This window comes from Giraffa tippelskirchi, chromosome 7 (genome assembly GCF_054371585.1).
Source record: "Giraffa tippelskirchi isolate mGirTip1 chromosome 7, T2T-mGirTip1v1.2.pri, whole genome shotgun sequence".
NCBI classification, from domain to species: domain Eukaryota; kingdom Metazoa; phylum Chordata; class Mammalia; order Artiodactyla; family Giraffidae; genus Giraffa; species Giraffa tippelskirchi.
Window position 1 is genome coordinate 2848796 of NC_137281.1, and position 52506 is coordinate 2901301.

The window sequence follows — 52506 nt, forward strand, 5'->3', positions numbered from 1 at the left end:
TTCTATAACTTTAAACGAGTTCGTTTCTCTTGCTGAAGCTCAGCCTCCTCAAGTCACAGGAACATAATGTAAACTGGATTAACTTTCCATGCACCTCAGGAACACAGCAGCGGTGTCTGTTCTTGGCCCAAACCTTAAACCTAACCCTTTCCTTAGTGGGAAAGCAAATGGGAATTCCAAGCAGTTGGAGGTGGAAGGAACCCAGCTCAAATGAGGGCCTGTAACTTGGGTGTTTATGTTCTTGCAAATTCTTCTTTTCCCTCCTTCCATGTCCAGTCAAAAACTATTGATTTTTCTCAAAAGATATAACCTGAATTCAATTAGTTCCCTACAACTAGGGGTGAGTGCTAAGTCGATTCAGTCGTGTCTGACTCTTTGCGACCCTACGGACTGTAGCCAGGCTCCTCTGTCCAAGGATTCTCCAGGCAAGAATACTACAATGGGTTGCCATGTCCTCCTCCAGGGATCTTCCCAACCCAGGGATGGAACCCACGTCTCCTGCATTGGTAGGTGGGTTCTTTACCACTAGTGCCACCTGGGAAGCCCCCCTACAACTACATCTAAGAACAAAGAACCATCATGGCAGAGTAATTAACTAAAACATGGACCCTAGAGCTATTTGTTATACCTGGTTCAGAGCCCAGTTCTGACACTTTCTGACAATGTAAACGTGGATGATCTATCATCTCTGCTACCCCAGTATCAGTATCTGGAATAGGGAGGATATAGTGCTTGGGAATATCATAGGATTAACGAGCCAAGTCTACAGGCTGGTTGCAGTGCCTGATACTATCCAGGTGTTCCCTGACCGCACCCTCACCTGGATGAGTTCAGAATTCTCAGCAGGCAGCAACAAAGACTCTCCTTGACCCAACTCGAGTCAGGATTCTCTGAATCGCTTTTCACTAGACTTCATCCTTGGGCTCTCTCCCTGGCCCGTTTCAGTCTAGTCTGAGCAAGAGAGCCTGGCGGGCTACAGTCCATTGGGTCGCGAAGAGTCATACACGCCTGAGCGACTCAGCACAGCACAGCACTGCTCAGTCAGTGAGCAAAAATCCCCACCTTCAATATCTGATCAAATTCGTCACCCCTCAGAGTGACGTCTGATCATCCCGACCTGCCCTCAGCAAGAATACTCCTAGCCTTGATGTTTCCTCTCAGTAACTGGGCTCCCACAGAACCCCTCCCCACCCTGTAAATCCTGTTCCTTGCCTCTCAGTTCCCACTTGTCTTTATTGTAGTTGGAGTTAAGTTCTCTCTCTCTCCCCTACTTCAAAACCCCCGATTCAGTAACCTCTCTCAAAGTCTTCCTTACCAGCTTCAAGCATCATGAAAAATTTTTACCAGCTCCTTGGTGTGACTCCCCTCTCTCCCCAAGAAGCAAGAGAAAGCGCTCCTGAAAACACAGCAGTCTGTGAGGTCTCCCCACCGGAAATTCTGGAGCAGCTTGCTACTGCACTTGGAATCAAATTGTAAATCCTCATTAACCTGGAACCCCTTCATGACAGGATGTCTGATCCTAGGATAGGAGTCACGGTCTTTGTCTGTCTGCTCCAGCCAATACACACCTAAATTCTTTGCCTCAAACCCGCCGTATTCATTTCAGCCCTGAAATGATACTAGTTGTTCACACTGCTTAGAATTTCTAACCCCTACCAGTTTCTCTAACCGGCAGCTCCTACTCTCCAGGGCCTCAATTGAAATATTTCCTCTGAGAAAATTCCATGGTTACATGACCCTTATTCTGTTTCTCTGTGTCATCTTGTCTTCAAGTCTTGTCATTGTTTCTGTTTGAATTCATCTGTGAAATGTCTACTTCTCCCCGCTACACTCCATGTGCGTACTCAAATTGAGTATAAACCCCAAGAAGGCAGAGTTCTTACCCATCTTTACAGCTGTCACTTAAGTTCTAAAATTGTTCCTGGGGGAGGGGTCGGGGGAGAGATGTATTGGGAGTTTGGGATTAGCAGACTTAAGCTATTGTATACAGGATGGACAAACGATAAGGTCCTACTACATAGCACAGAGAACTATATTCAATATCCTATGACAAACTATGATGGAAATGAATATAAAAATGTATATATGTATAACTGTATCACTTTGCTGTACAGCAGAAATTAATACAACATAAATCAAGTATACCTCAATAAATTTTTTTATTTAAAATAAAATAATTCCTGGCATCCAAAGGAACCTTTTATTGGCACAGATGAATGCCCCTAGCCATTTAATAAGGTGGATGATGGTGTAGTTGATTGGCAATTAGAAATCTGGGCTCAGAACCCTTGGCTCAAGCTCTCAACTATTAAAAGGGTTTCAAATCCAGGTCTGTTGACTTCAGGAAGTGACTCTTTAAGAAGAGTAAATTTAAAAGGCATTCCACTCAACTGCAGAGTGAATACCTGTTAAGATAGTCTCAACTCAAGATCCTCATTTAGTAGTCAAGCTCCGTAAACATCCTAAGATAACTACACATCAAGTTGCTACTAAGAGCTAAAGTCAATAATTCTCATTAATTTATTTGTACCTCAATTTACTGAAAAATACCAGATGATCTGACCTGCTGCATACAGGAGATCCAGCAGTGTGGACGTCCTAACTACCTTAGCTACGTCCTGTTCTCAGAGGGGTCTTAAGCTCTAAAAAGCCAAGAAAGAGTTCTATGTGGGTTTTACCTCTACTGGGGAGTTTGTTCTTAACGCAGCAGGTTAGGCAGTGAGAATAAACAGCCTATTTCCTGACACAGAAGCAACCAGCCTTTGAGAGGGGAGTACCAACCCCCGTGTCTTTCCCTTCCTCCCCTTAAAACGTGGTTAACGCCAAAAGTTGACCTCTCATTTGTTGGTCAAGATGGCACCTTCTGCCGAGCTGGGTTTCCAGCTGCAGCCTCTGCTAGAGGAGCTCAGTCAGGATGAGTTGAGCAAATTCAAATCTCTTCTGAGGGACCATTCCCTGAAAGAGGAGTTACAGCACCTCCTGCAGACAGAGGTGGAGCAGGCCAGCAGGAAGCAGCTGGCCAACCTCCTCATTGCCCGCTGCCCTAGCTACTGGGTAGAGATGGTGACCATCCAGGTCTTTTTTAAAATTTATTTATTTTTAATTAGAGGATAATTACTTAACCTACTGTGATGGTTTCTGCCATACATCAGCATACATCAGCCATAGGTATACATATGTCCCCTTCCTCTTGAACCTCCCTCCCACCTCCCACTCCATCCCACCCCTCTAGGCCATCACAGAGCACCACGTTGAGCTCCCTGCATCACATAGCAAATTCCCACTGGCTGTCCATTTTACATATGTAGTAGTGTATATATTTCCACGCTACTGTCTCAGTTCATCCCACCCTCTCCTTCCTCCATTATGCATCCAGGTCTCTGATGAGATGAACCGAATGGATCTGTCTGAGAGAGCAAAGGATGAACTCCGGGGTAAGCAGAAATAAGCCCACACTGCATCGTAGGAGGGAGGAGTAATAATCTCCGTGGTTTTAGAAACACAGAAATAACATTGCTCCAGGGAGAGGCTAGCTGACCTGAACACAAGGGCTAGACCTTGGTCAAGTCTGGTGGTGTCTTCCAAGGTTCTTGTATTCTAGCTATTTTTACTCAAAGTATTGTATACCTACCGGGGCCACTTCACTATACAACTCTTCTCCTGTTCAAGTCTGTTTCTGGAATAGATTCATTTTTTCGCTCTTTCATATGTCTTCCAAGATCTTATCAACCCTGTTTAAAACATTCATAGTATTATGTATATTTAAAAATGCATACAGTATTATGTATATAAAAAAGTAAAATAAAATAAAAACATGAAGAGAAATGAAATTCAAAGAATTCAAAGAAAAAAGTAAAAATAGTATGTGCATGCAGGCTCAGTCTCTCAGTTGTGTCCAACTCTTTGTGACCCTATGGACTGTAGTCTACCAGGCTCCTCTGTCCATGGGATTTTCCATGGAGTGGGGTGCCATTTCCTACTCCAATTGCTCATAAAACAGTTGCCTCTGTGTAAAAAAATATAGGAGGAAATGTGAAGATTAGGGTTATAAACCCTCTATTTTGTCTTCAAGTCCCACTATGTTTCCCTCCCCCATATAATATGACTATAAACACGCTCTCTCTCTCCCCACCCTCAGCAAGAGCATGTAACATATCTCTTCTTCTTTTCCTATCACTTTTAATTAATTTGTTCATTTTAATTGGAGGCTAATTCCTTTACAATATTGGGGTGGTTTTTGTCATACATTGACATGAATCAGCCATGGGTGTACATGTGTCCCCCATCCTGAACCCCCCTCCCCTCAGGGCTGTCCCAGTGCACCGGCTTTGAGTGCCCTGTTTCATGCATCGAACTTGGACTGGTCATCTATTTCACATATGGTGATATATATGTCTCAATGCTATTCTCTCAAATCATCCCACCCTCGCCTTCTCCCACAGAGTCCAAAAGTCTGATCTTTATATCTGTGTCTCTTTTGCTGTCTCGCATATAGGGTCATCATTACCATCTTTCTAAATTCCATATATATGTATTAATATACTGTTTTGGTGCTTTTTTTCTGACTTACTTCACTCTGTATAATAGGCTCCAGTTTCATCCACCTCATTAGAACTGATTCACATGTGTTCTTTTTAATGGCTGAGTAATATTCCCTTGTGTATATGTACCTGCTGCAATGAACATTGGGGTACATGTGTCTCTTTCAATTCTGGTTTCCTTGGTGTGTATGCCCAGCAGTGGGATTGCTGGGTCGTATGGCAGTTCTAGTTGCAGTTTTGTAAGGAATCTCCACACTGTTCTCCATAGTAGCTGTACTAGTCTGCATTCCCACCAATGATGTAAGAGGGTTGGTTCCCTTTGTCTGCACCCTCTCCAGCATTTATTGCTTGTAGACTTTTTGATAGCAGCCTTTCTGACCAGCATGAGATGGCACCTCTCTGTGATTTTGATTTTGATTTCTCTGATAATGAATGATGTTTAGCATCTTTTCATGTGTTTGTTAGCCATCTGTATGTCTTCTTTGGAGAAATGTCTGTTTAGTTCTTTGGCCCATTTTTAGACTGGGTCGTTTATTTTTCTGGAATTGAGCTGCATGGGCTGCTTGTATATTTTTGAGATTAATTCTTTGTCAGTTGCTTCGTTTGCTGTTATTTTCTCCCATTCTGAAGGCTGTCCTTTCACCTTGCTTATAGTTTCCTCTGTTGTGTAAAAGCTTTTAAGTTTAATTAGGTCCCATTTGTTTATTTTTGCTTTTATTTCCATTACTCTGGGAAGTGGGTCATAGAGGATCCTGCTGTGATTTATGTCAGAGAGTGTTTTGCCTATGTTTTCCTCTAGGAGTTTTATAGTTTCTTGTCTTACATTTAGATCTTTAATCCATTTTGAGTTTATTTTTGTGTATGGTGTTAGAAAGTGTTCTAGTTTCATTCTTTTACAGGCAGTTGACCAGTTTCCCCAGCACCACTTGTTAAAGAGATTGTCTTTTCTCCATTGTATATTCTTGCCTCCTTTGTCAAAGATAAGGGGTCCATAGGTGCATGGATTTATCTCTGGACTTTCTATTTTGTTCCATTGATCTATATTTCTGTCTTTGTGCCAGGACCATACTATCTTGATGACTGTAGCTTTGTAGTAGAGCCTGAAGTCAGGCAGGTTGATTCCTCCAGTTCCATTCTTCTTTCTCAAGATTGCTTTGGCTATTCAAGGGTTTTTGTATTTCCATGCAAATTGTGAAATTATTTGTTCTAGTTCTCTGAAAAATACCATTGGTAGCTTGATAGGGATTGCATTGAATCTATAGATTGCTTTGGATAGTATACTCATTTTCACTATATTGATTCTTCTGATCCATGAACATGGTTTATTTCTCCATCTGTTTGAGTTATTGATTTCTTTCATCAATATTTTATAGTTTTCTATATATAAATCTTCTGTTTTTTAGGTAGGTTTATTCCTAAGTATTTTATTCTTTTCATCTCAAAGGTGAATGGAATTGTTTCCTTAATTTTTCTTTCTATTTTATCACTGTTAGTGTATAGGAATGCAAGGGATTTCTGTGTATTAATTTTATATCCTCCAACTTTACTATATTCATTGATTAGCCTAGTAATTTTCTGGTGGTGTCTTTCTATGTAGAGGATCATGTCATCTGCAAACAGTGAGAGTTTTACTTCTTCTTTTCCAATCTGGATTCCTCTTATTTCTTTTTCTTCTCTGATTGCTGTGGCTAAAACTTCCAAAACTATGTTGAATAGAGGTGGTGAGAGTGGGCACCCTCGTCTTGTTCCTGACTTTAGGGGAAATGCTTTCAATTTTCACCATTGAGGATAATGTTTGCTGTGGGTTTATCATATATGGCTTTTATTATGTTGAGGTATGTCCCTTCTATGCCTGCTTTCTGGAGGGTTTTTGTCATAAATGGATGTTGAATTTTGTCAAGGCTTTCTCTGCATCTATTGAGATAATCATATGGTTTTTATCTTTCAATTTGTTAATGTGGTGTATCATATTGATTGATTTGTGAATGTTGAAGAATCCTTGCATCCTTGGGATAAAGCCCACTTGGTCATGATGTACGATATTTTTAATATGTTGTTGGATTCTGTTTGCTAGGATTTTGTTGAGGATTTTTGCATCTATGTTCATCAGTGATATTGGCCTGTAGTTTTCCTTTTCGGTGACATCTTTGTCTAGTTTTGGTATTAGGGTGATGGTGGCCTCATAGAATGAGTTAGGCAGTTTACCTTCCTCTGAAATTTTCTGGAAGAGTTTGAGTAGGATAGGTGTTAGCTCTTCTCTAAATTTTTGGTGGAATTCAGCTGTGAAACCATCTGGTCCTGGGCTTTTGTTTGTTGGAAGATTTTTTATTACAGTTCCAATTTCCATGCTTGTGATGGGTCTGTTAAGATTTTCTGTTTCTTCCTGGTTCGGTTTTGGAAGGTTATACTTTTCTAAGAATTCGCCCGTTTCTTCCAAGTTGCCCATTTTATTGTCATATAGTTGTTGATAGTAGTCTCTTATGATCCTTTGTATTTCTGTGAGGTCTGTTGTGATTTCTCCATCTTCATTTCTAACTTTGTTGATTTGATTCTTCTCCCTTTTTTTCTTGATGAGTCTGGCTAATGGTTTGTCTATTTTATTTATTTATCTTTTCAAAGAACCAGCTTTTAGTTTTGTTGATTTTTTGCTATAGTCTCCTTTGTTTCTTTTTCATTTATTTCTGCTCTGATTTTTATGATTTCTTTCCTTCTACTAACCCTGGGGTTCTTCATTTCTTCTTTTTCTAGTTGCTTTGGGTGTAAAGTTAGGTTATTTATTTGATTTTTCTCTTGTTTCTTGAGGTAAGCTTGTATTGCTATGAACCTTCCCCTTAGCACTGAGTCCCATAGGTTTTGGGTTACTGTGTTTTCATTTTCATTTGTTTCTATGCATATTTTTATTTCTTTTTTGATTTCTCCTGTGATTTGTTGGTTATTCAGAAGTGTGTTGTTTAGCCTCCATATGTTTGTATTTTTAATAGTTTTTTTTCCTGTAGTTGACATCTATCTTACCGCATTGTGATCAGAAAAGATGCTTAGAATGATTCCAATATTTTTAAATTTACTGAGGCTAGATTTATGGCTCAGGATGTGATCTATCCTGGAGAAGGTTCCGTGTGCACTTGAGAAAAAGATGAAATTCATTGTTTTGGGGTGAAATGTCCTATAGATATCAATTAGGTTTAACTGATCCATTGTATCGTTTAAAGTTTGTGTTTCCTTGCTAATTTTCTGTTTGGTAAATCTATCCATAAGTGTGAGTGGGGTATTAAAGGCTCCCACTATTATTGTGTTACTTTTAATTTCCCCTTTCATACTTGCCAATATTTGCCTTACATATGGTGGTGCCTCTATGTTGGGTGCATATATATTTATAATTGTTACATCTTCTTGGATTGATCCTTTGATCATTATGTAGTGTCCTTCTTTGTCTCTTTTCAAGGCCTTTATTTCAAAGTCTATTTTATCTGATATGAGTATTGCTACTCCTGCTTTCTTTTGGTCTCCATTTGCATAAAATATCTTTTTCCAGCCTTTCACTTTCAGTCTTTATGTGTCCCTTGGTTTGAGCTGGGTCTCTTGTAGACAGCATATATAGGGGTCTTGTTTTTGTATCCATTTAGCCAGTCTTGTCTTTTGGTTGGGGAATTCAACCCCCATTTACATTTAAGGTAGTTATTGAGAAGTATGATCCCGTTGCCATTTACTTTGTTGTTTTGGGTTCTAGTTTATAAACCTTTTCTGTGTTTCCTGACTAGAGAAGATCCTTTAGCATTTGTTGAAGAGCTGGTTTGGTGGTGCTGAATTCTCTCAGCTTTTGCTTGTCTGTAAAGCTTTTGATTTCTCCTTCATATTTGAATGAGATCCTTGCTGGGTATAGTAATCTAGGTTGTAGGTTTTTCTCATTCATCACTTTAAGTATGTCCTGCCATTCCTTTCTGGCCTGAAGAGTTTCTATTGAAAGATCAGCTGTATCCTTATGGGAATCCCCTTGTGTGTTATTCTTTGCTTTTCCCTTGCTGCTTTTAATATTTGCTCTTAGTGTTTGATCTTTGTTAATTTGATTAATATGTGTCTTGTGGTGTTTCACCTTGGGTTTATCCTATTTAGGACTCTCTGGGTTTCTTGGACTTGGGTAGCTATTTCCTTCCCCATTTTAGGGACGTTTTCAACTATTATCTCCTCAAGTATTTTCTCATGCCCTTTCTTTTTGTCGTCTTCTTCTGAGACTCCTATGATTCAAATGTTGGGGCGTTTAACATTGTCCAGGAGGTCTCTGAGGTTGTTCTCATTTCTTTTAATTCTATTTTCTTTTTTCCTCTCTGCTTCACTTATTTCCAACATTCTATCTTCCACCTCACTTATCCTATCTTCTGCCTCAGTTATTCTACTGTTGGTTCCCTCCAGAGTGCTTTTGATATCAGTTCTTGTATTTATTCATTATTCATTATTGATTGACTCTTTATTTCTTCTAGGTCCTTGTTAAACATTTCTTGCATCTTCTCAATCCTTGTCTCTAGTCTATTTATCTGTAACTCCATTTTGTTTTCAAGATTTTGGATCATCTTTACTATCATTATTCCAAATTCTTTTTCAGATAGACTCCCTATCTCCTTCTCTTTTGTTTGGCTTGGTGGGCATTTATCATGTTCCTTTACCTGCTGAATATTACTCTGCCTTTTCATTTTGTTTAGATTGCTGTGTTTGGGCTGGCCTCTCTGTAGGCTGGAAGTTTGTGATTCTTCTTTATTGTGGAGCTTGCTCCCTGTCAGTGGGGTTGGACTAGGGGCTTGTCAAGGTTTCCTGGTTAGGGGAGCTTGCATCTGTGTTCTGGTGGTTGGAACTGGATGTCTTCTCTCTGGAGTGCAATGAAGTGTCCAGTAGTGAGTTTTGGGGTGCCTATGGGCTTGGCATGGCTTTGGGCAGCCTGCTGGTTCCTCTGCCTTTTCTAAATCCAGCTTGAACATCTGGAATTTCACGGCTCATGTACTGTTCACATACTGAAGCACTGTTCACATACTGAAGCCTAGCTTGGAGAATTTTGAGCATCACTTTACTAGTGGGTGAGATGAGTGCAATTGTGTGGTAGTTTGAGCATTCTTTGGCATTGCTTTTCTTTGGAATTAGAATGAAAACTGACCTTTTCAAGTCCTGTGGCTACTGCTGAGTTTTCCAAATTTGCTGGCATATTGAGGGCAGCACTTTCACAGCATCATCTTTTAGGATTTGAAATAGCTCAACTGGAATTCCATCACCTCCACTAGCTTTGTTCATAGTGATGCTTCCTAAGTAGAGGTTAGACTCTCAAAAATACAATATTAAAATACAAAACAAAATCAATCACAAAAATTATAAAAGATATATATATGAAATTTGTTTTAAACGTAGGGTCTTGTTTTTTCAAGGTAATAGTAGGTTATAAAAATGAAAATTAAAGGAGTAATAAAAATGAAGTCGCTCAGTCATGTCTGACTCTTTGCAACCCCATGGACTGTAGCCTACCAGGTTCCTCAGTCCATGGGATTTTCCAGGAAAGAATAGTGGAGTGTGTTGCCATTTCCTTCTCCAGGAGACCTTCCCAACCCAGGGATTGAACCCAGGTCTCCCACATTGTAGGCAGACACTTTACCATCTGAGCTACCAGGGAAGTCAGAGTAATAAAGAACTTAAAAATAAAAAAATTAAAAAGTGATAATAGTAAAAAATATATTTAGGAATTTCTCTGGAGCTGCTGTGGGCAGTGTGGGGTCAGTTCAGTTTCAAACAGTTCCTTGTTCCAGGTTGTGCTTCTTCTCAAGGTCTATAGGCCCCCTCCAGTGCTTAGTCAATGTTAACTACAGGGTTTTAATCTGTTGCACCTGTCACTTCCAGAGCAGTTCCCTCTCCTTTGTTTATTTTGGCTTCCTCTGTTTGCAAGTCTCTGCAGTGTCTAATTTCCGCCTTGACACAAGGGGGTGAAGGTGGTCACTTATTTAGGCTCACTAGTTCAGTTGTCTTGTGGGGAGGGAGGAGCACTGCAAACAAACATCACTGGTGTGTGTGGGGAGTGCTCGCAGTGTATGGACCCCACTGGGTTTCCCCCAGCTCATGGCAGCGTGTGCTTTTCAAGTCTACACTGCTCAGGCTCCAGGTTGCTCTGCAAGGGCACTATCCAAAGCGGACCCTGCATTTCGTGCACTTCCCAGGTTTAAGCTGCTCAGGTTCAGGTTCTCAGGTACTCCACCATGGCACAGATTTGGTTGGGCGTGCATTTTGTGCCCTTCCCAGGTCTGAGCAGCTCAGGCAACCAGGTGTTTGGCGAGTGTACTGTCCCAGGTGGGCCATGTGTCTCGTCTGGGGAGCTGATCTCAGGCTGTGACCCTCCTGGCAGATGTCAACCGTCCAGGATCCCAGGAAGATGTGAGAGCCTGCTCACAGTCTGGTGGAGGATGCCATCTCTGGGGCTGAGATTGCCTCTCACCTTCCAGCTCTGGCTGTCGCCCGCCTGCCTCTCTGCCTCTGGGCAGGGAGGGGCCAGTCGGCAGCCGGCTAGCTCTCCTTTGGTGTTCGCTCAATCCTTTGTTCTGTGAGCGGGCCAGGCTGCGCATTTGGCTAGAGCCTAGCTGTCCAAGGGACTCCCAAGAGTCTTCTCCAACACCACAGTTCAAAAGCATCAGCTCCCTCAGAGTGTCCTCAGGGCATTCAGGCCCGGTCCTTACCCTAAGAGTGCAGCCCACACCTCCCTGCCCAGCCCCCACTCGCTGGTGGTGGACAGGAGTGTCTGGGCTACTTCTCCACTGGGAGTTGCAGTTAGGCGCGCGGATTCTGTGGGGGTTTTTTTTCTCCCGGTTATGTTGCCCTCTGAGACTCCAAAATTCCCCACAGACCCGCTGATGAGAGGGTTTCCTGCTGTTTGGAAACTCCTCCTCCTTCATGACTCCCTCCCCAGGACGGGTCTCCATCCCTAACTCTTTTGTCTCTCTTTTTGTCTTTTCTATTTTGTCCTACTTCCTTTCAAAGAGTATGGGCTGCCTTTCTGGGTGCCTGGTGTCCTCCGCCAGCATTCAGAAGTTGTTTTGTGGAAGTTGCTCAGCATTCAAATGATCTTTTGATGAATTTGTGGGGGAGAAAGTGCATTTTCTTTAGTTGCCAATTTAAATTCAGTTTTTAGCTTTTTTAAAATTTTATTTTATCTTTATTTTTTGGCCACACCACATAGCACTTAGGATCTTAGTTCCCCCACCAGGAATCAAACCCTCACCCCCTGCATTAGAAACACGAACTCTTAACCACTGAACCACCAGGGAAGCCCCAGCTTCAGTTTTTAGCCTACTGTTACCTCTTCAATAGACAGGTGATGGTTTTAGCCCCTAAAACCATCTGGAGGGTGCAAGAAACTCAGATGAAACTCAACGGCTATACAACTACAAAGGTCTGGGCTCTGAAAAGTGCTAATTTCTTCCCTTTTTTTTTTTCAGAAACAGCTTTGGAGTCACTTCAGGAAAATAAGCCTCCATCGTTAGGTAAGTCACCTCATTCACAATCTCACTTTTTCTAAAAGTGAGATTTTAGAATTCAGGATTGTCGTAATTAGAAAATACATCATGCTGAGCAGTAGGAATGCAAAGAAATGGAAGACCTCACCTCTGCTGTCGTCCAGGTGGGCAACAGTGAGACATCGAAAGCTACAATGAGGCGGTGTTCATGCCAGAAATCAGTAAATACACACAAATGTGGGAGAGAGAGTGAGCTTCCTCTTGGAAACTGAATAGGCTGAATTTTAGATGGTCCTAGAGCCAGGGTTGGCAAACCATGGCTCCCAAAGCAAATCCAGCCCACCGTGTGCTTTTGTAGATCGACAAGCTAAGAATGGCATTTGCATTTTTAAGTGGCTGGGAAGATCAAAAGAATACTTTACAGGCACTTCCTTGATTGTCGAGTAGCTAAGATTCCATGCTCTCAATGCAGGGGGCTGGGGTTCAATCCCTGGGCTGGGAACTAGATCCCACATGTCACAACTAAGACCCAATTGAAAGTCACTCAGTCATTTCCAACTCTTTGCGACCCCATGGACTATACAGACCAGGAATTCTCCAGGCCAGAATACTGGAGTGGGTAGCCTTTCCCTTCTCCAGGGGATCTTCCCAACCCAGGCATCGAACCCAGGTCTTCTGAATTGCAGGTGGATTCTTTACCTGCTGAGCCACAAGGGAAGCCCAAGAATACTGGAGTGGGTAGCCTATCTCTTCTCCAGGGGATCTTTCTGACCCAGGAATCAAACTGGGGTCTCCTGCATTGCAGGTGGATTCTTTACCAACTGAGTTATCAGGGAAACCCCAAGATCCAATACAGCCGATAAATAATTTAAAAAAAAAAATATTTTACGGCCTATGAAAATCATGTGAAATTCAAATTTAACTACTTATTAATGTAAATAAACTTATTTATACACAGCATAGTCATTTGCTTATATATTATATTACCTGTGACTGCTTCTGTCCCACAAGGGCAGAGATGAATAATTGCAACAAACTACATTGCCCATAAAACAGAAAATCTTCACTATCTGCTCCTTTGCAGAGGGAATTAAGAAAAAAAAGTTTGCTAATCCTGGCCAAAAAGGATTTTTGAATTTGTGATTTTCAACATTATCTTCTCTTGATATCCCCAGTATCTTTAAAAATAACTTGGGTTCAAGGCAATTGTAGACTAGGGGCTGGTTTGAAAAGTGAAGACAGCCATTCATACATAATCCCCCTACCGAAAATCTAACTGCTTCTATTGATACACAAATATGTTAAATGTCCTATAGTTATGATCAAAATTCAAATGTAAGCTAATGATCTGTTAGAGGTGACATTTGGCAATGCTTTAAGGAACAGTACCAGCCTCAAAGTTGATATTTAATGTTCTAACTAAACTAGCATCAGAGAGTTCCTTGTCTAAAAATCTTTCTCTTGGGGATTTCCCTGATGGTTCAGTGGTTAAGACTTCACCTTAAGGCAGGAGATGCAGGTTCAATCCTCACATAACTTCATGGCCAAAAAACCAAAACATAACATAGAAGCAATATTGTAATAAATTTGTTAAAGACTTCGTAAAAGTGGTCCACATAAAAAAAAAATCCTTAAAAAAAAAAACTTAACTCTTGGCAACATGACATCACCTGTATACAACCATTTTTTCCCCAGAGCTCCTGCTCTCCTGTTTAATCTTCAAACTGAATGGTTGGTTGGCCATTTTTCACTCTGTATACTTATCCCGGAAGGCTCACTTGGAGTCTTACTGGCTATTTATACGCCAAGGACTCTCCAGGTGACATCTTCAGCATTTCCCTGAACTTCAGATACTCATATCCTGTTGCCTCCTGGATACCTCTTCAGAAGTTCCACACACTCACCTCTTCTTTTCTTTTGTCTTTGAGGTCCTAGCTTCCTGACCAGGGATTGAACTCAGGTCCTCAGCGCTAAAGCTCAGAATCCCAACCACTGGACCACCAGGGAACTTCCTCACCTCTTCATTATCCATGTTGCACTCGAAGTATTTCTTCTTCTGTATGACTTCTCCCTGTTCCTAGGTTGCATCCTTGGACTATGTAACTTTACATACCTTGTCAGAAACTAGGGAATTTGTCATGAAGGCTTTCAGATGCCCCTCAGAAAGAGCCATTTTCTGTATGCACCCATTTCTGAACTGCACAGGAATTCAATTGTCAGAAAAGGCACTGAGATCATTGCCTGACACTTAATCTCCAGAACCTCAATAACACCTTTTTCATGTAATCTGGGCTTAGACACTGAGACCCAATTGTTAAACTTGAGACTTCTTGAAATCCCACTCTCTTAGAAACAGAAGCTTCAATACTGGCATAGTGGCAAGACCATAACACCCTCCCTTTTCTTCAGGGATAACAAAATGTGAAAACCTAGAACAAACACAGCAGCATTTAGAAGAAGAGGAAGACGAGGAGCCAGGTTGATCTTAGGACACCCAATGTTGGAGTAAACTAAATGAAGCAGACCCTTCCTGGCTGTCCTCTCCCACTCTTCAGGGGAAACTCATCTCTCTCTCTTTATTTCACCACTATTCATAGTCCCCTAGACATATTCATAGTCAATCTAGACAGCATATTAAAAAGCAGAGACATTACTTTGCCAACAAAAGTCCATCTAGTCAAAGATATGGTTTTTCCAGTAGTCATGTATGGATGTGAGAGTTGGACTATAAAGAAAGCTGAGCACCAAAGAATGGATGCTTTTGAGCTGTGGTGTTGGAGAAGACTCTTGAGAGTCCCTTGGACTGTAAGGCGATCCAACCAGACCATCCTAAAGGAAATCAGTCCTGAATGTTCATTGGAAGGACTGATGATGAAGCTGAAGTTCCAACCCTTTGGCCACCTGATGCGAAGAACTGAGGCATTGGAAAAGACCCTGATGCTGGGAAAGATTGAAGGCAAGAGGAGAAGGGGACGACAGAGGATGAGATGGTTGGATGGCATCACCAACTTGATGGACATGAGTTTGAATAGGCTCTAGGAGTTGGTGATGGATAGGGAAGCCTGGCATGCTGCAGTCCATGGGGTCACAGAGTTGGACATGACTGAGCGACTGGACTGAACTAATTCATAGTCCCCAGTTGTCTCATGGAGAATGCCTTCCTCCCTGTCTTATCCCTATTATGTAAGAATAAACAGAGGAAATAAACATTTGGGAGAGCCAGAATTCAGTTCATGGAAAATCAGGAGTATGTCGTATAGAGTTTTCTTAGATTTTGCTACTTGTTCAGACAACTTTGATAGTATCAACTCACAGATTAGAAAATTGAGACCTATTGTAGGTAGGTGATTTGCCTCAACTGATGTGGAGGTCAGTTTAACATTAGTCTCACTTTCAAGTCTGCTTCAACAGCTCTGTTGAAGTATAATTTATGTATCATAAATTTCATTCATTTTAAGTGTACCTGTTAATAACTTTTAGTCAATTTACTGAGTTGTACAAGAATCACCACTATTCAATTTTACAATCTTTCCATCACCTCCAAAAAGATCCTTCTCGTCCATATGTAACTGTTCCCTGGTCTCTCTCCCCCAAGTCCAGGCAGCCATTAACTTTTTGTCTCTCTAGATTCTCCTTTTCTGAATACGTGTGGTGTTTTGTGTCTGTTTTCTTTTACTTACAATAACATTTTTGAGTTTTGGGGGGCTTCCCTGATAGCTCAGTTGGTAAAGAATCCACCTGCAATGCAGGAGACTCCGGTTCAATTCCTAGGTTGGAAAGATCTTCTGGAGAAGGGATAGGCTACCCACTCCAGTATTCTTGGGCTTCCCTTGTGGCTCACCTGGTAAAGAATCTGCCTTCAATGTGGGAGACCTGGGTTCAGTCCCTAGGTTGGGAAGATCTGCTAGACGAGGGCATGGCAAGCCACTCCAGTATTCTGGCCTGGAGGATTCCATGGACTGTATAGTCCATGGGGTCACAAAGAGTTGGACACAACTGAGCAACTTTCAAAAAAAATGCTTTTGAGGTTCATCCATGTTGTTACATGTGTCACTGATCCATTCCTTTTTGTTGCTGAGTAATATTCCATTGAGTGGATATATAACGTTTGGGTTGCTCATTCATCAGGGAAGTTTGAATCATATCTATTTTTTTACTGTCTTGAATAATGCTGCCATGAGCACTCTTTGTATAGAGGGTGCAAGTCTTTGTATAGACACATGTCCATTTATCTTGGGTGGATACTTAGGAGTTGCCTGTACTTTTAATACTTGAGCTCCTATAATGACTTGAGACTATTATGGGGACGATCCAGTACCTGTTTTCCAGGCACCTCTTCTAGTCCCCTGGAAAAGATAGACAAATAATTTCAATAAACCACATTGAGTTGTGATAGAGGCAGTATTTCTTGTTATGGTTCTGCAGAGTAGAGGCACGCAACTTGGTTTAGGGATTCACTTGTTATCTTCATCACTATAAACCCAACTTTACATATCCCAGCACACACTGTGGACAAGAAACTTAGAATCTGGACTCCTTGGAGTCTACTTTAACACCCTATTTCTGGTAAAAGAGAAGTACACCGGTTTTGTGTCAAGCTCACTTTAATTTGTATTTTGCAGAGCTGGCCCAAGTACAGGAAGATGTCACAAACTTAGGAAAAACAAAAGAAGATTTGGAAGGAGAAAAGCCAGGTCTGTCCTCTCTACCTGGAGTGAGTTTGGTGTCGGGTGGTTCTTTATAAACCTCATTTCTTCTTTTTCCCTTTCCTACTAAAACAAAGCATCATCTCCCTAATGACTAACCAACTATATTCTGTCTATTCCCTGCCTCTTATCACTGAAGGTAAACAAGATAAATACAGAAATATATTGAAGAAGAAGTTCTGTCAACACTGGAAGAACTTTTGGCCCAGACTCAATGAAGATGTTTGCATCGTCACCCAAAGATATGAGACCCTGATCCCATTCTGCAATCCTAAAATGCTGGCTGGGCCATTTCCACACACTGTGGTGCTGCACGGTCCTGCTGGCGTTGGGAAAACCACGCTGGCAAAGAAACTGATGCTGGACTGGACACAGGACAACCTGGCAGAGACCTTCAACTTCGCCTTCTACCTCAGCTGCAAGGAGCTCAACCACAGGGGCACGTGCACCTTTGCAGAGCTGATATCTGCCAACTGGCCACATGTGCAGGATGACATACCGGCGATCCTCACCCAGGCACAGAAAGTCCTGTTCATCCTCGACGGTTTTGACGAGCTGAAGGTCCCCTCGGGGGCGCTCATTCACGACATATGTGGCGACTGGAAGAAGCAGAAGCCGGTGGCCGTCCTCCTGGGGAGTTTACTGAAGAGAAAGATGCTACCCAAGGCCACCTTACTCATCACCACCCGACCGAGCGCCCTGCGGGAGCTGCGGCTCTTGACTGAACAGCCGCTCTTCCTAGAGATCGAGGGGTTCTTGGAGGAGGACCGGAAGGCCTATTTCTTGAAACACTTTGAAGAGGAGCGTCAGGCCCTGCGAGCTTTCGACCTGATGAAGAACAACGCAGCTCTGTTCCGGCTGGGCTCGGCGCCCTGCGTGTGCTGGCTGGTCTGCGCCTGTCTGAGACAGCAGATGGAGAGGGGGGAGGACCCCGCCGCCGCCTGCCAGACCACCACGGCCCTGTTCCTGCGCTTCCTCTGCGGCCGCTTCCCCCCGCCGCATGGCAGCGGCCCCAGGCGGGGCCTCCAGGCTCCGCTCAAGGCCCTGTGCCTCCTGGCTGCCGAGGGCGTGTGGACGCGGAGCTCTGTGTTCGATGGGGAAGACCTCAGGCGACTTGGGGTGGACCCGCCTGCCCTCTGTCCTTTCCTGGACAGGCATATTCTCCAGAAGAGCGAAGACGGCGAGGGCTGCTGCTCCTTCATCCATCTCAGCGTCCAGCAGTTCCTGGCTGCCGTGTTCTATGTCTTGGAGCCGGAAGAGCAGGAGGAGGAAGGGGCGGGCGGCCGCCGGTGGCACGTTGGGGATGTGCAGAAACTGCTGTCCAAGGAGGAGAGGCTGCAGAACCCCACCCTGACCCACGTCGGGTACTTCCTGTTTGGCCTCTGCAACGAAAGAAGGGCCATGGAGCTGGAGGCGACTTTCGGCTGTCTGGTATCAACGGAGATCAAGCGGGAGCTACTGAAATACACGTTGATGCCCCATGGGAAGAAATCCTTCTCGGTGGCGGACACAAAGGAGGTCCTGAGCTGTCTCTACGAGTCTCAGGAGGAGCAGCTGGTGAAAGATGCCATGGCCCACATCAAGGAGATGACCCTGCATTTGAAAAACAAAACGGATGTCGTGCACTCGTCATTTTGCCTCAAGCACTGTGGAAACTTGCAGAAACTTTCGCTGCAGGTAGAAGAGGGGATATTTCTGGATAATGATACCGCGCTGGAATCAGGCACTCAGGTTGAAAGGTGAGAACTCATTTTGCGGCCGGCTAGTTCTCCTGTCCTTTGCCTTATCCCATGGTTCATTAGTAAAAGGCCAGTGTGTCTTGTTGCCTCTTGCTCAAGGTCAGTAAGTGGCCTTTTGTGGCCTTGTGTCCTGCCCACCTAACATTCAAGGCAGGAGGTACGATGTCATTAGAAATGGGAGCTTTGGAACCAGACCTTCTTTGGAGACCCACCTCCATTTTCGTTTAGCCAAGCCATTTTTTGCAAATGTCTCCTCCTGTTTCAGTCTGCAGGTTGGCTGTGTAGGTTTGGGGAGACGGAAGACATGGTCATCCCATTTGGAGCATGACTTCAAGAAAAGCATTAAAGATGGAGTCAGGAGTTGAAGGTGCCAAGTTTCTGAACGCTACACCTCACCCATGATCATGGACAGTCCCAGGAACTTCACCTGACAGACTTAGATAATGAGATGGCCAGTTATGGATCTTTGTTATTTTCAATTTAAGCACAAATAACATCAACTGAGATCATGTGCAGTTTCCAAATACTTCTAATTTGGCACCTACTAGAAACAGGTCACCTTCCATGTTAAGATGAAGACACTGGCTTCAGAAAAGAGTGTTTAGCTAGGATTAGAGCTCAAGTCTATTGGCTTATGAAGTCCTATGGTCACCATCAAATCTCTACCTCACGGTGATGTGTAATATCTGTCAATATACTGATATTTATCTTATCAACTCACCTTCTCCTGCCTCCTAGGTTGTTATCTGAAATCTGTGTCTGAAATCTTCATGTATATTTGTTGAACTAGAATAAAATGCCCTCATTAGCCCCCTGGTGGAGGTGTCTGTTTTACATATTACATGTTCTCTCACATTCCTTCACCACTTGGTGAAGAGTCATAAGCTTGATTTACTTCCAGGAAGTGTTAGGACCATGATAACTTCTCATCAGCACTTCTCTACCTTATGGATCCATTTATATTCATATTCTAATTTTTCCCCCTTCTTTCACTCAAATGTTTTGACAGCCTTGCATACTAATTTATCTAAATCTTTGGTTAGTTGCTAAGTTGTGTCTGACTCTTTTGCGATCCCATGGACTATCGCCTGCCAGGCTCCTCTGTCCATGGGATTTCCCAGGCAAGAATACTGGAGTGGGTTGCCATTTCCTTCTCCAGGGGATCTTCCTGACCCAGGGATCGAACCCAGGTCTCCTATATGTTTCCTCTGCTAAAATCCTTCCACTCAAAAGCAATCACCAGAACAAAATAACCATTCTTTGAGAAATCTTTGTACATGAATATGCAACCACTTAAAGATTGTATTTTCTCAAAATTTTATGGACATCATCTTAGGTCAGCAAATATGCTTATAAATTAGCTTGAATATTATTTATATGGATTTACCATCAAATATTCAAATAACCTGTATTGATGTGTACACTACTCTTAAGTGTTCATCGATGATGTATATTGCTCTCAATCTTTGATCAATGATATGGTTAGAATTTTGACTTGTTTTAAGGCTGTGTTAGATTGACATGTGAGAAGTTCAAGTTCTTTCTCCAGTAATATGTCTTAAGTATTGGGTTGTCTGATACTTGTGCTAAATAATTAAATCACCCAACCTTTAGAGTTATAATTTCTCATTAGGGCCTCCCAGGTGCCAGTTCAGGACATGCAGGTTCGATCCCTGGGTCAGGAAGATCCCCTGGAGGAGGGGACGCCAACCCCCTCCAATATTCTTGCCTGGGAGATCCCATGGACAGAGGAGCCAGGCAGGCTACAGTCCAAAGGATCACAAAGAGTCGAAGACAGTTGAGCAACTAAACAGCAATAATGCACAGAGAAACCTGAAACACGTTCATGAAAATGAACAAATGTTACTTTTCTCTCCAGCAGTATTTGTTAAGTCCCCTCCTTCATCTTTTCCCATAGGTCCCAGAATGATCAACACGCGCTCCCTCTCTGGGTGGATCTTTGTTCTGTGTTTGACTCAAGCAGAAATCTGCTAATTCTGGACATCAGTCAGAGCTTCCTCAGCACCTCTTCAGTGAGAATTCTTTGCGAAAAAATAACCTCTGCTGCCTCTAGTCTCCAGAAAGTGGTGTAAGTAGCAGCTAGTCTCTGGATTAAAGCCTCCGGGGCATGTCCAAGCTTCTTACATTTTGTCCCCCTAAGACAGCATTTTAGTTAAGAGTTTTCCTGGACCTGAGGTTCGTTTGTGTAGCTAGTGTTCTGGGAAAACCCTGCAAGCTTCCGTTTGGGCAAGTGAGTCAGGAGGAAGGAGAGAGAAGGAGTAAACACGATTGAATCAGCTACGTTAGCTTTGATGTCAGTGAGACCCTCCCAAGCTGCTGGCATCCTGTTTTGGTATTTTTCTTTCTCAACGCAGAGAAATAAGAGCTCTTCCCACCTTGGGTTTTATTGGCTCTGCAGTCCTGATTCTAAGCCCAAGAGCATTCCCTGGAGTCAAAGCATTCAGCAGGCTGTTAACCAACATTTCAGAAATGGAGACTTGATTGAGATTAAAAGGTGCTGATTTGGGGTCGTTTAGGACCACACCCCAAGAGACACAGATTCAGGAAATGCTTGAACTGTGTTCCACCTGACTACAAAATTGAGGAAGTTTATAAAGCAGAAAATGCAGGATTACAGTCAGTTACCTGAGTTGTTTATCAAGAATTATAATTGGAGCTGGCAAGAAGTAAGAGTGCTCCTTGAGCAAGAATTGCTTGGGGTCTGAAATGGTTACGTAGTTACAAGGGGAGATTGGAGGGACCATAAGGGTGGGGCTGGAGGGTGGTGTCCTTGGGCTTTTTAAGAAAGTTCAAGTTCTCAATGATGCCAGAGAGGTGTCCGAGACCAGATTCTCAGTAGCCGCCTAACTCCAGTTTTGAACACCTGAACTGTGATTACTCCGTTATAATTTTGTCATCAAGGACATAGCATTGTTGAAATGCATCCATTGGTAACACTTCAAAGAAAAGAGATGCTGCCTTATCTTTCTCAAAAAGCCATGGGAGAACAGCTTTTGTCTAAAATGACTGCTTATGACTGGCTTCCCTTTGGCAAAAGTTTGAAACAACTAAAGAAACTGGAGCTTCTACTTTCATAAGATCTGCCTATCATCTATCTGTCTGTCTATCCATCTATCCATCTATGACATGACAGCTACTAACAGCTCAGATCTTTTTCTTCTATGAGAAGAATTGGATAATTAAAATTCTTTCCGGCTTTAAAAAAAAATGAAACTCGAGCTTCTAATTGTAATGAGCTGTTCATTAAACAGCACAAAGTTTCAGCTATGCAAGATGGTAAGTTCTGGTGACCTGATGGACAGCAATGTGATGACTGCTGACAGTGATAATCATACTGCTCTGGATGCTTGAAATTTGCTAAGAGAGTTCATCATAAGTGACCTTGCCACAGAAGAAAAGAAGGAAGGGGATCTGTGTGCAGTGGTGGCTTGATAGTAGGGGTGACTCCACAAGGTACTTGTATATCAAAACATGGAGTCATATGCTTTAAATACACACAATTTTATCTGTCAACAGTATGTCAATAAAGGTAAAAATATGAAAGAAATTACTTCTAACATTTAAGCACATGGCCGCTCTTTATTCTATGTGTGTGCTCTATAGGTATACAGACTCAAGCTAACACCTGTTTCTTTTCCATAGCCTCAAAAATATTTCCCCAGCTGACGCTTATCGGAACTTCTGCATGGCTTTTGGTGGTCACAAGACTTTAACACATCTGACCCTTCAAGGAAACGACCAGAATGACATGCTTCCCCCATTGTGTGAGGTCTTGAGGAACCCCAAATGTAATCTGCAGTATCTCAGGTATATCAGCCTCACCATCACTGAAAACCCTCAGCCTGTACATAGAGCTAGCCCAAACCTGCACGGCAACGCTGTGCAAATCGGAGCCGGGCGGGAACCCCTTATGCTGACTGGACAGAGTCGGAATGACTTAACGACTCAACAACCACCACCACCACTTAAGGCACATGCCCCAGGATAGAAAATGAGCTGGAGGGGACTCCCGGGGAGATCCAGTGGTTAAGACTCCACGCTCCCCTCGCAGGGGCTGTGGGTTCGATCCCTAGTCAGGGAACCAAGACCCCACATGCCAGGCAGCGTGGCCCTCCCCCCCAAAGAAGGAAAAACATGTTACCTGTATTCTACTCCTGGAAATGCATATTCTTTATCATGATACTATATATCATGTTCCAATAAAGTTTTATTTGCTCATGACAAAGAATGTGTACCTCCAGGAATAGAGTATGTATCTCCAGATAGAATATAGTTGCACAATGTGCTTGGTTGGCTGGATTTCTAAGTAAGTAGTTCTTGATGTGTCATCTCCAGACCACCAGCAGCAGTACCATCACCGGGGAGCTTGATAAAAAGATCCAAATTCTTGGGTCTCACCCAGATGTTCAGAATCAAATTCTGGGTATCTGGTCCAGGAATTTGTTAAAAGACATCTTCCAGGTGACTGCAGGATACCTTAAAACATAGATCACTGGCCTCTACATCTAGCGTCTCTAGACGATTTGCATTTCTACACAGTTACCAGATGGTGCTATGCAAGTGGTCCAGGAATCACACTTGGACAACCTCTGCTCCAGATAATTTAGTCCAGGGTTAACATAATGGCATGCCAAGTCACTTCAGCTGGGTCCAACTCTTTATGACCTCCTGGACCGTATCCCACCAGGCTCTTCCGTCCATGGGATTCTCCAGGTAAGAATAGTGGAGTGGGTTGCCACGCCCACCTCCAGGGGATTTTCCCAACCCAGGGATCGAACCCACGTCTCTTCGTCTCCTGCACTGGCAGGTGGGTTCTTTGCCACTAGAGCCACCTGGGAACCCTAACATAACAGAGTGAGAGACAAAGCTGTAGCCAGTTGTATATCCAGTGTTTGGGCCTCGCGAATGACGTGTTGCCGTTTCTCCTGAAGGTTAGTGTCTTGTTCTGCCACCACCCAGCAATGGGCTGACCTCTCCTGCTGCCTCAGAACCAATCAGTCCCTCACGTGCTTGAACCTCACAGCAAATGAGTTCCTGGATGAGGGAGCCAAGTTGCTATACGCGACTCTGAGATATCCGACGTGCTTCCTACAGAGGTTGTCGTAAGTCTCTCCTCTCTCTCCATCGAGCGTCTTTGTGGCAGATGTAGGGTCACACAGAGAAGAGCAGAGGTAACACCTGGAATTGCTGGGTGACCGGGATGGAACACCCCACTGATATAGATGCCTGGCTCCCAGTTTTGGCCCCAGACAAATGGCTCGTGTATCTCATCCTTCTCTCATTCCTGTCCCTTTATGACCACGATCACTAGCTCACCATTGAGAGAGGGCAGAGAATTAACAAAAAGGGGTGTGACTGAGGACTCCAGTCATTGAAGACAGCCAAGAAAGGTGGGTCCTAGGAATGTTTTCACCATCTTGCTACCTGCGTGGTGCTTTTGCAGGTTGGAAAACTGTCACCTTACAGAAGCCTATTGCAAAGATCTGTCTTCTGCTTTGATTGTCAACCAGAGGCTGACCCACCTGTGTTTGGCCAAGAATGCTCTTGGAGATCGTGGGGTGAAACTGCTGTGTGAGGGCCTGACTTACCCTGAATGTCAACTGCAAACCCTGGTGTAAGTCTGTGCTGGCTGTGTGTGTGTGTGTGTGTATGTATATGTATGTATGTGTGTGTGTTGTGTGTCTATACATGCATACGGGATTCAAGCAGGGCAGTTTCTAGTTACTGTCTCCATTGTCTTCAAACTCATCTAAAAAGCCATGGCTTGAGATAGATGGTCATGATTTTGGTGTGTCTCATCGGTGGGAGAAAAGAAAAACGTTTTCTTCATGTGATCTGATTTCTAGGCTATGGTGTTGCAACATAACCAGCGATGGCTGCATTCATCTCTCGACACTCCTCCAGCAAAATTCAAGCCTCACATGCTTGGATCTGGGACTGAATCACATAGGAATTATTGGATTGAAGTTTCTGTGCGAGGCTTTGAAGAAACCACTGTGTAAACTAAGATGTCTATGGTGAGTTACAATTTTGTGAACTTTAGTCTGTATCTGAAATGTACTATCAGTATAGCAGACCTCCCCCACCCCAGCTCTAATACAAAGGATTGGAATAAATTTCATTGAGCATTTTAAAAATTCCACCAGGATGGGGCTTCCCTGGTGGCTCAGTGGTAAAGAATCCACCTGCCAATACAGGGGACATGGGTTTGATCCCTGATCCGGGAAGATGCCACAGGATGACGAAGCCCATGTGCCACAACTACTAAAGCCTGTGCTCTGGAGCCTGTGAGCTGCAACTGCTGAAGTTTGCACACCCCAGAGCCCGTGCTCCCCAACAAGAGAAACCACTGCAATGAGAAGCCTGCGCACCGTGACTAGCGAGTAGCCCACACACACCACAACTGGAGAAGGCCCACACGCATCAACAAAAACCCAGTGCAGCCAAAAATAGGCAAATCTTTAAAAAATAAATAAAAATTAAAAATTCTACCAGGATGGCATTTTTCACACCCATGCACAAAATGTAATCCCCAAATTCATAGTGAACCACAGAAGACCCCCAAATCAACCCTGACCACAAAGACCACTACCACCCAAGTGTGTGCCTGGCGTATGGGATGGTATCAACGAGCATTGGTTGAGGAAATCAGTGAATGTGTGTGTTTCACCTACAGGTTGTGGGGGTGTGCCATCACTCCCTTCTGTTGTGCAGAACTCTCATCTGCCCTTAGAAGCAACCAGAACCTGATCGTGCTGGACCTGGGCCAAAATTCCTTGGGGTCCAGTGGGGTAAATATGCTGTGTGATGCCTTGAAACTTCAGAGTTGTCCCCTCCAGACACTCAGGTATGATCTCCTACTCCCCTGAGTGTTTGCTCCACGAGCCTAGGTTTGGGGGGAACACAAACTACAGGAATTTGTTGTAGGCATTTGATGCTCACAACTTTCATTTATTGATGTCTGGTTATGAGATAATTTTCCCACAGGTTCCTTCCGTTGTTTTGACAGAGAAGATGAGTCAAAGGAGACCAAAACTCAATCTGGAAAGCAAGAGGCTGGACTTAGGGTTTATCTACCTGAGGGGGAGTTATGGCGGCCAGCAATCGTCTCATTGGGGAAATGGAATCACAGCTCTTATATGGTGTTTTTGGAAAGTGTGTTTGTGGACTGTATTAGTTATAGAGGTCCAGTGGGTCAATGTCAGACTTAGAAGCACGTTCTTTGGAGCGAGTTTGCTGTCTAATCAAAGTCATCTGTGGCCGTAGAAGCTGTCACCAGCTGGCTATCTTCTACTTGCTCCCTGTTCTGTTGTTCTTGCTCTGTTGACGACTTGCTACTGTGGTGACAGAGAACCCAAAACTCCTCCCGAGCGTGTGGGAACTTTTTTAAATCCTCAAATGCAACCTAGACAATTGATGGCTTTTGTTGTTGTTCATTCTCTAAGTCACGTCCGACTCTTTGCAACCCCACGGACGACAGTGCAGCGGGCTCCTCTGTCCTCCACAATCTCCGAGACTTTGCTCAAACTCATGTGCACTGAGTTGGTGGCGCCATCTAACCATCTCATCCTCTGCTACCCTCTTCTCCCTTTGCCTTCAGTCTTTCCCACCATCGGGGTCTTCTCCAATGAGTTGGCTCTTAGCATCAGTATTTCAGCTTCAGCATCAGTCCTTCCAGTGAACAGTCGGTGTTGATTTCTTTTAGGACTGACTGGTTTGATCTCCTTGCTGTCCAAGGGACTCTCAAGCACCTTCTCCTCGTTCTTAGAGTAACACATTTGTATCTTCTGATCTGTTATTCACACCCCATTTCTGATTCCTTCAACACTTTGAACCACATACAGATCATCCGTGGGACTATTTTTTTGTTTTTCTACCAAAGACTGTGACCAACCTCTGACAATCACGAATAGACACAACTATGTTTGACCTTAAAGGGTCACGTTTTAAATATTTTGAAGCTAGTTGGCCTATATTTTAGCAAAAGTTATATTGATTGCTGACAAGGTTTCTGCTCAAGCTAGCTTAAAGTTGACCAGGTACATGGAGTTTGGGGGCAGGGATGGTCTGTCAGCTTTACTGAGCTACAATTAACAAAACTGTATATATTTAAGGTATGCAATGTAATATTTTGATGAATGTATATATTGTGGAATGAGCATCACAATCAATGTAATTAACACATCCATCACCTCACACGGTTACCTTTGTGTGTGTGGTATGAACACATAAGGTCTACTCTCTTAGCAAATATCAGGTATACAATACAGTATTATTAACTATAGTCACCATGCTGTACATGAGACCCCCAAAACTTACTCATCTTTAAGTGAAGGTTTGTTGCATGGACATATTGTGAAACTCAAACAACAAAACAGATTTTGATTAATATGCCAGCATAATCGGGACTATAATGCCAATCAGAAACACGGCAGCCAATATCCTTGGTCTCCTGTTTTTATATGTAATTTTAATTTAATTATTCCCCCTCTCTCCCCACTTCCCATTTCCACATACACATGACTGAACATGGTTACTAAAAGGCAAATCCAAGAAATGAGACTACTCTTATCACAGATCACATATGGGGTGGTAGTTATCTAGAAGCTTGTATGTAGCCAAGGAAGATAAAAAGCTAATCCCACTGACTTGATTCAAGTGTGTCGGCCTCATCCTCCATTCACCAAGTAGAAGTTGTCGATGTTATGGAGTAGGTAGGTTTTAGATGGACATCACAGAGGTATTCATCAATTCCATCTCTAGTGCCAAGCATGATATGATAATCACCCAAGATCATTCAAGCACCCAAAGGTATGTAGTGCCTTTATACCGTTACAGTGTTAACCCGGGGCTTCCCTGGTGGCCCAGTGGTAAAGAATCTGCCTGAAGATGCAGGAGGCCTGGGTTTGATCCTGGGTCGGGAAGATGCCCTGGAGAAGGAAATGGCAACCCACTCCAATATTCTCACCTGGGAAATCCCATGGACAGAGGAGACTGGTGGGCTACAGTCCATGACTGTAGAGTCAGACATGACTTAGTGACTACACCACCACCACCACGACCACCGTTAACCCAATAGCATCTTTTTTCCCTACCAAATCGACCTGGAACTCTGCTTTGCAGTATACAACAGCCAATACAGGTGGCCCTTGCTCTGTAAATTCCTAAATCGTGAGCTTTGCCAGGCACTTGGGCAGTTGGAAGGCAGTTCCTCAAAGCAATAAGAAAACGTTCTCTCTCCCGCATTCTACCTCCTAGGTTGAAGATAGATGAATCTGACGCTCGAATCCAGAAGCTGCTGAGAGAAATGAAGGAAAGCAACCCACAGCTGACTATTGAGAGTGATCGTCGAGACCCAAAAAATAACAGACCTTCTTCTCGTGACTTCATTTTCTGAACCCGCCTGGAGCCGTTCCTTCTCCAGTAAAGTCCTAGATCGTCAAGGTGACAGCGAACTTACCAAGATCCTTCTCAGTGAGGGTAGTTGCTGAGCCAGATGTTAGTTTAGCCATGGTTGAGCCTCTGGTTTGCATAAAACATACACTCATCACTTAACCCTGTGGTGGATGAAGTGTCTGTATCTTGCGTATATCAAGAAAAATAAAGCTGAAAGCATTCATGAGTGAAGTCTTATTTATGAATGGATTCCACCTAAACTTAGAGAAAAGATACTTTATTCAGGGAGAACTTAGCCCAGGGGTGAGGGAATGGGAAAGAAATGTTGGTGATCACATTGATTTGTCTGCGAAGTCATTGCCCAGATCTGGTATTTCTTATCTGTGTGACTAGATACCTGACAAGTCTTCCTCATTGGAGTATTTCTCCTACTAATCCCACAATAATTTGCAGCCCTCTTAAGTGCTTCAGTGGCCTTCCCTGGTGGCTCAGAAGGTAAAGAATCCGCCTGCAAGGCAGGAAACCAGAATTCGATCCCTGGGTCAGGAAGCTCCCCTGGAGGAGGAAATGGCAACCCACTCCAGTTTTCTTGCCTGGGAAATACGATGGACAGAGGAGCCTGGTGGGCTACAGTCCAAGGGGTCACAAAGAGTCAAACACGACTGAGCAACTAACACACACATACGTGAAGTACATGTATGATCACATCATTGCTCTAATTAACTTTTAATGATTCCCTGTTAATGATTTAATGATTCCACAGAAAACAGAACTTCATGGTATACATAGCTCTTCCTCTTACAGCCCCCAGAATTCCCTTGTGACATACAGAATCCCCAAATTCCTTAAAGCAGCAGTGCAAGAATTACTTTTTTATTAGAACCTTTATTTTTTGCTTTTTTTTATCAAAGTATAGTTGGTTTACAATGGTGTGTTAATTTCTGCTGTACAGCAAAGTGACTCGGTGATATGTACATATATATATTCCTTTTAATATTATTTTCTATAAAAATTACTTTTTTCTTAAGCACTATTTTTTTTCTTCCAAACCTTACTTCCTTCTAGATAATTCCTCTAGCCCAAGTGGCACAGAGGGCGCACTTGGGGAGGACTCTGAGCTCAGAGTCCCCAGGAAGGCAGGCAACTTGGGGGCTAGCAGTGTTGGGGGAGGGGCCAGATCTAGCCAATCTTCATCACAGCTCCTGGCAGAAAGTTCCGTAACCAAGTCAGGGTCTGGGGTTCACTCTGGTAGGAGCTGGAACTCCAGATGTGTACCAGAGTCATATTCATGGGAGAGCCAGACTGAACTTCATCTGAAGACTGTGTCAGCAACAGAGAGGCTTCTGTTTAGCAGGAGGGCACCCAACTAGGTGCCACAGTCTGGCAACAGGAAAAGGGAAGTATTTCTGACTTAGGTCACTTACCTCCCTGGAACAAGTGACCCCACACAGACAGGGATGGATGTCAGGAAGCAAGTTTGGGTGTTTATTTTTTTCTTTTTATTAAGGTGAAATTCATGTAACATAAAATTTACCATTTTAAAGTGAACAATTCAGTGCCATTTAGTACACTTGGTTATGAAACCACCACCTGTACCTAGTTGCAAAAGGTTTTCATCACTGCAAAATTAGAAAAGAACAAAATCACCAGTTAAGTAATTACCCTGATTGTAGGAAAGATCAAAGACACAAGGAGAAGGGGGGTGCCAGAGGATGAGATGGTTGGATGGCATCATCAACTCAATGGACATGAATCTGAGCAAACTCCGGGAGATAGTGAAGGATAGGGAAGCCTGGTGTGCTGCAGTCCACGGGGTCAAAAAGAGTCGGACACAACTTAGCAACTGATCAACAAGTAATTACTCCCTATTTCTTCCTTGCCTCAACCCCTGTCAACCACCAGTCTGTCCTCTGTCTCTACGGATTTACTATCCAAACCTTAAGGATAAGCTTAGGACTTCGGACTTGTTTTCTAATATAAAGGCAAGTCATTAACATGTTGGTTATAATTATTATTATATTCAAAGGGGATAGAATAGAATACTCAAAAGCCTGAAAGAGTCAGGAACAACCCAAAAAACAAAAAGAGATTTTTTTCAGACTGTAGCTTAAGACAGGGTTAGCATGAGGGTTACATTTGGGGATATTGCTAAGTTGCTTCAGTCGTGTCCGACTCTGTGCGACCCCATAGACGGCAGCCCACCGGGCTCCCCCGTCCCTGAGATTCTCCAGGCAAGAATACTGGAGTGGGTTGCCATTTCCTTCTCCAATGCATGAAAGTGAAAAGTGAAAGTGAAGTCGCTCAGTCCTGTCAGACTCCTAGAGACCCCATAGACTGCAGCCTACTAGGCTCCTCCGTCCATGGGATTTTCCAGGCAAGAGTACTGGAGTGGGTTGCCATATTTGGGGATAACCAGAAAGAAAAAAAAATCTCAGGAACTGATTCACTTTGCTGCATGCCAGAAACTAACACAACACTGCAAATTAACTATACGTCAATAGAATTTTAAAAAAAAGCACAAGGCAGGTGGGCAAGGGGGACCCATGGGAGAGTTCTGGGCGGAGGATGGACTGGGTCAGCTGTGAGAGGGGGTGATGTCGGAAGTCAGTCCTCAGTGAGGAAAAGAGAGGGTGGGACAAACCCAGAGAGCAGCCCTGAAATACACACAGTACCACGTGTGAAGCAGACGGCCAGCGGGGACCTGCTGTATGACGCAGGAAGCTCCAATTGGTGCTCTCTGACAACCTGAGGTCACGTATATACCTATGGCTGATTCATGTTGATGTATGGCAGAGACCAACATAACACTGTAAAGCAATTATCCTCCAATTAAAAATAAACAAAACGAAAAAAAAATTAGTCCACCTGGAAGGACTTCCCTGGCGGTCTCGTGGTTAAGACTCTTCCTTCCAATGCAGGGGGCATGGGTTCAATCCCTGGTTACAAAACTAAAATCCCCGCATGCCTCGCAGTCCGGCCCGAAAAAAAAAAAGGCAACGAGCAAGACAACAGTGAGTAGACTGTGGCTCTCAGAGTCCACTCACTCTAGGTCCCCTCCCCACCTGCACGACCCATCTCTTAGACGCAACCAAGCCTGGGCTTCTAGTGCTGGAAGCCTCGGTTGTGACCATATGATCGACCCCTATCCTGACGCCCCTGTGGTTTCTGGGTCTGCGGGAGGGGTGGGAGCGGCCTGTGTGCAGCTCTGATCCGGTGCATCATCGGAGGTTTCCTTCGGCTGTACCAGTCTTCTGCCAGAAGCCCCACCAGGAGAATTAGAATCACAGCCCCAAGGCATATCCGGGCCAGATTGCCCTTGGTGTAGCGCTGGAGGGCAAGGCCTGGAGGAGCAAGAGACAGGAGCAGATGATAGAAGCCCAGCTCCAAGGGGACTTCTCTGGTGGTCCAGGGGTTAAGACTTCGCCTTCCAGTGCCAGGGGTTCAGGTTCGATCCCTGGTTGGGAAGCTAAGATCCCTCGAAGCCAAAAAACCAAAACGTAAAACAGAAGCAATACAATGAAGATTTTAAAAGTGGTCCATATCCAAAAAAATAATGATAATGATCTTGGGACTTCACTGGTAGTCCAGTGGTTAAAACTCTGCCTTCCAATGCAGGGGACACAGGCTGGATCCCTGGTCAGGGGACTAAGGTCCCACATGCCACAGGCCTGTGAGGCTTGACTACTGAGCCCGAGCACCACAACTTTGCGACACATGCCACTTCAAAGATGCCTCAAGCTGCAACTAAGACCCAGCCCAGTAAAAATAAAAATTATACATAAATAGTAAAAAAAAAAAAAAAAAAAAAAAGCTCCTCTCCAGGACCCACTCCAAGCCACATATTGGGTTTGTCATAGCCAAATCCTTCATCTGAAAACCTATTACTCTCCGCTAGCCAGAAAAGCTATGACAAACCTAGACAGCATATTAAAAAGCAGAGACATTACTTTGCCAAAAAAGGTCTGTCTAGTCAAATCTATGGTTCTTCCAGTAGTCATGTATGGATATGAGAGTTGGACTATAAAGAAAGCTGAGTGCTGAAGAACTGATGCTTTTGAACTGTGGTGTTGGAGAAGACTCTTGAGAGTCCTTGGACTGCAAGGAAATCAAACCAGTCAATCCTAAAGGAGATCAACCCTGAATATTCATTGGGAGGACTGATGCTGAAACTGAAACTCCAATCCTTTGGCCACCTGATGCGAAGAACTGACTCATTAGAAAAGACCCTGATGCTGGGAAAGATTGAGGGCAGGAGGAGAAGGGAACAACAGAGGACAAGATGGTTGGATGGCGTCACCGACTCCATGGACACGAGTTTGAGCAAACTCCGGGAGCTGGTGAAGGACAGTGAAGCCTGGCGTGCTGCAGTCCATGGAGTTGCAAAGAGTCAGACAAAACTGAAGAATAACAAGCTAGGATGCCAACCTCCTTCCTCAAGGATTCCTCTCGTCCTCACCAAGCATCAGGACTAGATAAGCCCCATTCTTTGAGTAGCACGTCTTCCACTCACCCCCTCACAGGCCTCTGATACAACTTCTCCCCACACACAGACACTACGTGGTTGTCTGGCTGATTGTGGAAGAGGAGACTGTCATAAGGGGTGGGACAGAGATGACATTTCCCTTCCTCTGACCTTTTAGATAAGCTCCACCTTCACACCGCTCTTTGCCCTACTCTGAGTTCCATATGCTAACACTACCCCGCCCCTTCTTAGCTGAGACAGCAGAACCCAAGACCACAGAGCTGCAGCTTCTTTGCAGGGAAAGCAGCCAGTTTGGGGTAAAGACATGGGCTGGGAGGGGGGAAGGAAGTTGGTCCAGAGAAGGACACTTACTCACCAGTTGGAGGGTCCGACTCCTTTGGAAGGACAGTGATATTCCTAGAAGCTTCTGGGAATCAAAAAGGATACGTGTAAAGAGGTGGAACCATCTCTTCTACCCCTGTTTCTACCCCAATCCTGAACAGCTGCATTGAGAGGCAGAATTCCAGGTTTATAAGAAGAGCGTGAACCACAGAGGGCTTCTCTGATGGCTCAGTGGTAAAAAAACAAAAAAAACAAAAAACACCCGCCTGCCAATGCAGGAGACACAAGTTCAATTCTTGGGTTGGAAAGATGAAATGCCAACCCATACCAGTATTCTTGCCTGAGAAATCCCATGGGCAGTGGAGCCTGGCAAGCTACAGTCCATGCGGTCGCAAAGAGTCAGACACGACTGAGCGAGTAAACATGAACTGCAGAGTCAGAGTGTTCAGGTTTGAGCCTCAGGCTCATCACTTATTAGATGTGGATAGAGTGATAATGTTAGTCACTCAGCCATGTCTGACTCTTTGCGACCTCATGGACTGTAGCTCATCAGGCTCCTCTGTCCATGGAATTCTCCAGGCAAGAATACTGGAGTGGGTTGCCATTGCCTTCTCCAGGGCGTCTTCCTGACCCAGGGAATGAACTTAGGTCTCCTGCATTACAAGTAGATTCTTTACCATCTGGCAAAAGACTTAATAGCTATGGGTCAGTTTTCCTACTCGTCCTGAGAGTGACTGGGAACCAAGAAGGGTTTTGAAGATAGGATGGGGAAGAATCTCCTCGGAGTCTTAGAAAGAACCTGCCGGAATCAGGAAGCTGAAGTGTGTGGACCCCATGGAGAGAGCCAACGAAGCCTCAGGGAATCTGCCAAGGTTTTCTGTCTTGAAGGAAAAGGAGACTCTTCCTAGGGAAGCCAAGGGCAAAGAGCACAACAGCGTGAGGGAAACGTAACTGCACTGGACTGGAGGATGTACTGTGTCCAGGGAACTACGATCCACGTGGGGCTGAGGCACAGGATCGTGCCTGGAAGCAACGGGAACAAGGCTACACACACGGGTCAGAGCCAAGTTGGAAGAGCACACCAAAGGGATTTCCCTGAGGGTCCAGGGGGTCGGACTCTGCGCTTCCAGTGCGGCGGAGGGCGTGAGTTTGATCCCTGTTTGATCCCATGCAGCACAGCCAACAAATAAAAAAAAAAAACAGAACTTACTACCCACGTAGAAGAGTTCTTGTGACAACACCCCAAGTGACAGAAAGTCGAAAAGAAAAAGAAGACCAGCACGGTGCTGGGGATGGGAGGGAGGCTCGAGAAGGAGGGGACGTGTGTAGCTGATTCACGTTGTTGTACAGCAGAAACCAACAGGTCATTGTAAAGCAGTTGTCCTTCAATGAAAAGTAAATTTAGAACAGAAGAAGAGCACAGTGTAGGGATAAGCAATGGTGGCCCCATGGCAGCCTCGGTGCCGCCATCCTGGAAGCAGCCACGTTACCCAGAATGCCCTCTGCCCCAGGCTCAGAGCCCATCTCCACCCCAGCCTCGCCCTCAAACCAAGGACTTTCCTGGGAAGAGGCAGGCGGGTTTGAGAAGCAGGCTGAAAGCTGACAGCCTTAGATGGCGGAAGAGCGAGCTCTGAGGGCCTGGTTACTCACCAGTTGTGGAGGCTTCGTTTGCAATCGAGTGGTTCAGTTTCCTGGAGGCTTTTGTGAATTCTAAGCGAAAGCATTATAAGAAAGTGGGTAATGTCAGGTCTGTTCAGTGAGTCCCTACTCCCCTTACCCCTTCTGAGCTATCCCATCTCCCTGGAACTCATTTCTCTACCACACACTGCACACACACAGAGGAAACACAAACTCAGAAAGCCCGAGATAGACCATCTTCTATTTCTGAGTGGCTTCCTGAGAAATTACCCCATTCATCCGCTGATGGACATTGGGTTATTTCCATGTTGGGGCTATTGTGAATTCTGCTACTATATGAACATTCACATACAAGCTTCTGTGTGAATACGCTTTTTAAAATTTTCTTGAGTGTATATACTGAAGGTAGGGGCTTTCCTGTTGGCTCAGCTGTAAAGAATCTGCCTGCAATGCAGCAGACCTGGGTTCCATCCCTGGTCCAGAAAGATCCCACATACTGTGGAGCAACTAAGTCTGTGTGCTACAACTATTGAGCCTGTGCTCTAGAGCCCAGGAGCGGCAACTACTGAAGCCTACGTGCTCTAGAGCCCGGGCTCTGCAACAAAAGAAGCCACCACAATAAGAAGCCCATATATCACAACTAGAGAGTAGCCTCTGCTCTCCACAACTAGAGAAAAAGCCCATTCAACAATGAAGACCCAGCACAGCCAAGGACAAATAATTTTTTTAATTTTTTTTAAAAAGGAAGCACTATTGATTCATGCAACAACTTGGAAAAATCTCAAGGGTATCATGATCAGTTGAGTCCAGTCACTCAGTTGAGTCCAACTCTTTGCAACCCTATGGACTGCAGCACACCAGGCTTCCCGGTCCATCACCAACTCCCGGAGCTTACTCAAACTCATGTCCATCGAGTATTATGATAAGTGGTGGGGGTGGGGGGTAGACAATCTCAAAAAGTCCCATGCTGCATAATTCCATTTATATGTAACATTCTCAAAATGACAAAATTAAATCTAGGAAGAACAACTTAGCCAGGGGTTAGGGGTCATAGGAGGGGAGGGGTGTCTATAAAGGGGGGACCCTGAGAAATATCTTTGTGAGGATGGAATAGCATTTTTTGTTTTTTCCCCTTAGAACAGTATTTTGAATGCAATGGTAGTTATATGAATCTGTGTGATAAATCGACATAGAACTATACATATATATTGTGCCAATGTCAGATTTCTGGTTTTTCTGCTGTACTGTAATTATGTAAGAAGATCCCCTGGAGGAGAAAATGGCAACCCACTTCAGTCTTCAAGTAAATTGAGAAACCCAGACAAAGAGGAGAAGGCTAACGGGGTTTCCGTGCCTTTATACCACAGACGCAGGGTGAACGCTCCAAAACCTACCTGTTACGGTGGAAGGTGGCTCCCTGGGCAGCCAGCTGCGGGTCACAGAGGTCCCTGAGAAATCAGAAAAAAAGAGAGAGGGCGATCTGTGCTCTGTTGTGTGTGGTTCCTGAGCAAACCCAGTTTCCTCACCTGGAAGATAGAAATACAGGTGCTTCCATCACTGGACTGTGGTGAGTCTTAAACAGCATTGAAAGGCACACCCAGCACATTCTGGGGCTGATTAATGACGGCCCTGTAGCTGCCTCCCCTGCTTTTCAAACGTCAGTCCCGCCCCTTTTTCTGGATCCCTGTGACCCGCCATCTTACAGATACTGGGAACAAAAGTGGCTTTTGTCTCCTGAGCACCAGATGAGGAGGCAGACACCAGGGACTACGTCCGGAGAAAGACAGGCCTCCTGTGTGGGGGCAAATGCGGACTGCCCGGGGGACAAAACAGCCCCTTCCTTCTCCCACTACCCCCGCCACCTGCTTGTTTACCCAGACCAATCACAAGGCATTATTCATGGCACTCAAATTAAAACAGTACTAAAATTTCTTTTCCTGGCTTTCACTTTCTCCAGGCATCCACTGCAGGGCTGCGAGTTCAGACCCTGCTCAGGGAACCAAGGTCCCGCATGCCGAGAGGTGCAGCCAAAAACAGAAAACATACATAAATTAAGATGTTTCAATAAAAATAATTGATTAATTATTGTAAAAGAGTGGATATGTATGTGTGGATATAGATATAGATATAGATGTATCTCATTCACTTTGCTGTGCACCTGACGTTAACACCATATTGTAAATCAGCCATGTGTGTGTGAACTAAGTCACTTCAGTTGTGTCCAACTCTTTGCAACCTGGTGGACTGTAGCCCACCAGGCTTCTGTGTCCATGGGGATTCTCCAAGCAAGAATACTGGAGTGGGTTGCCTTGCCTTCCTCCGGGGGATTTCCCCAACCCAGGGATCGATCCTGAGTCTCTTATATCTCCTGCATTAGCAGGCGGGTTCTTTACCACTAGCACCACACTAGCTGAGAAGCCCTGTAAATCAACTATACTCCAGTACAAATTTAAAAACAAAGAAAATCAAAAAAAAAAAAAAAAACAAAGAAAATCTTGGGCTGCGGAGACCATCCTGGATCATCTGGGTGGGTCCAACTACAAGGGTCCTTAAAAGCCTAAGAGTGAAGCAGGAAGGTGGAAGAGTCAGAGAGAAAGAGAAAGATTAGAAAATGCTATGAAACTGGCTTTGATGATGAAGGAAGGGACCGTGGGAGCCAAGAGATACAGGTGATTCCAGAAGCTGGAAAAGGCACCAGAAATGAATTCTCCCCTTGAGCTTCCAGAAGGAAGTGTGGCTGACACCTTGGTTTTATCCCCACAGGACCCATTTCAGACTTCTGACTTCCAGAACTGTGAGGTAATACATTTGTGAAATTTAACCCAGCGAACTTGTGGTCACTCGTCACAGCAGCACCCAGACGCTCAAACACCCTCCAAAGCCTCCAACTTCCCATGCTCCCTCCCCTGGAAACTTCCATCAGGGACTGCCAAGGCTGGATGAAAGGTTCTGTCTGTACCCCTAACCTGTGACCACAAGCTCCAGGGGGTCGCTGGGGGCTGACCACAGGTATGGGTATGCGCTGGAAAAGCTATAGCATCGGTAGATCCCGCTGTGGGCGGCAGTCACCGTGATGATGGGGAAGTCTGCCTGGTACCACCTCTCTGGTGTCTTGAACGGCCTAGTGTCCCCCTCCTTGTAGAGAGCAAATTGGTCAAAACCATATTGGCTCTGACAGCGTAGAGTCACGGTCGCTCCTGCAGGCACCGCCGTGCTGGGCTGGGCTGAGAGCGAAGGCTTGGGGGAAGTTCCTGGGAAAGGAGAGAACTTTGGTATTAAAGGTGGTGGCCACTGTGGGAAACAGTATGGAGGTTCCTCAGAAAACTAAAAATAGAATTACCGTATGATCCAGCAATCCCACTCCTGGACACATATCCAGACAAAACTCTAACTCAGAAAGATACATGCGCCCTATGTTCACAGCAGCAATATTCGCCATAGCTAAGGCATGGAGACAACCTAAATATGCATCGACAGAGGAATGGATAAAGAAGATGCGGTCCATGTATACAGCGGAATGCTACATAGCCACAAAAAAGAATGAAATAATGCCACGTGCAACTAGAGATGATCATACTGAGTGAAGTAAGTCAGACTAGAGATGATCATACTAAGTGAAGTAAGTCAGAGAAAGACAAATAGCATATGATATCAAGTATGTGTGGGATCTAAAATATGACACAAATGGGCCTATCTATGTAATAGAAGCGGACGCATGGACACAGAGCAGAGACTGGTGGTTGCCAAGGGAAAGGGGGTTGGGGGAGGGTGGGGTTAGCAGATGTAAGTGTTTCTATATAGGATGGATAAACAACAAGGTTCTACTACTGTATATCACAGAGAACTATATTCAATACCCTATGATACACCATAATGGGAAAATATTTTTCAAAATATATATATTACTGTAACACTTTGCTGTACAGCAGAAATTAACAGCATTGTAAATCAACTTTACTTCAATTAAAAAATATTAAAACTGGGGGGGGGATAAAAAAGAGAGGCAGAGAGAGAGAAGGTGGTTAAGACCCCACCTTTCCATTGAAAGGGCCAGGTGGTTGGACCCCTGAAGGGAAAACTATGATCCCACATGCCCCAAGGGTGCGGCCACAAAATGAATATTTTTTTAAGGCGTAAACGTAGCTAGAGGGGTACACAATTCTTCCTCTCGTGTCAGGCTTGGATGTGACTTGGAATGACAATCTAGGAATTTGTCTTTATTTAAAATTGTGCTATTGTGAACATCCTGGATTTTTTGCATTGACTTGGGGTGTTTTTTTTTAATATTGCATTAACATATTATTTATGTGGGTTACTCAGTTTGGGGCCCTTTCCCTAAATTTGGCACTCAAGGCCAACGTCTTGCTTGCCCCACCCTAATCCCAACATCCCCACCCCCCACCCTCACCCCAGGACTTTGGGTTTAGGGTCTTCATCACCCCCCACTCTCACGCTGTTGGCACCCAGAACAGAGGACCACGCAGCCTTGAGGCTCCACGTCCAGCCTCGCCCACCCCTGGTTACCTGTAGCAACCAGCTCCAGCTGGCTGCTGGGAGGGGACCAGCGCATCCCTATCTGATAGGAGCAGCGGTAGCGGCCGGCTTGTTCTCTTTCCATTGCCGAGATGAAGATCTCTGCCTGGTCAAAATACCTCCCGGATTTCAGCTTCTCCAGGCGGTACAGGTCTGCACCCGGAGGCCCCTGGCAGCGAATGGTCACCGGCCTCCCCAGGGGCACGAGGGAGCTGGGCAGGGCCTGGAGGGAGGGCTTGGACAGGGGACCTGGAAGCGAAGCAAATCCTAGCGAAGCTCAGCTTCCGACAGAGCCCTCCCGTCCTGGGCCCTCCCCCAGCTCCTGCCCTCTCGCAGGCTGAACTGGACGACGGATCTGGACTCACCTTCCTGAGCACATATCACCTGGCCCAGACACAGCCCTGGGGAAAGAGCAAGGGACCAGTCACCAGGACCTCGTGTGAACCCACACTTCCTGCGTGCTGCACACTGAGAAGACAAACTTGCATGCTTTTGCTTTTTTTTTTTTAATTGGGGATATCGTTGAGAGTCCCTTGGACAGCAAGGAGACCCAACCAGTCCATCCTAAAGGAAATCAGTCCTGAATATTCACTGGAAGAACTGATGCTGAAGCTGAATGCTTTCGCCATCTGATGTGAAGAACTGACTCATTTGAAAAGACCCTGATGCTGGGAAAGATTGAAGGTGGGAGGAGAAGGGGACGGCAGAGGATGAGATGATTGGATGGCATCACCGACTCAATGGACATGAGTTTGAGTAAACCTCGGGAGTTGGTGATGGACAGGGAGGCCTGGCGTGCTGCAGTCCATGGGGTCGCAAAGAGTCAGACACGACTGAGCGACTGAACTGAACTGAAATGATAGTTGATTAACACCTTCATGTTAGTTTCAAGTATTCCCTTTCTTTTGTCATTATTGTGTGTGTGTCATTTTTTTTCCAAAGATACACAAGCACATGATTGAGGTGAAAGAAGCCAACCTGGGACGTCTCTGGTGGTCCAGTGACCAGGACTCTGCCTCCCAATGCAGGGGCCCAGGTTCAATCCCTGGTCAGGGAGCTAAGATCCCACAAGCCCTGTGGCATGGCAAGTTAATAAAAATTAAAAAATAAACACAGGGTTCCTGGTTGAATTTGAATTTCAGATAAACAACAATTTTTTTTTTTTTGCACAGTAGGTCCCATGAGGTCCATAGTCCTGCAACTGGCAGGAGGCAGATGTAAACAGTGGCAGCACATTTTTGCAGTAAATCATGTGGATTTGGTGCAAACATTCCTTAGCTTGTATTTGAGCCTGTCACTGTGTGACCTTAAACAATTTACTTAATCCCTCTGGGCCTGTGTTCCCACCTGTGAAATGGGAATAATAGGAGGCCCTGCTTCACTGGGCCGTGACGGGGACTACATGAGTGTCTTTTTGGAAACACAGAGGAGGGCTTCCCTGGTGGCTCAGTGAAGATTCCCCTGCCAGTGCAGGAGACACAGGTTCGATCCCTGATGCGGGAAGATCCCACGTGCCCAGGAGCAACAGAGCCGGAGCGCCGCGACCGCCGAGCCGGTGCCCAGAGCCCGGGAACAGCGACCGCCGAGCCGGTGCCCAGAGCCCGGGAACAGCGACCGCCGAGCCGGTGCCCGGAGCCCGGGAACCGCGACTACCGAGCCGGTGCTCAGAGCCCGGGAACCGCAACTGCTGAGCCGGTGCCCAGAGCCCGGGAACCGCGACTACCCAGCCGGTGCTCAGAGCCCGGGAACCGCGACTACCGAGCCGGTGCTCAGAGCCCGGGAACCGCGACCGCCGAGCCGGTGCCCAGAGCCCGGGAACTGCAACTGCTGAGCCCAGGTGCTGCGACTACTGAAGCCCGCGGGCCCCAGAGCGTGTGCCCCACCACAGGATGCCACCGAATGAGAAGCCTGGGCACCGCAGCCAGAGAGGAGTCCCCGATCACCACAACTAGAGAAAGCCCATGTGCAGCAGCAAAGACCCAGCACAGCCACAAGTAACATAAAAGCACAGAATAATGCACGTGTGAGAGCTCCATGAGCTCTCTCAAGGGTGGATAAAGGCATGAGCGGCAGAGAGGCGGTTTGTCTTCACGGTATGCACTCTTATCCCCGAAAACACAACTGCTCTCCCTTCCTGCTTAGCCCCGGGAGCCTCTGTCCTTTTCCGTGATAAAATTCCTTTGAAGAAATAAGGAAGTCATGCAGACGTGCCCAGAATAGAGCTCGATAAGGAGGAGACTGTAAGAAAATGCATCTGAGCCCCCCCACCAGTCCTAATACAGGAGACTCTTACTCCAGCGTTATTGAGATTAACTGGCATGTAAATGAAAATCTTACATATCCAAGGGGTATGGCATGATGACGTGCAAAATAATTACCACAATCAAGCTGGTTAGCACACCCGTCACCTCACATAATTAACTATCTTTTGCGGTATTTTTTTGGTGAGAAATCTAAACCTACTCTTTTAGCAAATTTCAAGTACGGGCTATAGAATGGTTAACTACTGTCACCATGTCATGATTTAAGTCCCCAGAACTGATCTCATCTTATAAGTGGAAGCTTGTACCTTTTGACCCGCATCATCTACCTCTCTATCACCCACACCTCCGCCCTCAACCGCCCGTCCCCAGCCCGGTTAATCACCAAACTACTCTCTGCTTTTGTGGGTTCGACTTTTTGAGACTCCGTGTATAAGTAAGATCCTGCAATATTTGTTTATCTGACTTACATCGCTTAGCATAACAGCCTCAAGGTCCAGCCACATTGTCACAAACAGAAAAATTGTTTGCACCAGAACCATAAGGGATACTGACAAGCTAAATCTATAATCTGGCACTGATATCAAATCCACCTCAAACAAAAGTAAAAATTATAATGCAACAAGGACCTACTATAGAGTACAGGGAACACTACTCAATATTTTGTAATAACCTATAAGGGAAAAGAACCTGAAAAAGTATATATATATATACTATATATATACATATATAGTATATATATATATATGTGATTCACTTTGCTGTACACCTGAAACTAACACAACATTGTAAATCAAGTAGACTTTAACTAATTAGTTAATTAAAAATAAAACAATATGGCATAGTGGGAGAAGGTTGCAGTCCAACACTCTGAGACCTGTCTTCATTTCTCAACCCAGCCACGCATAAACTAGAATAATTCTTACAAGCAGCATCTCCCTGGGTCCCAGTTTTCCCACCCAACAAATAAGTGAGGTGATGCTTGTAGGTCGCCTCTTGCCCTGAGAGTTACCTCTTGTCCTGGTGCAATTTAAAAAAACCAAAAGCATTCTTTGTCTCCTAGCCCATGGCCTGTCCCTCAGCATTTTCCAGAATGACTCACCAAGACAGAAGAGGGCAGTCAGGACTGGGGACATGGTTCCTCGCCTGTCCTGAGCTCTGCAGCCCCGGAGGGAAGCCTTGGGTGGGGGCCGGGGCCGGACACAGGATGCCACGGCCGGGGTGAAGGGCCCTCTCCTCCCTCCCCCGTCAGCCTGGCTTTCCCTGGTTGACGCTCATCGAGCCGGAGCCACACCATGACTTGCACACAAGCTCCAAGGAGCCTGGCTTATCTCCTGCCGCCAGCGCAGCGTCCCAGCGAGTCTGCCTCGTGAGGCATCATCTGTGTTTTGCTACTTCCAGTAGCCCCTACACTTATTAGGGGCTCGCAAATCACAGCCCCAGTGGGTCAGTGAGATCCAGAGTCAGGAAGCACGTTGGGGGCGTCTCTGGTGGTCCCGTGGCTAAGACTCTGAGCTCCCAATGCAGGGGACCCCCGGGTTCCATCCCTGGCCAGGAAACTAGACCCCACATGCCGCAACCAAGACCTGATACAGCCAAATAAAGAAACATTTTTTAAAAGAAAGGGGAAAAGTACATCGGTAGGGCTTCCCTGGTGGCTCAGTGGGAAAGAATCCGCCTGCCGCTGCAGGAGTTGTTGTTGTTCAGTTGCTCAGTCATGTCCGACTCTTTGCAACCCCATGGACTGCAGCACACCAGGCTTCCCTGTCCTTCCCTGTCTCCTAGAGCTTGCTCAAACTCATGTCCATTGAGTTGGTGATGCCATCCAACCATCTCATCCTCTGTCTCCCCCTTCTCCTCCTGCCCTCAATCTTTCCCAGCATCGGGGTCTTTTCCAATGAGTTGGCTGTTCCCATCAGGTGGCCAAAGTATCGGAACTTCAGCTTCAGCATCAGTCCTTCCAATGAATACTCAGAGTTGATTTCCTTGAGGATTGACTGCTTTGATCTCCTTGGAGTCCAAGGGCCTCTCAAGAGTCTTCTCCGGGACTCTCGATATCGCTTGGCCCATCCAGACAAGCCAGGATCATCTTCCTCCTTCGAAGTCAGCTGTTAGGAACTTGAACCCATCATCCACCTCGCTCCCCCTTTGCCCTGTAAAGTAGAAGGTTCTGTTGATTGGGAACACCTTGGGGGTACCCACTCTTCTGCCAACCACACTGTTCTTTTCAAAATCGTTAAGCAAAATCCTTTCTGCTTAAATTAAGAGGAATCAGCTTCACCAGGGTTGTTTGCAAGCAAATCAACTGAAAACAACAGATTTTTAAAATCACAAACTCCCCACTATCTGCTTGCAAAAAAAAAAAAACTTGGGCTGTGTTAGCAAGAAGAGGGGTTGGAATTCAGAGTCTGATTCCACAGCCCACTCTCTTTCTGGGGGAAGGGTTATAAGTCCAAATGTCCATGACCTCTGACCGCACGGAGATTTGTCTGTTACGTACATGCAAGCAACCTGCGGCTCACAGCTGATGCTAACCACAAACCTTCACAACCAACATCCGCTTCCTTTCTGAAACTGAGAAACCTCGAAGACCACAAGCGTTCAGTCACCCATCAGCGTCACCCTTGACTGCTTCTCTGAAGGCTTTGAGGTGGTTCACAAACCCAGCGACAGCCTTGAGACAGATGGAAGACGATCAAAACCGACCTACAGCAAGACGGCACAAAACAAAACCCACACCCGCAGAAGCAGCCCAGCGAGGAGACGGCGGCAGAGGCGTACACGGACCCGGGGCTGCCGTGGAAGGGGGTGCTCGGGGCGGGCTCTTCACCAGGAGAAACCAGGTCGGGGTCACATCCTCCGTGCTGCCCTTTGGGCTTGGGAACTGTGTCGGGATGGTTTGGGCTGCCGATCACAGGACATGAAGGGGTTAAACTGAACAGACACGTGCACACGACCATGTGTAAAATAGATGGCTAGTGGGAAGCTGCTGTGTAGACGGGGAGCTCAGCTCAGTGCTCTGTGATGACCCAGAGGGTGGGATGGGGTGGAGGGAGCTTCAGGAGGGAGGGGATGTATGTATACACAGGCTGATTCACTTTGTTGTACAGCAGAAACTGACACCACATTGTAAAGCAATTATATTCCAATTTTTAAAAAAATGGTTTAAGCTGAGCTGACCTTCACCCCAGGCAAAAGCAAGAAGGAATTCCATTTCACAGAAGTACAAGCCCAGGGGTGTGGCTTTGGGTTCAGTAACATCATGAGGATTCCTCCTCCAAGACGGGGGTCTGACAATTACCGACATCACCCCAAGGGAGGGCTCTGTGGCAGGTTGAACGGAGGTGCTTCCCCTAAAAGATACGTCCAGTCCTCCCCCAGTACCTGTGAATGGAGCATTTTCAGTCTTTATTGACTTTGTTGCAGTACTGCTTGTTTTTTGTCTTCTGGTTTTTTGGCCCCGAGGCATGTGGGGTTTTAGCTCCCTGACCAGGGATCGAACCCCCGCCCCCTGCATCGGAAGGTGAAGTTGTAACCACTGGACGCCAGGGAAGTCCCCGGATAAAGGTTTTCTGAGAAAGTCACTCAGTCGTGTCCAATTTTTTGCGACCCCCCCGGACTGTCCATGGAATTCTCCAAGCCAGAATACTAGAGTGGGTAGCCTTTCCCTTCTCCAGGGGATCTTCCCAACCCAGGGATCAAACCCAGGTCTCCTGTATTGCGCGCGGATTCTTTACTGGCTGAGCCACCAGGGAAGTCCCAGAAAAAAAGGCTTTTGCAGATGTAATTGAGGGTCTCGAGATGAGACTGTCCTAGATTATCCAGGCGGAGCCCAAGTCCAACAAGTGTCCTCAGAAGTGAAGACAGAGCAGAGGAAGAGGGGTGAGGGGAGCGCCCGGCTCTGACACCTTGAATTTGGACTTCCAGCCTCTGGAACTGTGAGCGAATACATTTATGTTGTTCTAGGTCACTACGTCAATCAAACCAGCGAATCCTCAAGGAAATCAACTCTGAATATTCATTGGAAGGACTGATGCTGAAGCTGAAGTTCCAATACTTTGGCCACCTGATACGAAGAATTGACTCACTGGATAAGACCCTGATGCTGGGAAAAATTAAAGGCAGGAGGAGAAGGGGATGACAGAGGATGAGTTGGTTGGATGGTATCATCGACTCGATGGACGTGAGTTTGAGCAAACTCCGGGAGATGGTGAAGGACAGGGGAGCCTGGCGTGCTGCAGTCCATGGGGTAGCAAAGAGCCAGACATGACTTAGCGACTGAACAACAAGTCATTGAGGTGATGGTATTTGTTAGAGTGGCTGGAGGAACCTAACAGGCAATCTCTTTGGTGAAGGGTCAGGAGGAGGCTGCCACAGTCAGTTTGGGCCACTTGCTTTCTTGTGTGTGTGTGTGTGTGTGTGTGTGTGTGTGTTGTCCAGTGAGGGAGACAAAAGTGTTTCTCTTTCGTTTGTCTAATTGAGTTGTCTTAACTCCGGTGCTGATTTTGCATGCATGCTAAGTTGCTTCAGTCCCGTCAGACTCTTTGCGACCCCAAGGATTGCAGTACATCAGGCTTCCCTGTCCTTCACCATCTCCTGGAGTTTGCTCAGATTCATGTCCATTGATCAGTGATGTCATCCAACCATCACATCCTCTGTCGTCCCCTTCTCCTCCTGCCCCAATCTTTCCCAGCATCAGGGTCTTTTCCAATGAGTCAATTCTTCGCATCAGGTAGCCAAAGTATTGGAGCTTCAGCTTCAGCATCAGTCCTTCCAATGAACATTCAGGGTTGATTTCCTTGAGGATGGACTGGTTTGATCTAGCTGTCCAAGGGACTCTCAAGAGTCTTCTCCAGCATTATAAAGAGATATCTGCATCCAAGTTTATCTCGCCCTCTTAGTCCCTGAATGATGTAACCCAACAGTTCTTGACTGGGGGTGAGTCTGTCCCCTCCCCAGGGACATCCAGCAGCATCTGAAGGCACTTTCTGGCTGGCCCACATTAGATGGGGCATCGCGCTACTGACATCTCTAGTGACATCAGGGCAGCCTCTCCTCCCTACTGCAAAGAATCACCTGGTCCAAATGAACCTATTTACAAAACAGAAATGCTCACATGGAAAACAAACGTATGGTTACCAAAGGGACTAGCAGGTGGGGGGCTGGGGGGAGATGTGCTGGGAGGTGGGGATTAACGTATACTTACTGCCGTCTGTAAGACAGGCAAACAGGGGCTTCCCTGGTGGCCCAGTGGTTAGGACTCCACGCTTCCACTGCAGGTGGCACAGGTTGGATCAGGGAACTAAGATCCCGCACGTCGCACAGTGCAGCCAGAAAAAAGGGAGGCATTACAGTAAAGAATTGGTAAACAAGAAGGAGCTGTTGCACAACAAAGGGAACTCGACTCAACGTCTGTGTCCGCAGTAACCTACAAGGGAAAAGAAGCGGGAAGAGAATCTATATATGTGTGCATAAGAATGTGTGTGTAAATGCACAGCCGAATTGCTGTGCGTACACCCGAAACTAACAACACTGTGAATGAACTATGCAAAAAGAGAGAGGGAGAGTGTTAGCCACTCAGTCGTGTCCGAAACTTTTCAGTCTCATGGACTGTAGGTGCCAGGCTCCTCTGTCCATGGGATTCTCCAGGCAAGAATACTGGAGTCAGGAAGGGTGGTTGTGGGGCGGAGGACAGTCGGGAAAAGGAACTTAATCACACACACACACAAAAGAACACTGGAGTGGGTTGCCTTTTCCTTCTCCAGGAGATCTTCCTGATCCGGGGGTCGAACCCCAGTCTCCTTCACTGCAGGCAGATTCTTTACCGCTGAGCCGCCAGGATGCTTCAACTACACACACATATACAGGTTGTATGTTTGATTAAATACATACATAATTATAACCGAAAGGAAAGCCTCGCCCCCCGAGGCTGCCGCGTCCTGACCCTGCCCCACACTCTCTGCACTCCATGCTCTGTTCAGCTCGTTCCAGCCGCGCCATCTTTCTCTGCTCACGTTTTCTGGTTAAAATGAAGGCTCTTTCCCTCATCAGGGCTTCAGGGCTGAGTGTGCTGCTTTTCCTCCGTGACTATTTCTGACCCACATCCCTGCTCCAAAGACAAGTTCGCCGAAACCATTCCGTTACAGAGATCTGTCAGGTAACACTCCGTATGAGCACCTTGGTCACAACACTTCTCCAGGTCTCCACGCGTCTTACCCCTGCAGGGATCTAACGTGGTAATGAAGAAGGAATTCATGGGGCCTGGACTCCATCTTAGGCCTGTTCGTGCTGATCATGCTTGGCCACCTCTCTAATGGACTCTGAACTCTGTGCTTAGTGCCTATGGAAACGACAATAGAAGGACAAGACCCCCTCCGGACAGGGGAACCTTGAAGATTGTATTCAGGTTACTCATCACCTAAGGGAAAACATACACTAATCGCCCTACCTCCGGACAGGTCATAGATTTTTTTTCTGTCACCTCGGGCTTATTGATAATTGATTGTTTGAATATGGGGTTATTGTGATTGTATTTACCTTTCCTTTGTTTATGTAAGTCACAAGGAAATCGGGTGGTGGGTTCAGACACGTACACATGGGGTATAAAAGATTTTCACAAATGCTGGTCGGGGTCCTTGGCTAAGAGGAGACTCTGCCTTGGGCCCGCCGGTGTAATAAACTGCACTTCACTATCTGCATCGTCCTTCTGAGTGAGCGTGTTTCCCGGAGAGCGTGGCTATAACACTGCCATGATTGCTGGCGTGCAGTATCTTGAAAATTTGGTTTTCCCAGGATCCAAGCCCAGGCGTGGGATGGCTGGGTCACGTGGTACTTCTTGTTGAGTGTCTGCAAGCCCCTCCATACTGTTCTCCAGAGTGGATGCACTGATTTACACTCCCACCCACAGGGTAGGAGGGTTCCCTTCTCCCCACATTCCCTCCAGCATTTAGTGTTGTCAAATTTTTGCAATGGCCATGCTGACTGGTGGGAAGTGATACCTTTGAACTTTTGATTTGGATTTCTGTAATGATTAGTGATGTTGAGCATCTTTTCGGGTGCTTTATGGCCACCTGGATGCCTTCTCTGGACAAATGTCCACTTAGATCTTTGGCCCATTTTTCCATTAGGTTGTTTGGGTTGTGATACTGAGCTGCACAAGCCCTGTTTGCCTGTTTTGGAGGTGAATCCCTTGTATCTCCATTTGCAAACACTTTTTCCTCATTCTGAGGGTTGTCTTTTTCTTTCATTTGTGATTTATCCTGATGTTCAAATGCTCTTAAGGTTAATGAGGTCCCGTTTGTTTAGTTTTTTTATTATTATTCTAAGAGTGAATCAAAAACAAACTGGCTGTGATTTATATCAAAGCGTGTTCTGCCTGTATTTTTCTCGAGAGATTGACAGCATCCGTCCTCCATTTAGATCTTTAATTGATTTAGAGTATATTTTTCTGCATGGAGTTAGTGCATGTCATCATTTCAATCTCTTTTCCGGTGTTTAAGGAACCTCCTCCCTGTCCTCCATCCTGGCTGTTAACAATTTATTACTTTGCCAGCATCAATGTAGGAGGATTCCCTTTTCTTCACACCCTCTCCAGCCCTTATTGTTTGTAGACTTTTTGCCAAAGGCCAATCTTTTGATTTGCATTTCTACAAGATTTAGAGCTATAAAGTCTTTTCATGTCATTATTTTTAAAGGGTGCGAGTAAAACTGACCTCTCTGGGTGGGCTTCTTGATCGTCCGCCCTGTTTTGAATTCTTCTTCCAGGACCTGCCCGAGGACATTTGTTGAGAACGGGTGTTTTTCCCTTACATCCTCACACGCCTGGTGAACGGTCGGTGCCCATCAGCACAGGCTTTTCAGCTGTTGTTACCAACAGTGACCACAAGGCGGCAGCATTTCTCCAGGCCCCGCTCTTTCTCTCTTTCTTTTTTTTTTGGTAATTTAACTTTTGTTTTCTGTTGGAGTAGACCTGATTTCCCACGTCGTGTTTGTTTTTGCTGTACAGGAACTTGATTCAGTTATACATAGACATACGTCTGTCCTTCTGGGGGGTTTCCCGTGTGGATCATCAGGGCGTTCAGCTGACTTGCTGTGCTCTTCAGCAGCCCTTTTGATTGCCTGTTGGGTAGATGGTCGTGTGTGTGTGTGAATCCCAGCTTCACAGTGTACCTTTCCTCCCTTTTTTAAACATAGTAAGTTGGTTTTCTACGTCTGTGAGTCTGTTTCTGTTTGCAGGTTAGCTCACTTGCCTGAGTTCGTAGATGCCACCTGTTAGTGATATCCTGAGATATTTGTCTTTCTCGCTCTGACTTACTTTGAGGAAGGAGGTAAAGGGCCCCGGGCTGGAAGCTGGTGCTGCTCAAGTGGAATAAAACCGAAGCTTTGTTCTCACGCACACACTCCAAGGACAGAGCTGGTGGCAGAAGCTGAGCTCTGCCGGGGTAGAGATACGGTGCGCGCTCCTGAGGTCAGGGCTTCCTCGTCTGCACGCGAGCAGGAAGGCCTCCCGGGGGCCGAGAAGGGAGGGGCCCGCAGCCCATAGTCAGCGTGGACCTGCCCCCCAGGCCTCTGCGCTGGGACCCATCTTAGCAAAACGTTGCGATGCATGTTGAGGGGGCAGGTCCCGGACTGGTCGGAGGTGGAGAGAGACAGACGGGGCCCGGCGTACAGGGCAGGACGGGCCCCCGGGAGTGGCCCGCATCGCCCCCTCCGGGCGCCCCCTGCCGACAGGGGATGCCCGCGCCTTCCCGCTGGTGTGCGTCTCCGCCGGCTTCTGACTCAAACGCACGAGCTGCCACTTCGCGTGCTCCCCTGTGGCTTGTCTCTAATAATAAATGTCATGCCTGTTGTTTTGTTTTTTACAGTTTCTGCATCCTTGAAACACTCTTGCTTTCACACGTGGGCAAGAGCCAGGGCCACTTTGCTTCTAGCCTCTGGCCCCTGGCGGGCGCGCGCGGACTCCTGGTTTTCATCCAGGCTCAGGCCCTGGGCAGGGAGCTAAGATCTCTCTTAGTTCTCTGCGGGGGGAGGAGAAGAAAGTGGGAAAAGAACCGAGCTTCCCCGATTCCTGCACGTTCCCTTACTCCTCCAGACCCTTCTGATCAAACTGAGACCCCAGCTCCCGGACAACACTTGCTGGGACCTCATCAGCCAGTCTGCTCCTGTTACTGGGGCCAATGTGAGCGCCGTCTGGTCTGCATGTCAGCTATGAAAGTGACTACAGAAAGGAGAGACGACACTTTTTGACACTAGGTGGCCATGATATTCTTTAGACTCCAGAGAAAATGGGTTAAAATTAAACTTTTTTGAAATAGCAAAATCGGTTCCTTTTGCATGTGCAATTAGGAAAAGCTGGCTTGTTGAAATCCCTGTTTTCAGAATTCTGACCCTGAGAAAACAAATATGCCAAGAAAAAAGCCTGAAGTTAAATCTTATCTTGACCAGGAGATACACAGCCCACTTTACCTGAGACCTCAGCCTTGGGTAAATTCAAACCAAGAAAAAGAAAAGGGACAAAGAGACATTTTATAATAAATCTTAAGCACAAAACTCTGAGATCTCTCTTTGTCTGGGTTTATGTATGCCTCGGTGTGGGTCTTTGTCTTTGGATAATATTGCTGAGGTTAACTTGTAAATGAGCTGTTCAACTGGCTTAAAGAAAAGTAAGCACTTACAAATCAAGTAATTCTAAATACAAGAAGAAAACTAAAGATGTTTGGGCTTAATAGACACATGAATTAAATTGAAAAAACAAATTACACTTTGGAAAAATACATGTTTTTAGAGGTTCTAAAATATCTTCCTGAGTTTGCTAATCAGAGAATGCCAATCCAACAAACAGTTCACAATTGCTTTCTTCTTGGTTTTCACTAGGAGTTAAGGTTTTTTAAAGGTTAAAAATTATAATATGGAATCAAAACTACTAAAGTGACAAGGAAAAGATTTCAGTGCGTAAAGCAAATAAAGATATATGTTGTCAGTGAGAGAAGATATAAAAGACTGGAGATGTTTTCATTTTAAAATAGTAATGATAAGTCTGTTCTATAGTCAGTTGTTTATAAGTGGGGAAAAATAGAACAAATTAATACAGATCTAGAAGGTGACAAAAGGTTTGCAGAAAAGTAACATTGGGAAGATGCTTTGGTTTATGTGTTAATAATACATCAAAGGTTAAAACCGACTTAGATAAAACCAGACAACTGGCTATAAGCCTGCAGGTCTCCTCGAAGTGCCGGGTGTGGACTGGGATTCAAGCTTATTCTTCTGGAAACAAATGAGATAATTTTGTATATTAACGTTCAGGTTGTCATTTCTCCAACTACTTCTGAAGTTGAGGGGCCTGTCACACCTACGTCAGTCACTCTGAGCCAATAAAGACGACACCAGAGATATGTGAGACCACAGCGAAAGTTTCCATTCCTTTGGACAGGGTAGCACCAGCACTGACTCTATTGGACCAGGATCAGAATTGCTAAAAACCTAACCTGGTTCTCCTGCTTGGGCTCCTGGTCACAGGAACTCTTTTCCTGACCTTTGGCCCCCGCCTTTTCAAACCTACCTGTTAAATTTGTCTCTTTCAGATTACTACAGTTTCACATCAAGATGCTGGTGATGCAGAGACTCCAGCCAGTCCTCAGAACAGATCCTGCGGGAGTAACAACGGAAGTCACCCTGGGGCCCCTTAAGGGGACACGGTGAGAGCTCCTGGCCCAGCAAGGCGGGGTCTACGAGCCCCATGCCAGCCCGAAGAAGCTACAGAAGACAGACCTTCGCCTTCAGCCTCCCAGTGAAGATTCTGGGGTTCTTTCTTATCTCCCGGAGGGATTTGAGGAAGGAGATGGAGGGGCCTCTGGGCGGGAAGCTAGTATTTGCCAAGTGGAGGAAGCTGAAGCTTTGTTTTCACCCAGACACTCAAGGACACCGCTAGCGGCAGAAGCTGAGCCCTGCTGGAGCAGAGATAAGGCGCCTACGCCTGAGGTCAAGGAAGACGCCCCTGTACAAGGGCAGGAAGGCTCCCTGGAGGCCGAAAAGGGAGGGGGCCCACCCCATAATGAGTGTGGACCTGCCCCACGGGCCTCTGCCGTGGGACCGTCTCAGCAAATGTTGTGCCCTCAACTTGGGGAGGGTCCCTGATGAGTCAGGTGTGAAGAAACGAACGAGATAGTCGGTGAAAGGTACACGAGACGCGGGAGGACGTCCCGGACGAGGCTTTCCGTCTCCTCCCGCTGTGCTCCCCTCAGGAGGCCCGTGCCTCTCGGGTCTGTGCCTCTGAGCGCCTTCCGCGTGGAACAAGCTATGGGTCTGCGTGCGCTCCCTCATGGGCTGCGTGGATGATAACGGGCTTCTATATGTATTTGCACTTCCTGCCTCCTTACGATAGTCTTGGCTTCAA

The 52506-nt window shown here is 45.7% G+C and overlaps 2 protein-coding genes across 7 annotated transcripts; one reads left to right on the plus strand and one right to left on the minus strand.

Annotated features, from left to right (window-relative positions):
* Positions 1-2853: 2853 nt before the first annotated feature.
* On the plus strand, positions 2854-28101 carry NLRP2 (NLR family pyrin domain containing 2). Of its 2 annotated transcripts, XM_081505453.1 has the most exons (12): positions 2854-3075; positions 3377-3434; positions 11999-12043; positions 16639-16710; positions 16862-18461; positions 20380-20550; positions 22125-22289; positions 23414-23584; positions 23926-24096; positions 24329-24499; positions 25159-25329; positions 27741-28101. In XM_081505453.1, exons 1-12 carry the CDS (start codon positions 2854-2856, stop codon positions 27877-27879), a joined length of 3156 nt encoding a protein of 1051 aa, XP_081361579.1. In that variant the 3' UTR covers positions 27880-28101. The 2 variants fall into 2 exon arrangements, with proteins under 2 accessions (XP_081361579.1, XP_081361580.1); XM_081505454.1 differs by lacking the exons at positions 2854-3075; positions 3377-3434 and adding an exon at positions 11327-11874.
* A 782-nt stretch (positions 28102-28883) lies between these two features.
* On the minus strand, positions 28884-42369 carry GP6 (glycoprotein VI platelet). 5 transcript variants are annotated; one of them, XR_014058251.1, is made up of 9 exons: positions 42217-42369; positions 39219-39254; positions 38845-39102; positions 37287-37571; positions 35715-35768; positions 34333-34392; positions 32717-32767; positions 30475-31219; positions 29355-29702 (listed from the first exon to the last, which is right to left on the minus strand). XR_014058251.1 is itself a non-coding variant. In XM_081505455.1 (8 exons), the coding sequence occupies exons 1-8, from the start codon at positions 42248-42250 to the stop codon at positions 30981-30983; spliced, it is 1017 nt and encodes a 338-aa protein (XP_081361581.1). In that variant the 5' UTR covers positions 42251-42369; the 3' UTR covers positions 28884-30980. The 5 variants fall into 5 exon arrangements, 3 of the variants coding, with proteins under 3 accessions (XP_081361581.1, XP_081361582.1, XP_081361584.1); XR_014058252.1 differs by having other exon boundaries at positions 32713-32767; XM_081505455.1 differs by having other exon boundaries at positions 28884-31219.
* Positions 42370-52506: the final 10137 nt, after the last annotated feature.

Excerpts from the sequence above, each read along its gene's own strand:
- GP6 (XM_081505455.1), bottom strand. The coding sequence starts at position 42,250 with ATGTCCCCAGTCCTGACTGCCCTCTTCTGTCTTG. Across the intron at positions 39,255-42,216 it reads GACTGCCCTCTTCTGTCTTG|GGCTGTGTCTGGGCCAGGTG; the intron begins GTGAGTCATTCT and ends CTCTTTCCCCAG. Across the intron at positions 35,769-37,286 it reads CCTGGAGCTTGTGGTCACAG|GGACCTCTGTGACCCGCAGC; the intron begins GTTAGGGGTACA and ends CTGATTTCTCAG.
- NLRP2 (XM_081505453.1), top strand. The coding sequence starts at position 2,854 with ATGGCACCTTCTGCCGAGCTGGGTTTCCAGCTGCAGCCTCTGCTAGAG. Across the intron at positions 12,044-16,638 it reads AAATAAGCCTCCATCGTTAG|AGCTGGCCCAAGTACAGGAA; the intron begins GTAAGTCACCTC and ends TGTATTTTGCAG. Across the intron at positions 24,097-24,328 it reads TGTCAACTGCAAACCCTGGT|GCTATGGTGTTGCAACATAA; the intron begins GTAAGTCTGTGC and ends TCTGATTTCTAG.